Source organism: Amia ocellicauda, chromosome 10 (assembly GCF_036373705.1).
Source record: "Amia ocellicauda isolate fAmiCal2 chromosome 10, fAmiCal2.hap1, whole genome shotgun sequence".
Lineage (NCBI taxonomy): Eukaryota > Metazoa > Chordata > Actinopteri > Amiiformes > Amiidae > Amia > Amia ocellicauda.
The window spans coordinates 43082425-43150628 of NC_089859.1; the positions used below are offsets into that span (position 1 = coordinate 43082425).

Below are 68204 nucleotides of genomic sequence, written 5' to 3' on the forward strand. Positions count from 1 at the left end.
GCATTTGTGATGCCACAACACGTACAACCTTGAGGCGGATGGGCTACAACAGCAGAAGACCCCACTGGGTACCACTCATCTCCACTACAAATAGGAAAAAGAGGCTACAATTTGCACAAGCTCACCAAAATTGGACAGTTGAAGACTGGAAAAATGTTGCCTGGTCTGATGAGTCTCGATTTCAGAGTCAGAATTTGGCGTAAACAGAATGAGAACATGGATCCATCATGCCTTGTTACCACTGTGCAGGCTGGTGGTGGTTGTGTAATGGTGTGGGGGATGTTTTCTTGGCACACTTTAGGCCCCTTAGTGCCAATTGGGCATCGTTTAAATGCCACGGCCCGTTGTTTCTGACCATGTCCATCCCTTTATGACCACCATGTACCCATCCTCTGATGGCTACTTCCAGCAGGATAATGCACCATGTCACAAAGGTCGAATCATTTCAAATTGGTTTCTTGAACATGACAATGAGTTCACTGTACTAAACTGGCCCCCACAGTCACCAGATCTCAACCCAATAGAGCATCTTTGGGATGTGGTGTGTAACGTTATGTTGGGTGTATTTGGATAAGAGTATTTGGACTCTGAGCTGAAGCACGGATCTAAAGAAGACCTCTCCCCCCCAAAGTTATCAGATTTCCTTAGCTCATCAGCTTGGAACTGGTTTGCATCAAAGTGACAGTTTTGGGGAGGATGGCACCGAGAAGAGGCCAAATAGTTTGTTATTCTGCTATGAGATGTCTGGAGAAAGGGGCCTGTGGGTGATAAAAACTCTTTGAAGTGGATGAGAGCCGAAATCCCGACATAGAGCTACGAACCCAGGCCAACCGGCATTTCCAAAAGATGGCATGGATTGACATCAGTCATAAATCCAAAGTCACAAAAGATTAAGTCTGTTTTAGTTACTTGTGATAAATTGTTGATATCCTAAGCGTTGGCATTAGAGTCATTAGGTGATTAATCGAGTACTGTTCTGTTGGGTTGTTACTGAATAGCCAAAACAATGATTACCCAAATGTCCCCATGTGAAGCATTGATTGTTAAGGTACCAGGAACAGAGATTCCTGAATTCCTTGGACGCCTAGGCAGTTTGGACTTTGAAGTAGAGTCGCGTCGAACTCAGTTGGCAAACGACACTACGACGCAACTCGAAAAAGAGTCGATAGAGGTGATGAAAGTTATGGCTAGCTTAGCACTTGCGAGCTCAAGGGTAGTGAACTGGATCATAAGCAAGTTTGAAAAACTGAAAAAGCTAGGAGAAAAGTATGCTAAAGCGAAAGAAGAAAGAGCCAAACGGCATGGAATGGTTTTAGAATTTGAAGGAAAGCTAGATACTTGTGGAAAACAAGTCATTGTGTTGAATGCTGAAAAAGAGGACTTAATTGAACAGAGAGAGCAATTAGGAAATGATTTAAGACAATGTCAAGTTGAATTGGAAACAACTCTGATCCAAGTAAAAGGTCTGCAAAATGACAGATGTAAAGCGGTTGAAAATGAAAGGATAGTTTTGAAGGACCGGGATGTTTTGGAAATGCGTCTTTGCAAAACAGTCAGGGAGAAAAATTTGGGCACTGTAAAAATGGAGATACTCGAAGGCGAGGTCATACATTTAAAAAGGGACAGTGAAGAAATGAGGAGAGTAAATCAGGTGCTTAGGGGAGAACTCAAATCAACTGAAGTTGAAAATGAGCGTCTCAAGCAACAAATAGGGGCCCTGAAAGCTGCCTCTTGGTGGGCTGCAAAGCTGACACCTGACAGCATAAAGGAACAGCCGGAACCGGCCAATGCACGGAGTCGCACACCGTCTCCACATTTAGGCCCCGGGTTGCCTCGTCCTGATCGTACCCCTCCCTGTAGTCTTTCTCCACCCAGGGTAAGAAGCTCGTCGCACAGACGAACTTCCTCTCCCGAGAGTCCAGACCGAAAGGTTAACATGCGCCAGTTGAGAGAACTGGCTAAAGATTGTGAAACCTTTAACCCAGCAGACAAGGAAGGAAATGTGGAAGCGTATATTAAGGACATTAAGTATGCTTTGAGTTTCTATCCTGAGGCTACGGAGAAGGAAAAGGTTCTCCTAATCCGCAAAACTACCTCTCGCCAAGTCCATTCTTGGATGGAGAGGCAAGGGTCCATGGTCTGCGATAGGTTTCAACGCTTGTGCAGAGCATTAGTTAGGGACTATTCCAGGTTCATTGATCCAGTGGCAGCAGTGACTGCCGCACAGCAGATCAAACAGGGTAAGCATGAGTCCCCCCGTGATTACTATGAAAAGCTTAGGAAAACCTATTTTGCGGGTCAAGATCGACCCGGGGCCGAGGAAGAGGTGAGCTTTAAAGGGTTGTTTGTTGCTAATTTGTTCCCAGCGATTAAGGAAATGATCATATTACATGCAGACGCAATGTATATGAACATAGCTGAAATTCGAAAAAATGGCACAGAAAGCTTGTGAAAGCAAGTACAATAGCACTTCTGATCGTAAAGATTCAAGCACCCAAGTACTGGCAAGGCGCTCTGAGAGCCCTATTTCTCCACTGGAGTTAGAGGGGACAGAGATTCAAAGAAGGAAAGAACCTCCCAAGGATGGAATCCAAGACACCCAGGCTTACAATAAAAAAAAGAAATCTGCTCCTAGCCTAGGTGGGTTAACTCAGTCTCTGAGCAATGTTGCAGTTTCTGAGCTACTGCTACGCTTAGCTCTGCTCCCTTTGCCCCCTCTTCCCAAACTGGAAGTTAGTAGCCAGGGTAAAGGGCCGGACTCGCCACCTAAGGAATGACTAGCTCTGGAACCACCCCCTGTCCCCGCCTCTGTGTTTTTGATTGGATGTGAGGAACAGCAGGGGGGTTTCTCTGACACATCAGCCCACTGGGACCTCCCAGTGGGGGAAGTTGCCTGCAGGCAAGCTGAACCTTTGGTGATGTTACTGGGTGATCTGACACAGAGAGGCAGAGCCAAGCAAGTTTACATAGAAGTGACCATTGAGAATGTGTGGGAGTGAGGAGCCTTGTTGGACACTGGGGCTGAAATTTGTTTAATGTCTGCCACCACAATGGGCAACCTGAAACAAATTATGGAAACCTCAGACCAACGACTGAAAGTGGAAGCTTGTAGTGTGAACATTACAAGTTACACAGAGACTAAGGCACAGCTCACTCAAAAGGCATTGTTAGAGTTCACCTTTGGGAAGATTAAGTTGGTTCATCCAGTTTATATTTCCAAATTTGAAACAGAGAAGTTGATCATTGGTCAGGATCTATTGAACAGGTTGTGGGCTCAAGTTGAATCACCAAAGCCGGTGGAATTGAATGACAGATATGATACAGCCACCAAGGTACAACTTCCCAATGAGACCATTTTTTGTGCATGTCCCTAAAGGGGGCACCGGCTTACCATGTAAGCCAACCATTCGAACCCAGGTCCCTACCAACTATTATAGACATAGTGAAGGTCAGGTGCCTGAATAACACCTGAATTCCCAGTCACCTCCCTCTGTTAATCAACTTCCACCTATTGGTTACCGTCAGTAACCATACTCAATACTGAGTAATACCAATTGTTTTTTTGTTTTAATGTACTAGTGTTATAATATGTAACCTGTATATGTGCTAGTATAGGATTGTCAATTTGATTGGAATACATTCTGCTTAAATAATGAACTATTAGTTTGTTTTCTTTGATTTCTCGGGGTCATGAATGGTGAAGTCCACTGTTGAATTCTGTTACATAACTTTGAGATAAATGCTTAACGTCTTATTTTGTCTTGAAGGGGATAACGTCCTAGTCGACCTCAGTCCCATTCAAGAAAGGGGGTATGTAGCGTTATGTTGGGTGTATTTGGATAAGAGTATTTGGGCTCTGAGCTGAAGCACGGATCTAAAGAAGACCTCTCCCCCCCAAAGTTATCAGATTTCCTTAGCTCATCAGCTTGGAACTGGTTTGCATCAAAGTGACAGTTTTGGGGAGGATGGCACCGAGAAGAGGCCAAATAGTTTGTTATTCTGCTATGAGATGTCTGGAGAAAGGGGCCTGTAGGTGATAAAAACTCTTTGAAGTGGATGAGAGCCGAAATCCCGACATACAGCTACGAACCCAGGCCAACCGGCATTTCCAAAAGATGGCATGGATTGACATCAGTCATAAATCAAGCCCCCCTCCAATAGGACACTGGGGGCTGAAACCGAAATCCAATCTCAAGAACTCAGGAACCAATCACCTATTGATCTGACAGACTATAAAGGACAAACAAGGCCTTTCTTTCTCTCTCTCTCTCACCTGAACCAGTAACTCGCTGCCACAGCTCAACCTGTAGCTCTGTTGCCCGAACCGGAACCAGAAACCAACCAAGTCTTTGCCGGCAACAGAAGAGTTAAACTGGGAGAAGGAGATTGAGCCGTACAAAGAATTATTTTAAAGGACTTTATTAAATAAAGAACTTTACAGACTGCGCTGCCCGCCTGTGCCCACCTGATCAGTGGAGTTTTACAGCTGGACAAATGACTAAGTCGACTGAATACGAAAGTGTCAGTCATTTAAATAGCTATTTGAGTTTTAAGAAACTTGACCCTTGGAACAAACAGGGCCCTGCTTTCCTCAAAGACTTTGTCTTCAAGTAACTACGGTGGAAACCTGCTTACAAAGAAGATTTTGTGCACAACCTTGGAGCCTTCAAACCAGTGGAAAATCTGTTTGGAAACGACTCTACTTTCGCGAAACCCCAACTTCCAGGTGCATCGACTGAGTGGAAGTTCTTGGACAAAGCCGAACCGGACTGCCTTTGTTCCAAACCACACGGACCTCGTGCCGTGTGCTGTTATCTGAGCCCGAAGGCAGAGAGGCCTCTCTGCGACGAAGTTCAGATAAGTTTAACAGTTTGGAGTTCATGATTCATGACATTTGAGAAATCAATTAGAAATGTTAATCTGTGATTCATAACTCTAGAATGTGTAATATCATTTAGTTTTCTTAAATATAAATGTGTGTTGCATTAAACTGTTTTGTTGATAATTTTAGAAATAAAATCTGTCAACGCCGAGAAATATCTTCTCATTCCTGTTTAACTGTTTAGTCTGAAATTGACACAAGTTAATAGACATTAGATTATTGGTGGCCCTGCCTATCCTTAATCATTGAATAATAATCAGTTAAGGGAAATTGTGGTAACAAGTAATGATAGGATCTTTCTCTGTACCTAAACGTTAATGAGACTGATATATATATAACGAGAAGTTACCTGACATAAATACTAACCTGCGTAGTTATTTAATGTCTGACTAATAATACTAACAAGAGACTCACCTTCATCTTACTAACTGGTATTGTAGTCAATGTGTTTATAACCTCTTTTGTTTAAGATTTGTGTTATCATATGCGATCCCATGGTCTTTGATTTGGTCACGGAAGTGATTTGTCTTTGATTTGTTGATCTAGAGTTGAATTTTAATTAGTTTTTCCCTTTTGTATAATTAGTGTAGTGCTACATTTAGTCTTTGTTTTGAATAAATTTGACAATTTATATCTTTGGAATTGGTGTCTGCGTCCAATTATTACAGAAATTGAGTTCTACAAGATTCCAGGATTCGTGATAAGGTGATACTATAAATTCACTTCTTTAATTGAAATTTATAAGTGTACCTTACGCTACAGGTGGAACGGGAGCTTCGTGCCCTGGATGTGCATCCCACAAATCTCCATCAACTGCAAGATGCTATCCTATCAATATGGGCCAACATTTCTAAAGAATGCTTTCAGCACCTTGTTGAATCAATGCCACGTAGAATTAAGGCAGTTCTGAAGGCGAAAGGGGGTCAAACACAGTATTAGTATGGTGTTCCTAATAATCCTTTAGGTGAGTGTATATGGAAAAGGAACAATATGTGTACATCTCTGCATATGGTGCCCTAACAGATGTGCAAGTTACATGACAGACAGACACTCACACACACTTTCAAAGACAGACAGACAGACAGACACTCACACACACTTTCACACACTCACTTTCACAGACAGACAGACACAGACACAGACACACTCACTTTCACACAGAGACAGGCACATTTTCACACAGAGACAGACACACAAACACACACAAACAGACACAGACACACATACTTTGACAGACAGACAGACAGACACATGCATATTATGGGTCTTTGTTGGGTAGTGAAATGGGTAGCATCAGTCGCAGTGTGGGTAATGTCAGGGAGCCAATCATAGTCCCCGTTATTTGCATATCGTGGCGCAAAGCATTCTGGGAAAAGCAACTAAACACGTTTAGTCATGTATTTGTCCATAGTTTACACATGAGATGAAAGAGACAGTATGACGTATTGAGCACCTGGGATTCCTCATGTGTATGTGAGGGGCAGAGGAACCGGATCCCAAGTGTGCGTCCCAGGTGCTATAGGTTTCAAAGCATGCAGGGGAATAGGCACCCCACCCTGACACCTATAGAAGACTGGATAGGGAGATATAAATAGCAATGGGGAGACTCTTGTACTTGGTGTGGCTCTATCCATATAGTGGGGCCAGCAGCCACTTAGCAGGTGTAGCAATAGAAGCTCAGCCTGGGGAGACTGGATTTAGCATTTCCTCTCCAATTTGATAACTATCCATAATCATTTCTGCAAAATACTTCTATGATACCTATGTATGTTTTTTACTTGTACTATATTATACTATCAAGTATCAGTGTACACATACAATGTGACCTGTTACATTAATACAGAGGCCACGGAAGGCCAGATCACTAATAGCCACTGTCCCCTGATATTACACTTTTTTACAATCACTTTGGCACTCATTTCAGAACCTTGATGTCATTTTTCAAAACTCTAGACACTAAACTCACACCCGATGATCAAAATGCACATTTTTCAAAACTCTAACACTTTTTTACAATTGCTTGGATACAATACACATCAACCTCAGATCATTTGTTCATTGAACTAAAATGACACAACTTAACATCAAAGTATTACCATTTCAAAATGCAATTCACACATTACATCTGAGATCACTGTCTATTCATTTCATTACAAAGATCTAACTATCAATTGATACAGCTGCTCAAAATGATAAGTGACTGTTGCATTACTCTTAATGCATAGTTTTATGGAAACTGACAAACAGTATTCCATGTTTCGATCATGAAAGTTTCAGGATAATGAGATCCATTGACACCAATAACCGAGGAGCATGGTTTCTTAGGGTTACCATAGACTTGACTGTGTCTTCTTGTTTGTGAAGGAACAGGACTGTGTTTTCCTGTCTGGGTTCCCGCAGGCTTAAGTGTGTTTGTAAACTGCAGCGTAGGTTTGACCTACTATTAGAAAAAAAAAAAAAAAGGAGCGCTAATTAATTGTTCAATATCTGATACGCCGGTGATAATATAAAATAACGTGTTTATAGTTTATAGAAGTTTATAGTGTTTATGGTAAATGAAGAAAAGTCATTAAGTCATACAAGTTCTATAAATGCAAACATTGAAAAGCATGTTTGTTGTTATTCCTATATAGGATTTAGTATTATTTGTGTTTTCTTGTTTTTTGCTATGTTTTCTCCCCTGTCGTTTATTGTTATTTTGCGGGCTTGCACGCCTTGGTTGTTGTGTACAAAACGATACATAGAAAATGGGAAAACGTGTTACTGTGTGGGAACAGCTCTAGTAAGACGGGCGACCCGCCACTTAAAGGTACACATGTAAGGTACATGTATGATAACTATGGAGTGAAGCGGTGCGTTTGACTGGACAATAGGTGACAGAAAATTAAGGTTTCCAGAAGATGGGACTTTTGATTCAGATAGACTTGAGCACCTAAAAACGGTTTTGCAAAATAGGAATACAAAGCATTAAGAAATGAGAAACCAAAGCTAGCTATCTTAAAACATTTGTTAGAGAAAAGAAAGAAAAGACAACAGGCATAATTCAATCTGAATGCCCCGAAGACAAATTAAAAATATATATATATGTTTTTCAGTATAAATGACAGTCCTCAAGATACTGAAGGAAAATTACTAGATAAGTAATAAATAAGGGTAGTTTGAGACACTGCAGGTCAATATAACATGCCAACCAAAACCATGGTATCTGAATTTACTATGGATATAAATTAATATGTGTCTCTTTGTATGTTTGTACGTTTTCAGTTTGCGCAAGGTAAATGTCCATATTTTGACTTTTTCATGTACTGTATAGTCCAGAATATGACTAAGAGAGTCATAAGTCACAAATAGTTACAGAATGATAGCTAAAAAACGCCAGTTAAATATGTTGTAATAACAGACCTACAAGAAAGTCAGCATTTAACTGTACACAGAATGCTATTGCAAACAGAAATAATAATACAAAATTAAGTTATTTAAATAGGTCTTACGAATACAGAAGTTAAAAGTAACATGTTAGAAATGGAATTAGAGCCAAATTTAGAAATAGGAATCCGAGGCAACCACAAACATTCGGTGAAGGTTTCTTACATATTGATAAATAGATAACCAGATACTCCAGGAAATTAACGATGTGCTCATTTGGAAGCTATGAGTTCCACAATGAAGAGTTTTTAAATCCCTAGAAATAGATCCCTAAATACAATGTGTAGGTAAGAAATTAACTATTGATCAGTTCAATCTGGATTCGGGAACAGTTCTTCTGAACCTGTACTGGTGTAGATTGGACTTCAATAGGAGGAAGTGACACAATAAAGACATGAGCCGCGCAGGAGGACAGTCTTAGTGCCCACGCAGGTTCTTAGTTGGGGAAATCATTGACTGGACACATTTTTTGAAAATGTGCTTTCCTGAAGTACCTGGACATCATTATTGAGATCAATGAAAAGGCTTATTTTCCAAAGATTAAATACATTCATTAACTACAATAATGTAGTGAAATGTATATAAATAGTAATAATACAAATCGATCAAATATAACTTGCATTTTCTTGTAAGAAATTAGGAATAGGAGAAAGAACAGCTGTTGGGATGCAGTGCGATGTTATCCAAAATTGAAAGCGGTTGAGAAAGGAGAGTTTGTTCTGTGTGAGACAAATGTACTGCCACGAGAGACTCTGATGGTGATTGACTGGAATATGAGGGAAAATAATGAAGTTACTACAGGTATAACTAAAGGTGTAACATAACTAATTTAATGAAACATAGTCATGGCAAGTTATAAAACTGTTTGGAAATAGTCCTTTCACAAACAGAAATACCCTATCAATTAGGAAGAGGGGGGCAGGGGGCAAGGGCCGTATGTGCTCCTCTGCTCCCCCTGTTCGCCTGAGCAGACAAGCAGCCTGAGATGAGAGAGAGAGAGAGAGAGAGAGAGAGAGAGAGAGAGAGAGAGAGAGAGAGAGAGAGAGAGAGAGAGAGAGAGAGAGAGAGAGAGAGAGAGAGAGAGAGAGAGAGAGAGAGAGAGAGAGAGAGAAGTCAGAGACAAGGCAGAGACTGTAAGTACGTGTAAGGGTTCATAACTTATTACAAACAGAGCAAGAGTGTAATGAATGGTAATTTACACTGCTTGTATTAATAATGATAATAATATTGATGTTGATACAGACGAATACATCACATACTAGATGACAACCGCATAAAACTAATAATAATGAAAATAGGAATAATAGGAGTATGGAAATAATTTCAAATTATGGTTTATTGGTAAAAAATGAATTGAGAAACAAAGATTAATAACTGCCATCATTTACCCAACTACTATTAACTATGGTGTTGAAGGAGCTGCTGTAATAGTTATTGTAATGTTCTCAGGTATTTAAGTTAGATAAAAGGACAAAGATAAGCACATTGTTTTGAAACTTTGACAACTCCACACAAAAAGAGTATCTACACTAGGAAGTAAAGCTGATTCAATAAACACAGGAGATATGATGCTGCTGACGACAGCTGAGTGCTGTACTGAAATAATTTGATAAATGAGATAAATTGGAATCAAGATTATTATTATTTTGAATTGTCCCTTTACTAGAAACCTTATAGATTGTGCGAATGTCAACTAATGTGATAGAGATGCCTTTTATAAGGACGATCTCTGATGTTGTGTGAACCACACATTGTGTCTTCAGACTGATTTATTCCACATGGCAGATATGCATATTATGAATCGTGTCCTGAAGGAACCGATGTCTGACCCATATGGAGAAGATGCTGGTGTTCTTGTTGAGACACAGTAGGCCGAGGGCGCGGCTTTAAAGACAGCCTCACAGCAACTTGAACAGACCAATGCTGAGGTCCACTACGCTGAAGTGATGCTTGACTCAGTGGAGAAATAAGTTAAAATACTATAATTAAAGGTTTTCCAGATTATAGGAATCTACAATATATTGTGAAACTGCTCAGATGACGTCCGCAGTAGCACATATTCTTCTATTGATAGTTTAATTTATAATGTACTATTAGTGGAGATGTCACATTATTCAAATGAATAGAATGACAGCCATGAAGTCAGAATCAGTCCATTGCCCTTCACTTAAGATTTGTACAATGTATAATGTTTATAAATCAAAACGCAACAAATATATGTACAATACAGTTTACAAACTGAATTTGTAAAAAAGAATGTTTTGCTGACTTTTGTATTCTCTTTGAAGCAACAAAATGTATGTGTTATGTATGTCGTAACTAGGGTTTGACTTTTATGACCTGGGGCTGGATGAAATTTAATTTGAGATGCACTGTAAAAGCTCCAGGAAATTGCAACTGGCCACTGCACCTTCCATAAGAGAGCTCAAACATTTGCTAATGCATTGGTTGCCTCACAGGCACTCTTTCCCTGGTTTGCCCATGTGGCGCATGGTGTTGGCCACACGGGCAAAGGGGGGATGTGTGCATCAGTCTTTTAAATTGGTTTGCCCCAGGTTTTATAGTAACAGCTTAGCAATATTGTAGAACTTGCCACATTTGTCAAGCTCATAATCCTGCAATATGCAAATAGATTGTGTTCAAAAGCTTAAATGTTGTGGATATGAATATATACTTGTAATAATATATAGGTGTTCTAAATGGGTTGAAGCCTATCCCGTAGGAAGGCTGAAGTAGTAAAAGTAGCAAAAATACAGTTAAGGGATGTTATATGTAGATTTCGCATTCCAGGGAAATTTCCAGTGATAGGAACACTCACTTCACTGGGACAATAGTGCAGGAACTATGCAAAGCCCTGCGAGGTAAACAACATTTTCACTGCCCCATCAGGCTCAGTCAGCTGGAGCAGTGGAGAAACAAAATGGGATATTAAAGAATAAGCTGTCTAATATGCAAACAAACAGGACTCAAACGTCCAGATCCCCTTCCTATAGTCCTAATGACAATGAAATCGTCAGCAAATTGAGAAAAACAGGTCTTTCTCTGTGTGAGATTATTATGGGATGACTTATGAGACTCTCCATCACTCCTCCATTGTCTGTAAGGGAAATGGACATCCACTTGATGGATGATGCTCTGTTGTCTTTTTGTATGGGACTAACACGTGCTTTCTAAGCTGTCCATTCACAGATGAAAGCCGCCCAGACTGAACCATCCCAGCAGGTTTACCACCCCTTCCAGCAAGGTGACTGTGTATATCAAAGCACACAAGAGAAAGTCCTCCCAACAGCCCAGGTGGACAGGGCCCTACCAGGTGCTCCTGACCACCCACACAGCTGTGAAGTGCCTAGGAACGACGACATGGATCCACTCCTCACACTGCAAACTTGCCAATCGAGGCGAACAGCACAACCCTGGTGGAGAACAGAGGGATAAAGGAATTGTTCTTCCACATCAGATTTGACATTACTGTATGTATGCAGGCCCTTGTAATTGCTTTTCCAATACTGCCAACTGGTTATTGATGATTGATTTCACATTGTGGTACGAGTATCGAGTGAAATGAGTGCTATCCACCTCAACAACACAGCGATAACATGGAGCCGGCAGGTGATCCAGGTCACAATAGAGGTCAAGCAGTGGGAGGAGGAAGACGTGGTGGTCAAAGGTGTAGCGTAAGGTACACTTATAAAATTCAATTAAAGAAGTGAATTTATAGTATCACCTTATCACGAATCCTGGAATCTTGTAGAACTCAATTTCTGTAATAATTGGACGCAGACACCAATTCCAAAGATATAAATTGTCAAATTTATTCAAAAACAAAGACTAAATGTAGCACTACACTAATTATACAAAAGGGAAAAACTAATTAAAATTCAACTCTAGATCAACAAATCAAAGACAAATCACTTCCGTGACCAAATCAAAGACCATGGGATCGCATATGATAACACACAAATCATTAAACAAAAAAGGTTATAAACACATTGACTACAATACCGGTTAGTAAGACGAAGGTGAGTCTCTCATTAGTATTGTTAGTCAGACATTCAATAACTATGCAGGTTAGTATTTATGTCAGGTAACTTCTCGTTATATATATATCAGTCTCATTAACGTTTAGGTGGAGAGAAAGATCCTATCATTACTTGTTACCACAATTTCCCTTAACTGATTATTATTCAATGATTAAGGATAGGCAGGGCCACCTATAATCTGGTGTCTATTCACTTGTGTCAATTTCAGACTAAACAGTTAAACAGGAATGAGAAGATATTTCTCGGCGTTGACAGATTTTATTTCTAAAATTATCAACAAAACAGTTGAATGCAACACACATTTATATTTAAGAAAACTAAATGATATTACACATTCTAGAGTTATGAATCACAGATTAACATTTCTAATTGATTTCTCAAATGTCATGAATCACAAACTCCAAACTGTTAAACTTATGTGAACTTCGTCGCAGAGAGGCCTCTCTGGCTTCGGGCTCAGATAACAGCACACGGCACGAGGTCCGTGTGGTTTGGAACAAAGGCAGTCCGGTTCGGCTTTGTCCAAGAACTTCCACTCAGTCGATGCACCTGGAAGTTGGGGTTTCGCGAATGTAGAGTCTTTTCCAAACAGATTTTCCACTGGTTTGAAGGCTCCAAGGTTGTGCACAAAATCTTCTTTGTAAGCAGGGTTCCACCGTAGTTACTTGAAGACAAAGTCTTTGAGGAAAGCAGGGCCCTGTTCGTTCCAAGGGTCAAGTTTCTTAAGACTCAAATAGCTATTTAAATGACTTTCGTATTCAGTCGACTTAGTCAATTGTCCAGCTGGATGGCTGGGCACAGGCGGGCAGCGCAGTCTGTAAAGTTCTTTATTTAATAAAGTCCTTTAAAAGAATTCTTCGTACGGCTCAATCTCCTTCTCCCAGTTTAACCCTTCTGTTGCTGGTAAAGACTTAGTTGGTTTCTGGTTCCGGTTCTGGCAACAGAGATACAAGTTGAGCTGTGGCAGCGAGTTTCTGGTTCAGGTGAGAGAGAGAGAGAGAGAAAGACTGTCCGCTGTTCCTTATAGTCTGTCAGATCAGTAGGTGATTGGTCCCTGAGTTCTTGAGATTGGATTTCGGTTTCAGCCCCCAGTGTCCTATTGGAGGGAGGCTTTATTTATGACTGATGTCAATCCATGCCATCTTTTGGAAATGCCGGTTGGCCTGGGTTCGTAGCTCTATGTCGGGATTTCGGCTCTCATCCACTTCAAAGAGTTTTTATCACCTACAGGCCCCTTTCTCCAGACATCTCATAGCAGAATTCCAAACTATTTGGCCTCTTCTCGGTGCCATCCTCCCCAAAACTGTCACTTTGATGCAAACCAGTTCCAAGCTGATGAGCTAAGGAAATCTGATAACTTTGGGGGGGGAGAGGTCTTCTTTAGATCAGTGCTTCAGCTCAGAGCCCAAATGCTCTTATCCAAATACACCCAACATAACGCTACATATGTATGTATGTATGTATATATGTGTAGAAGGAAAATTAGAAATTATTTTCTTACACCTGTTTTTCTCTCTTGTATACTTAAGAAAGATACGGTCAAGCTAGAAGGTCAGCCCAGAAGATAGTTTGATTTCTGTTTGTTATTTACGATGAGAACCTTGGAGACATTGTCAAACGGTATGACCTACGTGCCTGTTCCCTAAAACCATGTGTTGACCTATGAACTCTGTTCTATAATGATATATGTTCTGCTTAGTTAGCCTTTAAGATAACATAGTAATGACTTTCTAGCATGTATGGATGTATGTATGTATGTATATATATATATATATATATATATGTATGTATGTCCAATTGCTTTGACAATACAAATGAATTGAATTCAGAGGAAGAGAGAGAGAGAGAGAGAGAGACAGACAGACAGACAGACAGCTCAGCGATGACATCACGAGCCTCTCTCAGCTGACTCCTATGACATCACAGAGCACGTACATTCCGTTGCTTGTCGTCTGTCAACCACTCAGTCACTGCTAGCCAGACTGTCCCTAAGACAAAGTGTACAATACTTCAATTATATCTCCTCCAGACTGAAAGAGAGTATTAAGAGCTACGATGAAGTTACCCAAGTGACGAAAAAAGCTTGCAGCACCTGGTATTTCCAGGAGGTCACCCATCCAAGTACTGATCAGGCCCTGCCCCGTTCAGCTTCCGAGATCTGACGAGATCGGGCGCGTTCAGGACGGTGTGGCCGCAAGCCAAGAGGCCTGGCTGCATGAAGTCTCTTAAAGGCTGGAGGGTATTGACGGAACTTCCAGCAAAAAATAAAAGAAAAAAGAAAAATGGAGGGAAATATATCAGTGCAGCAAAGGGTGTTGAAAGTAGCCGGGTACGTGTACAATTCTTCAATTATATCTCCTCCAGACTGTAAGAGAGTATTAAGAGCTACGATGAAGTTACCCAAGTGATGTAAAAAGCTTGCAGCACCTGGTATTTCCAGGAGGTCTCCCATCTAAGTACTGACCAGGCCCTGCCCCGTTTAGCTTCCGAGATCTGACGAGATCGGGTGCATTCAGGACGGTGTGGCCACAAGCCAAGACGCCTGGCTGCATGATGTCTCTTAAAGGTTGGCGGGTATTGACGGAACTTCCAGCAGAAAAATAAAATAAAAATAAAAATAAAAAGATGGATGGAAAAATATCAGTGCAGCAAAGGGTGTTGACAGTAGCTGGGTACGTGTACAATACTTCAATTATATCTCCTCCAGACAGAAAGAGAGTATTAAGAGCTACGATAAAGTTACCCAGGAGACGTAAAAGCTTGCAGCACCAGGTATTTCCAGGAGGTCTCACATTCAAGTACTGACCAGGTCCTGCCCCGTTTAGCTTCCGAGATCTGACGAGATCGAGCGCGTTCAGGACGGTGTGGCATCAAGCCGAGATTCCTGGCTGCCTGATGTCTCTTAACGGCTGGCGGGTATTGACGGAATTTCCAGCAAAAAAAAAAAAAAAAAAAATAGAAAAATGGAGGGAAAAATATCAGTGCAGGAGAGGTTGTTGAAAGTAGCCGGGTACGTGTACAATTCTTCAATTATATCTCCTCCAGACAGAAAGAGAGTATTAAGAGCTACGATGAAGTTACCCAAGTGACGAAAAAAGCTTGCAGCACCTGGTATTTCCAGGAGGTCACCCATCCAAGTACTGACCAGGCCCTGCCCCGTTCAGCTTCCGAGATCTGACGAGATCGGGCGCGTTCAGGACGGTGTGGCCGCAAGCCAAGAGGCCTGGCTGCATGAAGTCTCTTAAAGGCTGGAGGGTATTGACGGAACTTCCAGCAAAAAAGAAAAGAATAAAGAAAAATGGAGGGAAATATATCTGTGCAGCAAAGGGTGTTGAAAGTAGCCGGGTACGTGTACAATTCTTCAATTATATCTCCTCCAGACTGTAAGAGAGTATTAAGAGCTACGATGAAGTTACCCAAGTGATGTAAAAAGCTTGCAGCACCTGGTATTTCCAGGAGGTCTCCCATCTAAGTACTGACCAGGCCCTGCCCCGTTTAGCTTCCAAGATCTGACGAGATCGGGCGCATTCAGGACGGTGTGGCCACAAGCCGAGACGCCTGGCTGCATGATGTCTCTTAAAGGTTGACGGGTATTGATGGAACTTCCAGCAAAATAAAGAAGAAAAAAGAAAAATGGAGGGAAAAATATCAGTGCAGCAAAGGGAGTTGAAAGTAGCCGGGTACGTGTACAATTCTTCAATTATATCTCCTCCAGACAGAAAGAGAGTATTAAGAGCTATGATGAAGTTACCCAGGAGACGTAAGAAGCTTGCAGCACCTGGTATTTCCAGGAGGTCTCCCATCCAAGTACAGAACAGGCCCTGCCCCGTTTAGCTTCCGAGATCTGACGAGATTGGGCGCGTTCAGGACGGTGTGGCCGCAAACCAAGATTCCTGGCTGCCTGATGTCTCTTAACGGCTGGCGGGTATTGACGGAACTGCCAGCAAAAAAAAAGAAATAAGAAAAATGGATGGAAAAATTTCAGTGCAGCAAAGGGTGTTAAAAGTAGCCGGGTACGTGTACAATACTTCAATTATATCTCCTCCAGACAGAAAGAGAGTATTAAGAGCTACGATAAAGTTACCCAGGAGACGTAAAAGCTTGCAGCACCAGGTATTTCCAGGAGGTCTCACATTCAAGTACTGACCAGGTCCTGCCCCGTTTAGCTTCCGAGATCTGACGAGATCGAGCGCGTTCAGGACGGTGTGGCCGCAAGCCGAGATTCCTGGCTGCCTGATGTCTCTTAACGGCTGGCGGGTATTGACGGAACTGCCAGCAAAAAAAAAGAAATAAGAAAAATGGATGGAAAAATTTCAGTGCAGCAAAGGGTGTTAAAAGTAGCCGGGTACGTGTACAATACTTCAATTATATCTCCTCCAGACAGAAAGAGAGTATTAAGAGCTACGATGAAGTTACCCAAGTGACGTAATAAGCTTGCAGCTCCTGGTATTTCCAGGAGGTCTCCCATCCAAGTACTGATCAGGCCCTGCCCCGTTTAGCTTCCGAGATCTGACGAGATCGGGCGCATTCAGGACGGTGTGGCACAAGCCAAGACGCCTGGCTGCATGATGTCTCTTAAAGGTTGGCGGGTATTGACGGAACTTCCAGCAGAAAAATAAAATAAAAATAAAAATAAAAAAATGGATGGAAAAATATCAGTGCAGGAAAGGGTGTTGAAAGTAGCCGGGTACGTATACAATTCTTCAATTATATCTCCTCCAGACAGATAGAGAGTATTAAGAGCTACGATGAAGTTACCCAGGAGACGTAAAAAGCTTGCAGCACCTGGTATTTCTAGGAGTTCTCACATTCAAGTACTGACCAGGCCCTGCCCCGTTTAGCTTCCGAGATCTGATGAGTTCGGGCGCGTTCAGGACAATGTGTCCGCATGCCAAGAGGCCTGGCTGCATGATGTCTCTTAAAGGCTGGAGGGTATTGACGGAACTTCCAGCAAAATAAAGAAGAAAAAAGAAAAATGGAGGGAAAAATATCAGTGCAGCAAAGGCTGTTGAAAGTAGCCAGGTACGTGTACAATACTTCAATTATATCTCTCCCAGACAGATAGAGAGTTTTAAGAGCTACGATGAAGTTACCCAGGAGACGTAAAAAGCTTTCAGTACCTGGTTTTTCCAGGAGGTCTCCCATCCAAGTACTGACCAGGCCCTGCCCCGTTTTGCTTCCAAGATCTGACAAGATCGGGCGCGTTCAGGACGGTGTGGCCGCAAGCCAAGCGGCCTGGCTGCATGATGTCTCTTAAAGGCTGGAGGGTATTGACAGAACTTCCAGCAAAAAAAAAAAAAAATAAGAAAAATGGAGGGAAAAATATCAGTGCAGCAAAGGCTGTTGAAAGTAGCAGGGTACGTGTACAATTCCTCAATTATAACACCTCCAGACAGATAGAGAGTATTAAGAGCTACGATGAAGTTACCCAGGAGACGTAAAAGGCTTGCAGCACCTGGTATTTCCAGGAGGTCTCCCATCCAAGTACTGACCAGGCCCTGCCCCGTTTAGTTTCCGAGATCTGACGAGATCGGGCGCATTCAGTACGGTGTGGCCACAAGCCGAGAGTCCTGGCTGCATGATGTCTCTTAAAGACTGGCGGGTATTGACGGAACTTCCAGCAAAAAAAAAAGAAAAAAATAAATAGAAAAATGGAGGGAAAAATATCAGTGCAGCAAAGGGTGTTGAATGTAGCCGGTTACGTGAACAATTCTTCAATTATATCTCCTCCAGACAGAAAGAGAGTGTTAAGAGCTACGATAAAGTTACCCAGGAGACGTAAAAAGCTTGCAGCACCAGGTATTTCCAGGAGGTCCCACATTCAAGTAATGACCAGGCCCTGCCCCGTTTAGCTTCCGAGATCTGACGAGATGGGGCGCGTTCAGGACGGTGTGGTTGCAAGCCAAGAGGCCTGGCTGCATGATGTCTCTTAAACGCTGGAGGGAATTGATGGAACTTCCAGCAAGAAAAAAAAAAAAAAAAAATAGAAAAATGGAGGGAAAAATATCAGTGCAGCAAAGCGTGTTGAAAGTAGCAGGGTACGTGTACAATTCTTCAATTATATCTCCTGCAGACAGAAAGAGAGTATTAAGAGCTACGATGAAGTTACCCAGGAGACGTAAAAACCTTGCAGCACCTGGTATTTCTAGGAGGTCTCCCATTCAAGTACTGACCAGGCCCTGCCCCGTTTAGCTTCCGTGATCTGACGAGATCGGGACTGTGTGGCCACAAGCCAAGAGGCCTGGCTGCATGATGTCTCTTAAAGGCTGGCGGGTATTGACGGAACATCCAAAAAAAAAAAAAAAAAAAAAAGAAAAATGGAGTGAAAAATATCAGTGCAGGAAAGGGTGTTGAAAGTAACTGGGTACGTGTACAATACTTCAATTATATCTCCTCCAGACAGAAAGAGAGTATTAAGAGCTACGATGAAGTTACCCAGGAGACGTAAAAAGCTTGCAGCACCAGGTATTTCCAGGAGGTCTCACATTCAAGTACTGACCAGGTCCTGCCCCGTTTAAATTCCGAGATCTGACGAGATCGGGCGCGTTCAGGATGGTGTGGCCGCAAGCCAAGAGGCCGGGCTGCATGATGTCTCTTAATGGTTGGCGGGTTTTGACGGAACATCCAGCAAAAAAAAAAAAGAGAAATGGAGGGAGAAATACCAGTGCAGCAAAGGGTGTTGAAAGTAGCCGGGTACGTGTACAATACTTCAATTATATCTCCTCCAGACAGAAAGAGAGTATTAAGAGCTACGATGAAGTTACCCAAGTGACGTAATAAGCTTGCAGCTCCTGGTATTTCCAGGAGGTCTCCCATCCAAGTACTGATCAGGCCCTGCCCCGTTTAGCTTCCGAGATCTGACGAGATCGGGCGCATTCAGGACGGTGTGGCCACAAGCCAAGACGCCTGGCTGCATGATGTCTCTTAAAGGTTGGCGGGTATTGACGGAACTTCCAGCAGAAAAATAAAATAAAAATAAAAATAAAAAAATGGATGGAAAAATATCAGTGCAGGAAAGGGTGTTGAAAGTAGCCGGGTACGTATACAATTCTTCAATTATATCTCCTCCAGACAGATAGAGAGTATTAAGAGCTACGATGAAGTTACCCAGGAGACGTAAAAAGCTTGCAGCACCTGGTATTTCTAGGAGTTCTCACATTCAAGTACTGACCAGGCCCTGCCCCGTTTAGCTTCCGAGATCTGATGAGTTCGGGCGCGTTCAGGACAATGTGTCCGCATGCCAAGAGGCCTGGCTGCATGATGTCTCTTAAAGGCTGGAGGGTATTGACGGAACTTCCAGCAAAATAAAGAAGAAAAAAGAAAAATGGAGGGAAAAATATCAGTGCAGCAAAGGCTGTTGAAAGTAGCCAGGTACGTGTACAATACTTCAATTATATCTCTCCCAGACAGATAGAGAGTTTTAAGAGCTACGATGAAGTTACCCAGGAGACGTAAAAAGCTTTCAGTACCTGGTTTTTCCAGGAGGTCTCCCATCCAAGTACTGACCAGGCCCTGCCCCGTTTTGCTTCCAAGATCTGACAAGATCGGGCGCGTTCAGGACGGTGTGGCCGCAAGCCAAGCGGCCTGGCTGCATGATGTCTCTTAAAGGCTGGAGGGTATTGACAGAACTTCCAGCAAAAAAAAAAAAAAATAAGAAAAATGGAGGGAAAAATATCAGTGCAGCAAAGGCTGTTGAAAGTAGCAGGGTACGTGTACAATTCCTCAATTATAACACCTCCAGACAGATAGAGAGTATTAAGAGCTACGATGAAGTTACCCAGGAGACGTAAAAGGCTTGCAGCACCTGGTATTTCCAGGAGGTCTCCCATCCAAGTACTGACCAGGCCCTGCCCCGTTTAGTTTCCGAGATCTGACGAGATCGGGCGCATTCAGTACGGTGTGGCCACAAGCCGAGAGTCCTGGCTGCATGATGTCTCTTAAAGACTGGCGGGTATTGACGGAACTTCCAGCAAAAAAAAAAGAAAAAAATAAATAGAAAAATGGAGGGAAAAATATCAGTGCAGCAAAGGGTGTTGAATGTAGTCGGTTACGTGAACAATTCTTCAATTATATCTCCTCCAGACAGAAAGAGAGTGTTAAGAGCTACGATAAAGTTACCCAGGAGACGTAAAAAGCTTGCAGCACCAGGTATTTCCAGGAGGTCCCACATTCAAGTAATGACCAGGCCCTGCCCCGTTTAGCTTCCGAGATCTGACGAGATGGGGCGCGTTCAGGACGGTGTGGTTGCAAGCCAAGAGGCCTGGCTGCATGATGTCTCTTAAACGCTGGAGGGAATTGATGGAACTTCCAGCAAGAAAAAAAAAAAAAAAAAATAGAAAAATGGAGGGAAAAATATCAGTGCAGCAAAGCGTGTTGAAAGTAGCAGGGTACGTGTACAATTCTTCAATTATATCTCCTGCAGACAGAAAGAGAGTATTAAGAGCTACGATGAAGTTACCCAGGAGACGTAAAAACCTTGCAGCACCTGGTATTTCTAGGAGGTCTCCCATCCAAGTACTGACCAGGCCCTGCCCCGTTTAGCTTCCGAGATCTTACGAGATCGGGCGCATTCAGGACGGTGTGGCCACAAGCCGAGAGGCCTGGCTGCATGATGTCTCTTAAAGGTTGGCGGGTATTGACGGAATTTCCAGCAAAAAAAAAAAAAAAAAAAAAAAAGAAAAATGGATGGAAAAATATCAGTGCAGCAAAGGGTGTTGACAGTAGCTGGGTACGTGTACAATACTTCAATTATGTCTCCTCCAGACAGAAAGAGAGTATTAAGAGCTACGATGAAGTTACCCAGGAGACGTAAAAAGCTTGCAGCACCTGGTATTTCTAGGAGGTCAGCCATCCAAGTACTGACCAGGCCCTGCCCCGTTTAGCTTCCGAGATCTTACGAGATCGGGCGCATTCAGGACGGTGTGGCCACAAGCCGAGAGGCCTGGCTGCATGATGTCTCTTAAAGGTTGGCGGATATTGACGAACTTCCAGCAAAAAAAAAAAAGAAAAATGGAGGGAAAAATATCAGTGCAGCAAAGGCTGTTGAAAGTAGCCGGGTACGTATACAATTCTTCAATAATATCTCCTCCAGACTGAAAGAGAGTATTAAGAGCTACGATGAAGTTACCCAGGAGACGTAAAAAGCTTGCAGCACCTGGTATTTCCAGGAGGTCACCCAACCAAGTACTGACCAGACCCTGCCCCGTTTAGCTTCCGAGATATGATGAGATCAGGCGCGTTCAGGACGGTGTGGCCGCAAGCCGAGAGGCCTGGCTGCATGATGTCTCTTAAAGGCTGGCAAGTATTGACGGAACTTCCAGCAAAAAAAAAAAAAAAAAAAAAATAGAAAAAGGGAGGGAAAAATATCAGTGCAGCAAAGGGTGTTGAAAGTAGCCGGGTACGTGTACAATACTTCAATTATATCTCCTCCAGACAGAAAGAGAGAATTAAGAGCTACGATAAAGTTACCCAGGAGACGTAAAAGCTTGCAGCACCAGGTATTTCCAGGAGGTCTCCCATCCAAGTACTGACCAGGCCCTGCCCCATTCAGTTTCCGAGATCTGACGAGATCGGGCGCGTTCAGGATGGTGTGGCCGCAAGCCGAGATTCTGGCTGCATGATGTCTCTTAAAGGCTGGCGGGTATTGACGGAACTGCCAGCAAAAAAAAAAAGAGAAATGGAGGGAGAAATACCAGTGCAGCAAAGGGTGTTGAAAGTAGCCGGGTACGTGTACAATACTTGAATTATATCTCCTCCAGACAGAAAGACAGTATTAAGAGCTACGATGAAGTTACCCAGGTGACGTAAAAAGCTTGCAGCACCTGGTATTTCTAGGAGGAAAGCCATCCAAGTACTGACCAGGCCCTGCCCCGTTTAGCTTCCGAGATCTTACGAGATCGGGCGCATTCAGGACGGTGTGGCCACAAGCCGAGAGGCCTGGCTGCATGATGTCTCTTAAAGGTTGGCGGGTATTGACGGAATTTCCAGCAAAAAAAAAAAAAAAAAAAAAAAGAAAAATGGATGGAAAAATATCAGTGCAGCAAAGGGTGTTGACAGTAGCTGGGTACGTGTACAATACTTCAATTATGTCTCCTCCAGACAGAAAGAGAGTATTAAGAGCTACGATGAAGTTACCCAGGAGACGTGAAAAGCTTGCAGCACCTGGTATTTCTAGGAGGTCAGCCATCCAAGTACTGACCAGGCCCTGCCCCGTTTAGCTTCCGAGATCTTACGAGATCGGGCGCATTCAGGACGGTGTGGCCACAAGCCGAGAGGCCTGGCTGCATGATGTCTCTTAAAGGTTGGCGGATATTGACGAACTTCCAGCAAAAAAAAAAAAGAAAAATGGAGGGAAAAATATCAGTGCAGCAAAGGCTGTTGAAAGTAGCCGGGTACGTGTACAATTCTTCAATAATATCTCCTCCAGACTGAAAGAGAGTATTAAGAGCTACGATGAAGTTACCCAGGAGACGTAAAAAGCTTGCAGCACCTGGTATTTCCAGGAGGTCACCCAACCAAGTACTGACCAGGCCCTGCCCCGTTTAGCTTCCGAGATCTGACGAGATCGGGCGCGTTCAGGACGGTGTGGCCGCAAGCCGAGAGGCCTGGCTGCATGATGTCTCTTAAAGGCTGGCAAGTATTGACGGAACTTCCAGCAAAAAAAAAAAAAAAAAAAAATAGAAAAATGGATGGAAAAATATCAGTGCAGCAAAGGGTGTTGACAGTAGCTGGGTACGTGTACAATACTTCAATTATATCTCTTCCAGACAGATAGAGAGTATTAAGAGCTACGATGAAGTTACCCAGGAGTTGTAAAAGCTTGCAGCACCAGGTATTTCCAGGAGGTCTCACATTCAAGTACTGACCAGGTCCTGCCCCGTTTAGCTTCCGAGATCTGACGAGATCGGGCGCGTTCAGGATGGTGTGGCCGCAAGCCGAGACGCCTGGCTGCATGATGTCTCTTAAAGGCTGGCGGGTATTGACGGAACTGCCAGCAAATAAAAAAAAAGAGAAATGGTGGTAAAAATATCAGTGCAGCAAAGGGTGTTGAAAGTAGCCAGGTACGTGTACAATTCTTCAATTATATCTCCTCCAGATTGAAAGAGAGTATTAAGAGCTACGATGAAGTTACACAGGAGACGTAAAAAGCTTGCAGCATCTGGTATTTCCAGGAGGAAACCCATCCAAGTACTGACCAGGCCCTGCCCCGTTTGGCTTCCGAGATCTGACGAGATCGGGCGCGTTCAGGACGGTGTGGCCGCAAGCCGAGATGCCTGGCTGCATGATGTCTCTTAAAGGCTGGCGGGTATTGACGGAACTGCCAGCAATAAAAAAAAGAGAAATGGAGGGAGAAATACCAGTGCAGCAAAGGGTGTTGAAAGTAGCCGGGTACGTGTACAATACTTGAATTATATCTCCTCCAGACAGAAAGAGAGAATTAAGAGCTACGATGAAGTTACCCAGGAGACGTAAAAAGTTTGCAGCACCTCGTATTTCCAGAAGGTCACCCATAAAAGTACTGACCAGGCCCTGCCCCGTTTAAATTCTGAGATCTGACGAGATCGGGCGCGTTCAGGACGGTGTGGCCGCAAGCCGAGAGGCCTGGCTGCATGATGTCTCTTAATGGCTGGCGGGTATTGACAGAACTTCCAGCAAAAAAAAAAAAAAAAAAAAAAAGAAAAAGAAAAATGGAGGGAAAAATATCAGTGCAGTAATGGGTTTTGAAAGTAGCCGGGTACGTGTACAATTCTTCAATTATATCTCCTCCGGACAGAAAGAGAGTATTAAGAGCTACGATGAAGTTACCCAGGAGACGTAAAAAGCTTGCAGAACCTGGCATTCCTAGGAGGTCACCCATCCAAGTACTGACCAGGCCCTGCCCCGTTTAAATTCCAAGATCTGATGAGATCGGGGGCGTTCAGGACGGTGTGGCTGCAAGCCAAGAGGCCTGGCTGCATGATGTCTCTTAATGGTTGGCGGGTTTTGACGGAACATCCAGCAAATAAAAAAAAAGAGAAATGGTGGTAAAAATATCAGTGCAGCAAAGGGTGTTGAAAGTAGCCAGGTACGTGTACAATTCTTCAATTATATCTCCTCCAGACTGAAAGAGAGTATTAAGAGCTACGATGAAGTTACCCAGGAGACGTAAAAAGCTTGCAGCACCTGGTATTTCCAGGAGGACACCCATCCAAGTACTGACCAGGCCCTGCCCCACTCAGTTTCCGAGATCTTACGAGATCGGACGCGTTCAGGACGGTGTGGCCGCAAGCCGAGATGCCTGGCTGCATGATGTCTCTTAAAGGCTGGCGGGTATTGACGGAACTGCCAGCAATAAAAAAAAGAGAAATGGAGGGAGAAATACCAGTGCAGCAAAGGGTGTTGAAAGTAGCCGGGTACGTGTACAATACTTGAATTATATCTCCTCCAGACAGAAAGAGAGTATTAAGAGCTACGATGAAGTTACCCAGGAGACGTAAAAGCTTGCAGCACCAGGTATTTCCAGGAGGTCTCACATTCAAGTACTGACCAGGTCCTGCCCCGTTTAGCTTCCGAGATCTGACGAGATCGGGCGCGTTCAGGATGGTGTGGCCGCAAGCCGAGACGCCTGGCTGCATGATGTCTCTTAAAGGCTGGCGGGTATTGACGGAACTGCCAGCAAAAAAAAAAAAAAAAAAAAAAAAGAAAAAGAAAAATGGAGGGAAAAATATCAGTGCAGTAATGGGTTTTGAAAGTAGCCGGGTACGTGTACAATACTTCAATTATATCTCCTCCAGACAGATAGAGAGTATTAAGAGCTACGATTAAGTTTCCCAGGAGACGTAAAAAGCTTGCAGCACCAGGTATTTCCTGGAGGTCTCCCATCCAAGTACTGACCAGGCCCTGCCCCGTTTAGCTTCCGAGATCTAACGAGATCAGGCGCGTTCAGGACAATGTGGCCGCAAGCCAAGAGACCTGGCTGCATGATGTCTCTTAAAGGCTGGTGGGTATTGACGGAACTTCCAGCAAAAAAAAAAAAAAAAAAAAAGAAAAATAGAGGGAAAAATACCAGTGCAGCAAAGGGTGTTGAAAGTAGCCGGGTACGTGTACAATTCTTCAATTATATATTCTCCAGACAGAAAGAGAGTATTAAGAGCTACGATGAAGTTCCCCAGGAGATGTAAAAAGCTGGCAGCACCTGGTATTTCCAGAAGGTCACCCATAAAAGTACTGACCAGGCCCTGCCCCGTTTAAATTCTGAGATCTGACGAGATCGGGCGCGTTCAGGACGGTGTGGCCGCAAGCCGAGAGGCCTGGCTGCATGATATCTCTTAATGGCTGGCGGGTATTGACAGAACTTCCAGCAAAAAAAAAAAAAAAAAAAAAAAAGAAAAAGAAGAATGGAGGGAAAAATATCAGTGCAGTAATGGGTTTTGAAAGTAGCCGGGTATGTGTACAATTCTTCAATTATATCTCCTCCGGACAGAAAGAGAGTATTAAGAGCTACGATGAAGTTACCCAGGAGACGTAAAAAGCTTGCAGCACCTGGCATTTCTAGGAGGTCACCCATCCAAGTACTGACCAGGCCCTGCCCCGTTTAAATTCCAAGATCTGATGAGATCGGGGGCGTTCAGGACGGTGTGGCTGCAAGCCAAGAGGCCTGGCGGCATGATGTGTCTTAAAGGCTGGCGGGTATTGATGGAACTTCCAGCAAAAAACAAAAGAAAAAAGAAAAATGGAGGGAAAAATATCAGTGCAGCAAATGGTGTTGACAGTAGCTGGGTACGTGTACAATTCTTCAATTATATCTCCTCCAGACAGATAGAGAGTATTAAGAGCTACGATAAAGTTACCCAGGAGACGTAAAAGCTTGCAGCACCAGGTATTTCCAGGAGGTCTCACATTCAAGTACTGACCAGGTCCTGCCCCGTTTAGCTTCCGAGATCTGACGAGATCGGGCGCGTTCAGGACGGTGTGGCCGCAAGCCGAGATGTCTGGCTGCATGATGTTTCTTAAAGGCTGGCGGGTATTGACGGAACTGCCAGCAAAAAAAAAAAAGAAAAATAGAGGGAAATATACCAGTGCAGCAAAGGGTGTTGAAAGTAGCCGGGTACGTGTACAATTCTTCAATTATATCTCCTGGAGACAGAAAGAGAGTATTAAGAGCTACGATGAAGTTACCCAGGAGACATAAAAAGCTTGCAGCACCTGGTATTTCTAGGAGGTCTCCCATCCAAGTACTGACCAGACCCTGCCCCGTTTAGCTTCCGAGATCTGACGAGATCGGGCGCATTCAGGACGGTGTGGCCGCAAGCCGAGAGGCCTGGCTACATGATGTCTCTTAATGGCTGGCGGGTATTGACGGAACTTCCAGCAAAAAAAAAAAAAAAAAAAAAAGAAAAAGAAAAATGGAGGGAAAAATATCAGTGCAGTAATGGGTTTTGAAAGTAGCCGGGTACGTGTACAATACTTCAATTATATCTCCTCCAGACAGATAGAGAGTATTAAGAGCTACGATAAAGTTACCCAGGAGACGTAAAAGCTTGCAGCACCAGGTATTTCCAGGAGGTCTCACATTCATGTACTGACCAGGTCCTGCCCCGTTTAGCTTCCGAGATCTGACGAGATCGGGCGCGTTCAGGATGGTGTGGCCGCAAGCCGAGATGCCTGGCTGCATGATGTCTCTTAAAGGCTGGCGGGTATTGACGGAACTGCCAGCAAAAAAAAAAAAAAAAAATAGAGGGAAATATACCAGTGCAGCACAGGGTGTTGAAAGTAGCCGGGTACGTGTACAATTCTTCAATTATATCTCCTGGAGAAAGAAAGAGAGTATTAAGAGCTACGATGAAGTTACCCAGGAGACGTAAAAAGCTTGCAGCACCTGGTATTTCCAGGAGGTCACACATCCAAGTACTGACCAGGCCCTGCCCCGTTTAGCTTCCGAAATCTGATATGATCGGGCGCGTTCAGGACGGTGTGACTACAAGCCAAGAGGCCTGGCTGCATGATGTCTCTTAAAGGCTGGCGGATATTGACGGAACTTCCAGCAAAAATATAAAATAAAAAGAAAAATGGAGGGAAAAATATCAGTGCAGCAAAGGGTGTTGAAAGTAGCCTAGTACGTGTACAATTCTTCAATTATATCTCCTGGAGACAGAAAGAGAGTATTAAGAGCTACGATGAAGTTACCCAGGAGACGTAAAAGGCTTGCAGCACCTGGTATTTCTAGGAGGTCTCCCATCCAAGTACTGACCAGGCCCTGCCCCGTTTAGCTTGCGAGATCTGACGAGATCGGGCGCATTCAGGACGGTGTGGCCGCAAGCCGAGAGGCCTGGCTGCATGATGTCTCTTAAAGGTTGGCGGGTATTGACGGAACTTCCAGCAAAAAAAAAAAAAAAAAAGAAAAATGGATGGAAAAATATCAGTGCAGCAAAGGGTGTTGACAGTAGCTGGGTACGTGTACAGTACTTCAAATATATCTCCTCCAGACAGATAGAGAGTATTAAGAGCTACGATAAAGTTACCCAGGAGACGTAAAAGCTTGCAGCACCAGGTATTTCCAGGAGGTCTCACATTCATGTACCGACCAGGTCCTGCCCCGTTTAGCTTCCAAGATCTGACGAGATCAGGCGAGTTCAGGATGGTGTGGCCGCAAGCCGAGATGCCTGGCTGCATGATGTCTCTTAAAGGCTGGCGGGTATTGACGGAATTTCCAGCAAAAAAAAAAAAAAAAATGGATGGAAAAATATCAGTGCAGCAAAGGGTGTTGACAGTAGCTGGGTACGTGTACAATACTTCAATTATAACTCCTCCAGACAGATAGAGAGTATTAAGAGCTACGATAAAGTTACCCAGGAGACGTAAAAGCTTGCAGCACGAGGTATTTCCAGGAGGTCTCACATTCATGTACTGACCAGGTCCTGCCCCGTTTAGCTTCCGAGATCTGACGAGATCGGGCGCGTTCAGGATGGTGTGGCCGCAAGCCGAGATGCCTGGCTGCATGATGTCTCTTAAAGGCTGGCGGGTATTGACGGAACTTCCAGCAAAAAAAAAAAAGAAAAATAGAGGGAAATATACCAGTGCAGCACAGGGTGTTGAAAGTAGCCGGGTACGTGTACAATTCTTCAATTATATCTCCTGGAGAAAGAAAGAGAGTATTAAGAGCTACGATGAAGTTACCCAGGAGACGTAAAAAGCTTGCAGCACCTGGTATTTCCAGGAGGTCACACATCCAAGTACTGACCAGGCCCTGCCCCGTTTAGCTTCCGAAATCTGATATGATCGGGCGCGTTCAGGACGGTGTGACTACAAGCCAAGAGGCCTGGCTGCATGATGTCTCTTAAAGGCTGGCGGATATTGACGGAACTTCCAGGAAAAAAATAAAATAAAAAGAAAAATGGAGGGAAAAATATCAGTGCAGCAAAGGGTGTTGAAAGTAGCCTAGTATGTGTACAATTCTTCAATTATATCTCCTGGAGACAGAAAGAGAGTATTAAGAGCTACGATGAAGTTACCCAGGAGACGTAAAAGGCTTGCAGCACCTGGTATTTCTAGGAGGTCTCCCATCCAAGTACTGACCAGGCCCTGCCCCGTTTAGCTTGCGAGATCTGACGAGATCGGGCGCATTCAGGACGGTGTGGCCGCAAGCCGAAAGGCCTGGCTGCATGATGTCTCTTAAAGGTTGGCGGGTATTGACGGAACTTCCAGCAAAAAAAAAAAAAAAAAAGAAAAATGGATGGAAAAATATCAGTGCAGCAAAGGGTGTTGACAGTAGCTGGGTACGTGTACAATACTTCATATATATCTCCTCCAGACAGATAGAGAGTATTAAGAGCTACGATAAAGTTACCCAGGAGACGTAAAAGCTTGCAGCACCAGGTATTTCCAGGAGGTCTCACATTCATGTACCGACCAGGTCCTGCCCCGTTTAGCTTCCAAGATCTGACGAGATCGGGCGAGTTCAGGATGGTGTGGCCGCAAGCCGAGATGCCTGGCTGCATGATGTCTCTTAAAGGCTGGCGGGTATTGACGGAATTTCCAGCAAAAAAAAAAAAAAAAATGGATGGAAAAATATCAGTGCAGCAAAGGGTGTTGACAGTAGCTGGGTACGTGTACAATACTTCAATTATAACTCCTCCAGACAGATAGAGAGTATTAAGAGCTACGATAAAGTTACCCAGGAGACGTAAAAGCTTGCAGCACGAGGTATTTCCAGGAGGTCTCACATTCATGTACCGACCAGGTCCTGCCCCGTTTAGCTTCCGAGATCTGACGAGATCGGGCGCGTTCAGGATGGTGTGGCCGCAAGCCGAGATGCCTGGCTGCATGATGTCTCTTAAAGGCTGGCGGGTATTGACGGAACTGCCAGCAAAAAAAAAAAAAGAAAAATAGAGGGAAATATACCAGTGCAGCAAAGGGTGTTGAAAGTAGCCGGGTACGTGTACAATTCTTCAATTATATCTCCTCCAGACAGAAAGAGAGTATTAAGAGCTACGATGAAGTTACCCAGGAGACGTAAAAGGCTTGCAGCACCTGGTATTTCTCGGAGGTCTCCCATCCAAGTACTGACCAGGCCCTGCCCCGTTTAGCTTCCGAGATCTGACGAGATCGGGCGCGTTCAGGATGGTGTGGCCGCAAGCCGAGATGCCTGGCTGCATGATGTCTCTTAAAGGCTGGCGGGTATTGACGGAACTGCCAGCAAAAAAAAAAAAAGAAAAATAGAGGGAAATATACCAGTGCAGCAAAGGGTGTTGAAAGTAGCCGGGTACGTGTACAATTCTTCAATTATATCTCCTGGAGACAGAAAGAGAGTATTAAGAGCTACGATGAAGTTACCCAGGAGACGTAAAAAGCTTGCAGCACCTGGTATTTCTAGGAGGTCTCCCATCCAAGTACTGACCAGGCCCTGCCCCGTTTAGCTTCCGAGATCTGACGAGATCGGGCGCATTCAGGACGGTGTGGCCGCAAGCCGACAGGCCTGGCTACATGATGTCTCTTAATGGCTGGCGGGTATTGACGGAACTTCCAGCAAAAAAAAAAAAATAAAATAAAATAAAAAGAAAAATGGAGGGAAAAATATCAGTGCAGCAAAGGCTGTTGAAAGTAGCCTAGTACGTGTACAATTCTTCAATTATATCTCCTCCAGACAGAAAGAGAGTATTAAGAGCTACGATGAAGTTACCCAGGAGACGTAAAAGGCTTGCAGCACCTGGTATTTCTCGGAGGTCTCCCATCCAAGTACTGACCAGGCCCTGCCCCGTTTAGCTTCCGAGATCTGACGAGATCGGGCGCGTTCAGGATGGTGTGGCCGCAAGCCAAGATGCCTGGCTGCATGATGTCTCTTAAAGGCTGGCGGGTATTGACGGAACTGCCAGCAAAAAAAAAAAGAAAAATAGAGGGAAAAATACCAGTGCAGCAAAGGGTGTTGAAAGTAGCCGGGTACGTGTACAATTCTTCAATTATATCTTCTCCAGACAGAAAGAGAGTATTAAGAGCTACGATGAAGTTCCCCAGGAGACGTAAAAAGCTGGCAGCACCTGGTATTTCCAGGAGGTCTCACATTTAAGTACTGACCAGGTCCTGCCCCGTTTAGCTTCCGAGATCTGACAAGATCGGGCGCGTTCAGGACGGTGTGGCCGCAAGCCGAGATGTCTGGCTGCATGATGTCTCTTAAAGGCTGGCGGGTATTGACGGAACTGCCAGCAAAAAAAAAAAAGAAAAATAGAGGGAAATATACCAGTGCAGCAAAGGGTGTTGAAAGTAGCCGGGTAAGTGTACAATTCTTCAATTATATCTCCTGGAGACAGAAAGAGAGTATTAAGAGCTACGATGAAGTTACCCAGGAGACGTAAAAAGCTTGCAGCACCTGGTATTTCTAGGAGGTCTCCCATCCAAGTACTGACCAGGCCCTGCACCGTTTAGCTTCCGAGATCTGACGAGATCGGGCGCATTCAGGACGGTGTGTCCACAAGCCGAAAGCCCTGGCTGCATGATGTCTCTTAAAGGTTGGCGGGTATTGACGGAACTTCCAGCAAAAAAATAAAAGAAAAAAAGAAAAAAGAAAAATGGATGGAAAAATATCAGTGCAGCAAATGGTGTTGACAGTAGCTGGGTACGTGTACAATACTTCAATTATATCTCCTCCAGACAGATAGAGAGTATTAAGAGCTACGATGAAGTTACCCAGGAGACGTAAAAAGCTTGAAGCACCTGGTATTTCTAGGAGGTCTCCCATCCAAGTACTGACCAGGCCCTGCCCCGTTTAGCTTCTGAGATCTGACGAGATCGGGCGCATTCAGGACGGTGTGGCCACAAGCCGAAAGGCCTGGCTGCATGACGTCTCTTAAAGGTTGGCGGGTATTGACGGAACTTCCAGCAAAAAAATAAAAGAAAAAAAGAAAAAAGAAAAATGGATGGAAAAATATCAGTGCAGCAAATGGTGTTGACAGTAGCTGGGTACGTGTACAATACTTCAATTATATCTCCTCCAGACAGATAGAGAGTATTAAGAGCTACGATGAAGTTACCCAGGAGACGTAAAAAGCTTGAAGCACCTGGTTTTTCTAGGAGGTCTCCCATCCAAGTACTGACCAGGCCCTGCCCCGTTTAGCTTCCGAGATCTGACGAGATCGGGCGCATTCAGGACGGTGTGGCCACAAGCCGAAAGGCCTGGCTGCATGATGTCTCTTAAAGGTTGGCGGGTATTGACGGAACTTCCAGCAAAAAAAAAAAAAAAAAAAAATAGAAAAATGGAGGGAAAAATATCAGTGCAGGAAAGGGTGTTGAAAGTAGCCGGGTACGTGTACAATTCTTCAATTATATCTCCTGCAGACTGAAAGAGAGTATTAAGAGCTACGATAAAGTTACCCAGGAGACGTAAAAGTTTGCAGCACCTGGTATTTCCAGGAGGTCTCACATTCAAGTACTGACCAGGTCCTGCCCCGTTTAGCTTCCGAGATCTGACGATATCATGCGCATTCAGGACGGTGTGGCCGAAAGCCGAGAGGCACGGCTGCATGATGTCTCTTTAAGGCTGGCGGGTATTGACGGAACTTACAGCAAAAAAAAAAAGAAAAAAGAAAAATGGAGGGAAAAATATCAGTGCAGCAAAGGGTGTTGACAGTAGCTGGATACGTGTACAATACTTCAATTATATCTCCTCCAGACAGAGAGAGAGTATTAAGAGCTACGATAAAGTTACCCAGGAGACGTAAAAGCTTGCAGCACTAGGTATTTCCAGGAGGTATCACTTTCATGTACTGACCAGGTCCTGCCCCGTTTAGCTTCCGAGATCTGACGAGATCGGGCGCGTTCAGGATGGTGTGGCCGAAAGCCGAGATGCCTGGCTGCATGATGTCTCTTAAAGGCTGGCGGGTATTGACGGAATTTCCAGCAAAAAAAAAAAAAAAAAATAGAAAAATGGAGGTAAAAATATCAGTGCAGGAAAGGGTGTTGAAAGTAGCCGGGTACGTGTACAATTCTTCAATTATATCTCCTGGAGACAGAAAGAGAGTATTAAGAGCTACGATGAAGTTACCCAGGAGACGTAAAAAGCTTGCAGCACCTGGTATTTCTAGGAGGTCTCCCATCCAAGTACTGACCAGGCCCTGCCCCGTTTGGCTTCCGAGATCTGACGAGATCGGGCGCGTTCAGGACGGTGTGGCCGCAAGCCAAGATGCCTGGCGGCATGATGTCTCTTAAAGGTTGGCGGGTATTGACGGAACTTCCAGCAAAAAAAAAAAAAAAAAAGAAAAATGGATGGAAAAATATCAGTGCAGCAAATGGTGTTGACAGTAGCTGGGTACGTGTACAATACTTCAATTATATCTCCTCCAGACAGAAAGAGAGTATTAAGAGCTACGATGAACTCACCTAAAGGATTATTAGGAACACCATACTAATACTGTGTTTGACCCCCTTTCGCCTTCAGAACTGCTTTAATTCTACGTGGCATTGCTTCAACAAGGTGCTGAAAGCATTCTTTAGAAATGTTGGCCCATATTGATAGGATAGCATCTTGCAGTTGATGGAGATTTGTGGAATGCACATCCAGGGCACGAAGCTCCCGTTCCACCACATCCCAAAGATGCTCCATTGTGTTGAGATCTGGTGACTGTGGGGGCCAGTTTAGTACAGTGAACTCATTGTCATGTTCAAGAAACCAATTTGAAATGATTCGACCTTTGTGACATGGTGCATTATCCTGCTGGAAGTAGCCATCAGAGGATGGGTACATGGTGGTCAAAAAGGGATGGACATGGTCAGAAACAATGCTCAGGTAGGCCGTAGCATTTAAACGATGCCCAATTGGTACTAAGGGGCCTAAAGTGTGCCAAGAAGACATCCCCCACACCATTACACCACCACCACCAGCCTGCACAGTGGTAACAAGACATGATGGATCCATGTTCTCATTCTGTTTACGCCAAATTCTGACTCTACCATCTGAATGTCTCACCTCTTTTTCCTATTTGTAGTGGAGATGAGTGGTACCCGGTGGGGTCTTCTGCTGTTGTAGCCCATCCGCCTCAAGGTTGTACGTGTTGTGGCTTCACAAATGCTTTGCTGCATACCTCGTTTGTAACTAGTGGTTATTTCAGTCAAAGTTGCTCTTCTATCAGCTTGAATCAGTCGGCCCATTCTCCTCTGACCTCTTGCATCAACAAGGCATTTTCGCCCACAGGACTGCCGCATACTGGATGTTTTTCCCTTTTCACACCATTCTTTGTAAACCCTAGAAATGGTTGTGCGTGAAAATCCCAGTAACTGAGCAGATTGTGAAATACTCAGACCGGCCCGTCTGGCACCAACAACCATGCCACGCTCAAAATTGCTTAAATCACCTTTCATTCCCATTCAGACATTCAGTTTGGAGTTCAGGAGATTGTCTTGACCAGGACCACACCCCTAAATGCATTGAAGCAACTGCCATGTGATTGGTTGATTAGATAATTGCATTAATGAGAAATTGAACAGGTGTTCCTAATAATCCTTTAGGTGAGTGTATATGTATGTACGTGTATGTATGTCCAATTGCTTTGACAATACAAATGAAATGAATTGAGAGAGAGAGAGAGAGAGAGAGAGAGAGAGAGAGAGAGAGAGGAATATGAGCTCCTAAAAAACATTTGTTTTTATACATAAGCGGATTTAATTTGTGATTTACAAATGAATATATAGCACTATAAACATACACAGAAGACATGGAATAGAAATTCAGAAGAAAAAGTATTCAAAAATAATAATTTTAAGAGAAACACAAAAAGAAGAAAGCAGAGAGACAGTTCAGGAAGAAAAGTCAGAAAAGAAAAGCTGAAGACAAGAATTGGAGGTAAGAGACAAATAATTAAACAAAAAAATATGTATTAATAAAATAAATAAGCATTCTCAGTAGTTGACTCAGCCAATGAAAATGCAGAGCTCCGATTTGAATAGAGTGACAGTAGGAGAGAGCCCAACTGCCACTGAGACTGATAGAAATCTATCGAACAGCAGTCTGACTGCAGAGCTGCCTTTTGAAATCCGATACCCTGAAGACATTCGCTCTGCACAGCCTAAGAAGGACTACAAACAAGCTGTGATGAGAGCATCTCCTGAGACCCTCATCCTAGACTACACCGGTAAAGGAGAAAACAGGGTCAAGAACAATCTACTGTTCTACACCGCCTTTCACAAAACCCTGTGCCAGACATACCCCAATAACAACAAGAGGGGCATTAGCAGAGGCAGGCAGATCTCAGTGCTGGTAGAGAAAGACACAGACAGTGTGATGCTCACTTTTAATGTATACCACAACGGGACCATCATGGTGCAGGGCAGCGAGAGCAGCCTGGACCAATTAGCTCTCGGCTTCCACACCTCAAAGCAGCAGACTGAGGTAGAGAAACAAGAGCCAGAGCCGGCCACCCTGCAGTCTGCCCCCAGCCACACGGAGCCAGACAGTGCCCCATCTCCCACAGACTGCCCCCCTGTCTCCCCAAAACTCTCCAGCAACATTAAAACACTAAAGGAATGCCTATCAGTGCTGGAGCTGGAGTTTGCGGAGTTCAGGGAGCAGACCTTGAGCACCCTGGCCCAGACCTCCTTGTGTGATCAGCTCCGGGATGAGATGCACAGACTAAAGATGCAGCACAAGGCTGAGATCCATGAGCTGAGAGCAGCAGTGAGAGACCTGGAGGAGCAGAGCCAAACCCTGAGGACGGAGCTGCGCAGAGCGAGGGAGGAGCTGACCAGGACACCCCAGCACAGCCAGCTGAGGAGCCTGTAGAGCCAGCTGGAGGAGCTAAGAGAGGAGCTACACATCACTGGAGCACAGAGACTGCACTGCACTGACCCCACAACACCTCCAACCCCTGACGCACCCACTGATCCACCCACACTCCCCACCACTCCTGACACACCCACTATCACCAGACCTGCCACTAATACACAACCCCCTGAAACGCCACTCCCCCAAAACACACCCGCTGCCCCCACCACTCCCGACGCAAACCCGGAGTGGCAGGTCAACGCAGAGGTGGTCATTCTGAGCGAATCCAATGGGAAGTTCCTGGTTGAGAGGCGCCTCTTCCCTGGGCGAAAAGTGAAAAAGCTTTGGTGCTCCACAGCACAGAGAGCCCTGGAGCTGCTCTCCAAGAGGAGGCTTTGCCAAGTCAAACACATCTTCATCCACACTGGCACTAACGACCTGAGTGCCCGCAGGGGCGATGTGGCCTCAGCCCTGAGACAGGTAGCAACGAAAGCCACAGAGGAATTCCCAACTGCCAAAATTTCCATCTCCACACTGCTGCCCCGCACAGACGTGCCCCTGCACATCATCCAGGCCATCAACGCAGAAGTGTCCCGAAGATGTGCCCTCCTCCCCAACGTCCACCTGGCACACCACTGAGACATCCAGCCACATCACCTGTATGACCACGTCCACCTCAACAAGACGGGTGTGAGGATCATCTCAAAGGTCCTCAAGGACACAACCCTGGGCCGAAACCCCACACACCCCCACCTCGAGACCAGGAGCAAACCCCCCAGCCCCCGGCCACATCCCCAGCCACCGGCTCCACCCCAGCCCCAGCCCCTGAGACCCCGCGGCCCCATTCCCCACCCCCCCATCCCCAGAGGGCCCGTCCAGCACAGCAGAGCGGACAGCCGGGGACCAGCACAGCCACACAGCCACGCAGCAGCGGCTTCCAGAGCCTGGAGGCCCGATGCTGCCCAGCTGGCCCAGATAAGGCAACTCCTCAGTGTCATCTGTTCCACACTGCTGAGTTAACTGAGCCTCAACACACATATATATGGTTGTGGAGATGGAGAGTAAGAAAAAATGTGATTTAATTATTCTGATATTTTGATGCAAACATAAAATCTTTGAGTGATTATTATGTATATCCATATATAATTATTAATAATAATATAATATCAGTTGTAGACCACAAATTAAACTTTCTTATGTAGAAGAGACAAGTATAATAAAATATATTAACATGTCCTTTAAAATAAGCAGTTGGAATATGCAGGGTTTACGCTCCTCAACTTTTGGAATGAAGAGCACAGGCCCTGAACTGATCAACACTGTAAATAGTTCAGATGTTTTCATTCTTGTAGAGACTTGGTGCTGTGCAGATATGTCTATACACTGGATGGATACAATGGATACAGGGAGCTGATTGTGCCCTCCTATAAAAAACCCAAAGTCAGGTGTGGCAGGGCCTCGTGGGGGATTATCGTGTGGTACAGGGAGGAGCTCCGAGCAGCCCTATGCCCAGTACAGAGAAGAGACACACACCTGTGGATGAAAATCAGAAAAGACACCCTACAAAATAACACAGATATATACCTATGTGCAATTTATATGCCACCCGCAGACTCCCCCTACTATAATGAGGAAGGCTTTCATGAGCTTCAAAACGAAATCTGCCACTTCCAGACCCTGGGCTCTGTACTGCTGTGTGGCGATCTCAATGCCAGGACTGGCAGAGAGATGGACTACATCAATACAGAGGGGAACACACACCTGTTCGGAGACTCCCCGCTGTGCCACACACACACCTCCACACTGACACAGCCACGACAGCGTGGTAAACAAGAGCAGGAAGCAGGTAGTGCGCCTATGTAAAAGCCTGGGTCTATATATCATCAATGGCAGGACCAGGGGGTACTCTCTGGGGAGATTCACATACTGCTCGGCTCTGGGCAGCAGTGTGGTGGACTACGCCATAACTGACCTGGACCCACAAGCCAACAATGCGTTTATAGTCAGACAACAATCTCCACTATCAGACCACAGCCAAATAACACTTTACCTAAAAAGATCAGCGCAGCCACAAGTCAGAGCCAAACTTCCCACAAAACTGGTCTCCCTGCCACCCAGTTAGAGATGGTCAGAGCCCAGCACAGAGAACTACACAAGAGCCCTGAATAGTGATGAGATTGAAAACATGTTTGACAGATATCAATCCTCACACTATCAAATAAACCAAAACGGAATAAACTCAGCCACCAAAACACTGAATGAAATATTTGAGAGACTGGCTTTAAAATCAAACATTAAAACAATTAAAAACCAAAATATGAAATCGTCTAAAAGAAAAAAAGAACAGTGGTGTGACCAGGAGTGTGAAACTTCTAGGAAACACCTGAGACATCTCTCCAACACTAAACACAGAGAGCCCGACAACCAGGAGGCTCGCCTCAGCTACTGCCAGGCCCTGCGGCACTACAAGCAACTCCTCAGTAAGAAAAAAGACCACTATATGGGCAGAATAAATACCCCAAAAACAAAAAATGAAATACCAATTCAAAATGGAGAAATCTGGAAAACACACTTTGAAAAACTTTACCAAAATGTTGAAAACAATCCAAAGCCAGAACAGGTTAAAATATTAAAAAACCTAAATAAATTGGAAGAAATCATTAAGAATAACCAAAATCCCTTAGATAACCCATTTACAATATAGGAACTAAAACATCAACTCAAAATCCTCAAACCCAGGAAAGCCAGCGGCCCCGACAGCATCAGCCCTGAGATGCTGAAGCACAGCAGCCCGCAGCTGCAGGAGGCTCTGCTCAAACTCTTTAACCTGGTGCTGAGAGCCGGGTGTTTCCCTGAGGTCGGGAATCAAGGATTGATCACCCCGATTTTTAAAAGTGGAGACAAATTAGACCCCAATAACTACTGGGGCAGCTGTGTGAGCAGTAACCTGGGGAAGGTGTTCTGCAGTATCATCAACGCCCAGATACTGGCCTTCCTTACCAAGCACAGTGTCCTGAATAAGAGTCAGATTGGCTTCCTACCAAAACACCGCACAACCGATCATATTTACACTCTACACACCCTCATAAATAAATATACCCAAAACAATAAAGGAAAAATATTTGCCTGTTTTGTAGACTTTAGAAAGGCATTTGACTCAATCTGGCACAAGGGATTATTTTATAAACTTCTACAGAGTGGTGTAGGGGGTAAAGTTTATGACATCATTAAATCAATGTATTCTGAAAACAAATGCGGAGTTCAAATTGGCAACTCAAGAACAGAGTTCTTCACTCAGGGGCGGGGAGTGAGACAGGGCTGCAGTCTGAGTCCAACACTGTTCAACATCTACATCATCGAGTTGGCCACAGTGTTGGAGCAGTCTGACGCCCGCAGCCTAACTCTCCATGACACAGAGATCAAGTTCCTGCTCTATGCAGACGACCTGGTGCTGCTGTCGCCCACAGAGCAGGGGCTTCAGCAGAACCTGGCGCTGCTAGAGCAGTACTGTCAGAAATGGGCCCTGGCAGTCAATCTGGACAAGACCAGAGTTATGGTTTTCCAGAAAAAAGCCCCATCTCAGGGAAACAGGTACCGCTTCACTCTGGGCAGCACTGGATTAGAGCACTGCACCAGATACAACTACCTTGGCCTGACCATCAGTGCGTCAGGGAGCTTCAGCCTGGCTATAAACGCATTAAAAGACAAGGCACGCCGGGCATTTTATGCCATAAAGACACAATTTGGGAAAACAACAATACCAATAACTATTTGGATTAAAATATTAAACTCCATCATCCAACCAATCCTGCTATATGGGAGCGAAGTGTGGGGTCCCCTCATGAACCTCAATAACAACAATTGGGACAAAAGCCCCATGGAAATATTCCACCTAGAATTTAATAAAAACATCTTACACGTACACAGAAACGCCCCCACGGCTCTGAGGCTCACAGAGCCCGAACACACAATGACCAAAACAACAACAATTGGGAAAATTGACATGTACCTGAAAAGCAAATACACAAAAGATTAGAGACACGAATTAGAATTACAAAACAAATTGGAATGCTACCGGGCCCTGAATAGAAACATTACATTGGCTGAATACTTAAAAATCCAAAATATAAAAGAGAGACAAAATCTAACTAAATACAGGCTCAGTGACCACAGCCTCGCCATTGAAAAAGGGAATTCTGGGTTGCCAGAGAAGAGCGGCTGTGCAGCCAGTGTGACCTAGGGGAGGTCGAAACACAGGCGCATTTCCTGCTGTCCTGCCCTAAATACACAAAAATCAGGGAGACATACTTTAAAATATTAAAAATGCATATCCCTGAGTTCAGCATGATCCCCGATTGCTGCAAACTCCCCGTCCTGCTGGGAGAGGAGGAGCGCACTGCCTTCTTAGCAGCGCAATATGTATCCACCTGCCACAGCCTGCGAGACAGTGTGTAGACACCAGCCTGTGGCACTCCATTTGCAAAACAAAATAAAAACAGTGATTTTTCTGATGTCATGACACAAATTTTGATACAAACAACAAATATGGTTTATATCCTACTTAATTTTATTTCAATGTGTACTATATTTGTTCCACTGAATCTTGTATTGCAATGTTTTGTCTTGATTGATAGAACATTTGTATCTGCTTTGGCAATATTGTGATAGATCATGCCAATAAAGAACCTTTGAATTGAATTGAAATGAATTGACAGACAGACAGACACACGCACACACACACACACACACACACACACACACACACACACAGAGCCAGCCAGCCAGACAGCCAGCCAGCTCAGCCATGACATCACGAGCCTCTCTCAGCTGACTGCTATGACATCACAGAGCACGTACATTCCATTGCTTGCCGTCTGTCAACCACTCAGTCACTGCCAGCCAGACTGGCTGGCTGGCTGGATGGGGGGGCTGCTTGCTGCTGCTGCGTATCTTAGCAAGCTAATTTGCCTGAACGGCCTTCCTACTCCTATGCCCATATGCCCACCTAAGCCTCGTTTGTAATGCATGTCATTGTATTTCAAAAAGGAATCTGGAAATAGTAAACCTATTTTCTTTATTTGAATGTATTAAAGATCACATTTTATTACATTTTCTTTTTCTGTACTTCATTACATTATATTGAGATTCATAATTCTATTATTTATTTTCCGTATGTATGTATGTATGTATTATTGTATGGAAGGAAAGTTAGAAATGATTTTCTCAAACCTGTTTTTCTCTCTTGTATACTTAAGAAAGATAAGGTCAAGCTAGAAGGTCAGGAGGCCATAAGGTAGTTTGATTTCTGTTTGTTATTTACGATGAGAACCTTGGAGACAATGTCAAACGGTATGACCTACGTGCCTGTTCCTTAAAACCATGTGTAGATCTATGAACTCTGTTCTATAATGAAATATGTTCTGCTTAGTTAGCCTTTAAGATAACATAGTAATGATTTTCTAGCATGTATGTATGTATGTATGTATGTCCAATTGCTTTGACAATGAATTGAATTGAGAGGGAGAGAGAGAGAGAGAGAGAGAGAGAGAGAGACAGACAGACTGACAAACACAAACAGACACACACACACACACACACACACACACACACACACAGACACACACACAGCCAGCCAGCCAGCTCAGCGATGACATCACAAGCCTCTCTCAGCTGACTGCTATGACATCACAGAGCATGAACATTCCGTTGCTTGCCGTCTGTCAACCACTCAGTCACTGCCAGCCAGACTGGCTGGCTGGCTGGATGGGGGGGCTGCTTGCTGCTGCTGTGTACCTTAGCAAGCTTATTTGCTTGACCGGCCTTCCTACTCCTCTGCCCACATGCCCACCTATGCCCGATCTGCTGTTCACCTGGATCACAGCTCCGCCCCAACAAGGCAGATCCTCCCAAAAATGGTACAAACTGATCCACGTTCCCCTCCACAGAAAGCTTTAGCCCAAAATAAGGGACACATTCTGCCCAATATGTCAGCGCCAACCACAGCCTGAGGGACACAGTGACACACGAGCACCGGCTGTAAATATAATGTAAATACTCGTTTGTAATGCATGTCATTGTATTTCAAAAAAGGAATCTGGAAATGGTATACCTATTTTCTTTATTTGTATGTATTAAAGATCACATTTTATTACATTTTCTTTTTCTGTACTTCATTACATCTTATTGTGATTCATAATTCTATTATTTATTTTCCGTGTATATGTATGTATGTATGTAATGTGACAAACCAAGGGGCAGGGTCATACATGGCAGATATGTCAGGCCAGGTCTGCTGCAAGGTGTGTACTCTAGGGTAGAATACCGACCCTAGGCAACTACACTCCCCAGAAACCCTCAGGCAGCCATTCTAGCACCTAATGTGGTCACTTGGTGTTACTTCCTCAATTATTCACCAGGTATATAAGGCGGGCCTGAGAGAGAGAGAAGTGAGAGACAATAGGGTGAGTTATCTGGAAAACAGAGGTAGCTCATAAGGAGAAAGCCAAGACTTATTTATTCCAGACTTTGTTTAAAATAGAATGATTATGTAAGATTAGTTACAACTCCAGTGTGAGTTAGGTTTTGTTTTCAGATTTGTTTTGTTTGAAGTAAACATACAGGCACAGCCCTGTATTTGCAACCTCCTCCCTGGGTCATGACTGGTTTTTACTCCTAAGAAGATCACAGAGAAGACCCGCACATGTGTACAGCCAAGGCGTTTTGTCACATTTGGTGTAGAATGCGGGCAGCACCTCATGAAACCCAGACTGGCTGAGTGAATTTTTTTATCCAAAAAAAAAAAACTACAGGCTGTAATAGCCCAACAGGAAGCGACCAGGGTGCAGCAGGTGGCTCACCAGGATGCTATGCGGATGCATCAGGAAGCACTGCAGGTCCAGCATGATACAAATAAAATGTTTAGAGAAGAGCAGGAAAAGGTGACTAAAGAGCTGAAAGAGAGTGTTGAAGCACTTGCAACCAGGATTGGGCCACAGGGGGCTGCAACCCATTCCACTCCCCGCACCAATCACTTTCTGCAGAAAATGACAAAACAGGACGATGTTGAGGCCTTCCTTATGACCTTTGAGAGGACAGCGGAGAGAGGGATGGCCAAAAGATTCCTGGGCAGGGCTTGTGGCACCTTATCTGGCAGGGGATGCACAGAAAGCGTACTTTGATCTGGAGCTGAAGGACGCCCAGGACTATGATAAATTGAAAGCGGAGATAATGACCCGATTGGGCGTGACCACCGCAGTGAGGGCACATCGGTTTCAGCAGTGGGCCTACCAACCAGGACAACCAATCCGAACGCAGATGTTTGATCTGATCCATCTGGCCAGGAAATGGCTACAGCCAGAGGTCCATTCATCAGCCGAGGTGGTGGAGGCCATAGTCCTTGACAACTACCAACGCTGTTTGCCCAAGGACGTTCGACGCTGGGTTGGCCAGAATGAGGTGCTGTCCGCTGACACCTTGGTGGCCATTGTAGAGCGGTTCTATACAGCCGGAGCAGCAGAGCATGTACCGGAGGTTAAAAACTCGTTCCCCAGGCCATGACGAACCAGCGGACCGGGTAAGATGGTTCCAAAGTACTCTGGGAAACATGACGCGCTGGGTTGGAAGAAAAGAGCAAGACTGGGGGGGGCAAAGGTGGGGCCTAAAGCCGAGACTAAGGGTTATAGGGGGTCACCATCACAACCAATTGTCTGCTACAATTGTGACAAAGTAGGACATATTGCGGCCCACTGCCCAGGTAGAGAGGAACCAATGCAATGTAATGTGTGTGATATGGGGAAAGAGAAACCGGTATTTTATGCCTGCCCTGTTGGGACGGATGTTTTCATAGGCGGAGTACCTAATCCAAAACACATGTGTACAGTGATAGTCGATGAGAAAGAAGTGGCTGCTCTACTCGACTCTGGCAGTATGGTTACACTGGTCACAGAAAAATTAGTAGCGACCAACAAGCTGGATAGACATCAGGAGCTCAGTATCACATGCACACATGGTGACACACGCCCCTATCCCACAGCCCTTGTAAACATACAGACAGAGGCCGGGAAACTAGATTACGAAGTCGGTGTGGTACCCAACATGCCATATGATGTGATACTGGGACGATATTTTCCTAATTTTGGAAAACTAGATAGAAAACATAGTAAATTGGAAATGCACACTGAAAACTGTAAGCCAGAAGTTGCCTCGATCCCACAACTAGAGCTAAAAGTAGACCTGGTTCCAGTTGAGTCGACAGTGAATGTTTTGGTTGGGGAAAATTAAACTGAAAACATAGGGGTGGAATGTAGTGACGTAGATGACCCTATGGAGGGTGAGGAACCCAGCACTAGCAGGGTGGGTGAGAATCCATTCATAGAGACCCCTGAAGCTGACAATGTAGAAGTGTCAGTGTTAGAGGGACTCCCCACTGATTTTGGCAGCGCACAGGTGCGAGATCTCACTCTACACTATGCTAAAGAAAATGTGAAGGTAGTAAATGGGACCCCTATGACTACTGCAGACCCGCCAACAGCTTATCCTTATTTTATGGTAAAAAATGACCTATTGTACCGTGTAAATAAGATAGGGGTGGACATTGTGGAGCAATTGCTAGTTCCCACCCCATTCAGACGAACAGTTCTCAATCTGGCACATGGGCATATCCTGGGGGGACATCTGGGGATGGACAAAACCAAGGATAGACTCCTGAGGAGGTTTTACTGGCCAGGCGTACATGCAGACGTGACAGAACATTGTAGCTCATGTCCTGAATGTCAACTACATGCTCCTAAACCAGCCTTCAGAAGCCCACTGGTCCCTTTGCCCATCATAGAGACCCCCTTTGCTAGGATAGCTATGGATGTGGTGGGACCTCTCCCGAAATCAGCCAGAGGGCATCAGTATATACTGGTTATTTTGGATTATGCCACCAGGTACCCAGAAGCCATTCCACTGCGGACCATGGCTTCAAAAGGTATTGCAAAAGAGCTAATGTTGATGTGTAGTAGGGTGGGGATACCGAGGGAGATATTAACAGATCAGGGCACACCCTTTATGTCTAAGGTTATGACCGATCTGTGTAAATTGTTGCAGGTTAAGCAGTTGAGAACATCAGTCTACCACCCACAAACAGATGGGTTGGTTGAGAGATTTAATAGGACCCTGAAGTCCATGCTAAGAAAGGTAATCGATAAGGATGGGAAAAATTGGGAATTCATGCTGCCCTACTTGATGTCTGCCATTAGGGAAGTCCCACAGGCTTCCCTGGGCTTTTCGCCTTTTGAACTGTTATATGGGAGGCACCCCAGGGGGATATTAGACATAGCCCGTGAAACGTGGGAACACGATTCCACTCCTTTCCGGAGTGTAGTCGAGCACATCAATGCTATGCAAGAGAGAATAGCCACAGTCACTCCCATTGTGAGAGAGCACCTAAGGCAGGCACAGGAACACCAACAATTCGCCTATAATCGTCAGGCTACACTGAGGGTGTTCCAGCCTGGTGATAGGGTGTTGGTGTTGGTTCCCACTGTAGAATGTAAATTTCTGGCTACGTGGATGGGACCTTATGAGATTATAGAGCGAATACGGGAAGTGAACTATAAGGTTCAGCAACCCGGCCGCCGACCCCCAGAACAAATATATCATGTCAACTTAATAAAAGCCTGGAAGGACAGGGAAGTGTTGATGTTGACTTACCCCCCTCAGCCACTAGGGACACCGAAGGTGAATATTGCAGCTGCCTTGTCACCTGACCCGTTGAAGGAGGTGAACGACTTGATAATACGTAATAGGGAAGTTTTCTCAGGCATACCGGGGCGTACCCATTTAGTCTCTCACAACATTGTGTCTCTCCCAGGAAAGAAGGTAAATATGAGGCCTTACAGGGTACCAGAAGCTCGCAGGAACACTATTAGAAATGAGGTTAAGGAAATGCTGGAGGCAGGGGTTATTGAAGAATCCCACAGTGAGTGGTCCAGCCCTATAGTCATGGTTTCCAAACCTGATGGCTCCTGGAGATTCTGTAATGATTTTAGAAAGGTTAATGAAATTTCAAAGTTTGATGCATACCCAATGCCCCGAGTAGATGAATTGTTAGAGAATATTGGGAATGCTCGCTATATTTCAACTATTGACTTAGCCAAGGGCTACTGGCAGATTCCCTTGACCCCGGGTGCCAAAGAAAAAACAGCCTTTGCAACCCCAGATGGTCTGTTTCACTACACAGTGATGCCCTTTGGCCTGCATGGTGCTCCTGCCACCTTTCAAAGGTTGATGGACCACATACTTAGACCACACAGGACGTATGCGGCAGCATATTTAGATGATGTGGTCATTCACAGTCCAGATTGGGAATCACATTTGTCTCAGCTCCAAGCGGTATTGGATTCAATACATGCAGCAGGCCTGATGGCTAATCCAACCAAATGCAATTTGGGGTTGGAAGAGGCCAAATACTTGGGCTATACAGTAGGGAGGGGTATGGTGAAACCCCAAATATCCAAGGTTGAAGCCATAAACTCTTGGCCTAGGCCTGTCAATAAAAAGCAGGTTAGGGCATTTTTAGGGTTAACTGGGTATTACCGGAGGTTTATTCCCAACTATGCTACCTTAGCGGCCCCTCTGACTGATATGACTAAGGCTACAGAACCCAATATGGTTAGATGGGGTGATACAGCAAACCGGGCTTTCCGGAGCCTACAGGAGGCGCTCTGCCGCAACCCCGTTTTAATGGTACCTGACTTTCAGAAAGAATTTATAGTCCAGACGGACGCCTCTGAGGTGGGGATCGGAGTGGTTTTGTCCCAAAGAATGGGTGATCACGAACACCCGGTGTTGTTCCTTAGCAGAAAGTTGGAATCCAATGAAATAAATTATTTGGTAGTTGAAGAAGAATGTTTGGCAGTGAAGTGGGCTTTGGACAGTCTTCGATACTATTTGTTGGGCAGGCACTTCACCCTGATCACTGACCATGCCCCCCTCACTTGGATGCATCGTTCGAAAGACAGGAATGCCCGTGTGATGAGGTGGTTTTTGAGTCTCCAACATTTTCATTTCACCCTGCAGCACAGGCCAGGGAAGGCCATGGGGAATGTTGATGGGCTGTCCCGGGTGCATGCTTTTTTGCGGCTGTCGCTCGACCTATGGGGTCGCAGCTGGGGGGGAGGATGTGGGACAAACCAAGGGGCAGGGTCATACATGGCAGACATGTCAGGCCAGGTCTGCTGCAAGGTCTGCACTCTAGGGAAGAAAACCGACCCTAGACAACTACACTCCCCAGAAACACTCAGGCAGCCTAATGTGGTCACTTGGTGCTACTTCCTCAATTATTCACCAAGTATATAAGGCGGAAAGATAGAGTCAAGCTAGAAGGTCAGGCCAGAAGCTAGTTTGATTTCTGTTTGTTATTTACGATGAGAACCTTGGAAACAATGTCAAACGGTATGACCTACGTGCCTGTTCCCTAAAACCATGTGTAGACCTATGGACTCTGTTCTATAATGATATATGTTCTGCTTAGTTAGCCTTTAAGATAACATAGTAATGACTTTCTAGCATGTATGCATGTATGTATGTATATATATATATATATATATATATATGTATGTATGAATGTATGTATGTCCAATTGCTTTGACAATACAAATGAATTGAATTGAGAGGGAGAGAGAGAGAGAGAGAGAGAGAGAGAGAGAGAGAGAGAGAGAGAGAGAGAGAGAGAGACAGACAGACTGAAAAACAGACAAACAGACACACACACACACACACACACACACACAGACATACACACACACACACAGAGCCAGCCAGCCAGCCAGCTCAGCGATGACATCACGAGCCTCTCTCAGCTGACTGCTATGACATCACAGAGCACGTACATTCCGTTGCTTGCCGTCTGACAACCACTCAGTCACTGCCAGCCAGACTGGCTGGCTGGCTGGATGTGGGGGATGCTTGCTGCTGCTGCGTACCTTAGCAAGCTTATTTGCTTGACCGGCCTTCCAACTCCTCTGCCCACATGCCCACCTATGCCCGATCTACTGTTCACCTGGTCACAGCTCCGCCCCAACAAGGCAGATTCTCCCAAAAATGGTACAAACTGATCCACGTTCCCCTCCACGGAAAGCTTTAGCCCAAAATAAGGGACAAATTCTGTAACAACATAATGGATGCCCACCCAACCTGTGACAAAACTGAGAAAAAAGAAAAACGCCAGTCCTCCTGGGGGAGGGACACACAGCCACCCTGGCTGCCCAATATGTCAGCGCCTACCACAGCCTGAGGGACACAGTGACACACGAGCACCGGCTGTAAATATAATGTAAATACTTGTTTGTTATGCATGTCATTGTATTTCAAAAAAGGAATCTGGAAATAGTAAACCTATTTTCTTTATTTGTATGTATTAAAGATCACATTTTTTTACATTTTCATTTTCTGTACTTCATTACATCTTATTGTGATTCATAATTCTATTATTTATTTTCCGTGTAGATGTATGTATGTATGTATGTATGTATGTATGTATGTATGTATGTATATGTATGTATGTCCAATTGCTTTGACAATACAAATGAATTGAATTGAGAGGGAGAGAGAGAAAGAGAGAGAGAGAGAGAGAGAGAGGAATATGAGCTCCTAAAAAACATTTGTTTTTATACATAAGCGGATTTAATTTGTCATTTACAAATGAATATATAGCACTATAAACATACACAGAAGACATGGAATAGAAATTCAGAAGAAAAAGTATTCAAAAAATAATAATTTTAAGAGAAACACAAAAAGAAGAAAGCAGAGAGACAGTTCAGGAAGAAAAGTCAGAAAAGAAAAGCTGAAGACAAGAATTGGAGGTAAGACCTTTCACCTATAGAGACAAATAATTAAACAAAAAAATATGTATTAATAAAATAAATAAGCATTCTCAGTAGTTGACTCCAATTTGAATAGAGTGACAGTAGGAGAGAGCCCAACTGCCACTGAGACTGATAGAAATCTATCGAACAGCAGTCTGACTGCAGAGCTGCCTTTTGAAATCCGATACCCTGAAGACATTCGCTCTGCACAGGCTAAGAAGGACTACAAACAAGCTGTGATGAGAGCATCTCCTGAGACCCTCATCCTAGACTACACCGGTAAAGGAGAAAACAGGGTCAAGAACAATCTACTGTTCTACACCGCCTTTCACAAAACCCTGTGCCAGACATACCCCAATAACAACAAGAGGGGCATTAGCAGAGGCAGGCAGATCTCAGTGCTGGTAGAGAAAGACACAGACAGTGTGATGCTCACTTTTAATGTATACCACAACGGGACCATCATGGTGCAGGACAGCGAGAGCAGCCTGGACCAATTATCTCTCGGCTTCCACACCTCAAAGCAGCAGACTGAGGTAGAGAAACACGAGCCAGAGCCGGCCACCCTGCAGTCTGCCCCCAGCCACACGGAGCCAGACAGTGCCCCATCTCCCACAGACTGCCCCCCTGTCTCCCCAAAACTCTCCAGCAACATTAAAACACTAAAGGAATGCCTATCAGTGCTGGAGCTGAAGTTTGCGGAGTTCAGGGACTAAAGATGCACCACAAGGCTGAGATCCATAAGCTGAGAGCAGCAGTAAGAGACCAGGAGGAGCAGAGCCAAACCCTGAGGACGGAGCTGCACAGAGCGAGGGAGGAGCTGACCAGGACACCCCAGCACAGCCAGCTGAGGAGCCTGCAGAGCCAGCTGGAGAAGCTAAGAGAGGAGCACAGAGACTGCACTGCACTGACCCCACAACACCTACAACCCCTGACGCACCCACTGACGCACCCACTGATCCACCCACACTCCCCACCACTCCTGACACCCCCACTATCACCAGACCTGCCACTAATACACAAACCCCTGAAACGCCACTCCCCTAAAACACACCCGCTGCCCCCACCACTCCCGACGCAAAACCCGGAGTGGCAGGTCAACACAGAGGTGGTCATTCTGAGCGACTCCAATGGGAAGTTCCTGGATGAGAGGCGCCTCTTCCCTGGGCGAAAAGTGAAAAAGCTTTGGTGCCCGACAGCACAGAGAGCCCTGGAGCTGCTCTCCAAGAGGAGGCTGTGCCAGGTCAAACACATCCTCATCCACACCGGCACTAACGACCTGAGTGCCCGCAGGGGCGATGTGGCCTCAGCCCTGAGACAGGTGGCAAAGAAAGCCACAGAGGAATTCCAAACTGCCAAAATCACCATCTCCACACTGCTGCCCCGCACAGACGTGCCCCTGCACATCATCCAGGCCATCAACGCAGAAGTATCCCGAAGATGTGCCCTCCTCCCCAACGTCCACCTGGCACACCACTGAGACATCCAGCCACATCACCTGTATGACCACGTCCACCTCAACAAGACGGGTGTGAGGAAGGTCCGTTTTTAGTGTTTCTCTGAACACATCCAAGCTTACCTAGGCGCTACATATTATTTTCAATTACCCGTAATTCTGATCTGTATTTTGGCTTGTTAATAGAAGTTATTGAAGTTGGACTCCTAATTCAAAATAACCAATATGTATCTCAACGTAATTTACTGACAGACATCACTCTTTATCACTTTCACTTTTGAAGGAACTGCTTTGTATTCTGTGTATTGTTTTATTGTAGTGCTGCTTCCTTTCTTGGCCAGGTTTTACTTGCAAAAGTGATTTTATTCTCAATGTAAGCTCAAAGTCAAATAGTTTAAATAAGAAAACAATGTATTGAAATGAGAACATCATGAACCTGTGTAATTGTGCTGAAGGACAAGCACTGAAAGCAGAGAGAATTTTGTGTTTGGCATTGAATAGCCTTAAAGAAAACTATGCCGTTTTTGGAAACTTTCATATTTAAGTTGAATGTAGGCAAAAACATTCCAGTCACTCTGAAGAGAGAATACAGTTTACTGTTCGAATAAGTAGCCCCTGAATTGAAGATAAAAATCAAAAGTGCTGTTCGTAATTAGTTTACACTTTTACATCAGATGTCTTGTTTTTGCGTTCCAAATTGAGGAGTTGTGGCATATAATGTAAATGAAGTTACTTCACTAGTAGTGCGATTTCTACGTTGTGTATGTGTGTTTGTATATATGAACTCATACATTTTTTAAAGATTGTATTTGGAAAACAAATTCAGGTATAGCACGTGTCCCCCTTTTGAATGGGTTCTATATATAACATTTTAAAACGAATGGTTCTGTGTAGAACGCTATGTTTGGGGGTTCTTCATGTAACCCCTTTGAAGGGGTTCTACATAGAACCATAAAGGGATCCACCAGAGCGATTACTCGAGGAACCCTTTATGGTTCTGTGCAGAACAATTTCTTCTAAGAGTGTGGAGTGTCGCCACACAATTTCTCTCAGAGGGCTTTTGACCAATGGCAATCCAATCCTGAATGACGTCACCACTATCCTGTTGTACTTTATGGGAGAGATGTATTAAGTAGTTTATAATGAGAAGAATAACAATAATCACCTGTTTTTCATAGGTTTTGTATCCATGGTCTCCTTCATATTAGGAAAGGAAGTTGATCCATAGCCTACTCAGAGACAACTGAGAGTTGGTCTCTGAGCAGCAGCACAAAGGGGTCGAGTCTCTCAATGTCCGTGTGTTGGAGATATTCCACCATATTGGTCCCAGCCTTTAAAACAATGTTAAAGAAGATGTTAAAGATATTGTAGAAATATATTGCAGAAGAGCAGAACTACAATCACACTTTTTCAATGCTATTGCTGTTTTCTACCTCCCTGGTGAGGTACCAATGCGGGAAGTTTGAGAGAGTATTTCTAAAATGTGTATGATCCAATACACACAGTTATTTAAAAAGCTGACGTCTTGTACATGCTCACCAGAACCAAGCCTAATTAAATAACACATTTAATATTAAATAAGTACATGTGCAGTAGCCACTTGGACAATTACAGATCCCCAGGTCAAAACACAACAGAAAGACATGGAAGATCGTATTTTCAAATCACATCTGTGGCCCCCATAACTGTAATTTGGTATTAGTGGGTCAAAGGATTTATTTGGTTCAAGTGATAATAAGATCATATTTTGAAATGAAACACTACAGGATGTCATATTTAAAATGACTGTGAGTACCTTTCTTTAGTGACGGTTCTGAGGGGGGCAGGGATTAGTTGAGTGTGCTAATTGGAGCTGTGAAGTGTGCAGAGAAAATACAAATGTTTTCTTTTAATATGAAAACAAAGAACTTTTTTTTAACACCGACCTGGGATTGTGTTTCTTTCCAAGTTTCCTTATTGTTTCTGAGAAGAGACTGTTCACTTGCAAAGTGAACTGGACCCGTGTGACTCGCAGGTAAGGAGAGCCCGTGTTGAACTAAGATGGCTACAGTGAGTTTTCCTGGACAAAGCTCGGGCAAAGGATAGCGCAGAGTGCACCTGCACCTGAGATTGTGTTGAGAAGCTTTGTGATAAGAGCAGGTAAAGAGGGAAAAGAAACACAAGTATTTTCTTTGTTTGAAGAACACATTTTGTTTTAACTGAAACGGGACTACAACTTTTGAAAGGGAAATAGTTGCTAGTGCACTGTATTTTTATTGAGTTTATTAGAAGAAAAAAGCTTATATTTTGGACAGAACGAACTCGTTTGGCATGCAACTAGCAGCAAACGATGTGAAGCAAACAAAACAGTTAGCAAGTTAGCAAGTTAGCAAGTTACAGTCTGTCCTAGGTCCGGGGGTGCTTATGGTTGTTTATGGGTTCCCTTACCTTAGCCAGTGTCATGTACGGGTGTCCGTACCTTACTGGAGTGTTTGTTTTTATTATAATATATATACATAAAATAATATATAATAATGTAATATTTCAGATAAATCGTCACAGTGAGTGACACCAGCATTATTGGTTTTTTGAGAAATAAAAAAACAGAATGTAGAGAAGAAAATGTTGGAAGGAAGTTGGGAGAAAGACTGGTCTCCGAAGGAGCACCGGGACTGGTGGAAGCAACAACAACCAGATAAGACAGAGAAAGGAATTGTGATATTGTGTCAGGTTGGTGAGAATCAAGAAAAGAAAATAACAGAAATGGAAGATCATCATAAACAGTAATGTGAATTGAGAGAAGAAGTTGTGAAAAATACGATAGAATTAATAGAACTACAAGGCAAATTAGAAGGGCAAGAAAAGTGGTCAGAAAAGGTGAAGGTGTAGGTGCGCGATGTGCTGCCGTGTTAGCAGCGCGTCGCGACACAGATCACTCCGAGGACGACAGGCCCGATTGGGATGATTTAGATCGCAAAGCATGGGAATATGAAAAAGGAGGTTTTGCTAGCGCTCCTCCCCCATATAATCCGGAATATAAATCAATCACTGATTTTGGTTATAATAATACATTGTATCCAGATCTGACCGCTCTGAAAACGGTCCCAGCTGCACCCATGCAAGTCAAAACTAGACAGAGTAAAGAGGAAGGTCAATCAATAGTCTATACGACTAAAACCCATGTCCCCTTCTCCCCAGGAGAAAAAGAAATGATATGGGTGTCCCTCCCAAAATTAAAACCAAACCAGGGTAACACAACTTTTTGGGATATTCTAGATGAAAAGATGGTTATTCACCTCCTTCACCCGCACGATGTACACATCATCGTGAAGGCTAAATGTCCGCCCAACATTTGGATACAGTTACTACGAGAATATCAGACCGGGGAGTGGGCTAATGTAGCCTCTACAGATGAGGAGGAAATAACAGAACTTTTTCACAATGGATCAAGAAAACTGAGATAGTGAAATAATGAAATAATCGAGTGGGATTATTTGACATTTTATTCTAAATAATCATAAGCTTAAATAATAAGTTATAAGGGCTGTTTGAGACACTGCAGGGTCAATAAAACATGCCACAGATCGGATATCTGAATTATCTTTAGATATCAATGTGTATGTGCTTTGTGTGTTTATGAATATGTATAGTTTGAAGGTGATATAAGGTAAATGTCTATGTTTTGGCAATCATTTTAGAATTATATTTAAAAATGTAACAACAGATTTATCATATTCATGAGGATCTTTGGCTCTATACAGAGTGCCTCAAGCATCAGAAATCAGAAAGAAAGACTATTATAAGAAAAGTAATCCAAAATATACATTGAATAAACAGATGGATAATAATAGTAATACATAAATAGTCATGGTGTCTCCACAAGAAGAACCAGAATTTGTTTGTTAAACATCATGTTATGGACAAGCTCTGTCAAAAGTCAAATTCAAGGAAACGAAAGGCTAGAAGAGAGCCTGGTGCAGCCCTGACAGCCTGTGAAAGCAGGAGAATGTAAACAGTCTGGTGACATGTTACAGTCTTTCAGAAAATGTTTGGTTATTGGTGCCTAGCATATAATACCTGAAATGAAAGTCAAAGTAGACCATGGTTTTAAGATGAGTGATGTAGGAAAAGGGTAAGATACCGCAGAAGTATAAGATTACAACTATAGAATAAGTAAGCTCAAGTAATATAAAATGCTTTACAGGAGAAAAGTAAGAATGGAAAGGAAGAGTAAAAGAGAAGGTGTCCTAGGATTATGGGAATCATTATTGAGATCAATGGCCTATTGGCTAATATTTTGTTAGGTACATATATGACTTCAATAAACGAATAATGGAGTGACATCTGTATAAATATAAATAAAACATATTGATAAAAAAACCTGAATACATTTCTTGTAAGAAATTAAGAATAGGAGAAAGAATAGCTGTTAGAATGCAGAGCAATGTTAACCAAAGTTGAAGAGGGTTTGAGTAAGTTGACGAGGGTCTGAGTAAGTTGATAAGGCTTGGGAAGCAGGAAAAGGTGAGTTTGATGTGTGTGAGACAAATGTGCTGCCACTTTTAGCACAGAGAGCTTCTGATGGTGATTGAATGAAACGTGGGAAAATAAATAAACTTGATGTAGGATAAATGAATAAATAATTGAATGAGATATGAGCCGCAGAGACCTCCCACATTGGAAAGTGGACTACAGCAGATAATCCTCTCCTCTCCCAGGGCAGGGTGATTAAGTGGGGACGCGTGTGAAGAGTGCAGGTGGACCCAGGTGAGTTGTGAAAGAAAGAAGAAACAAAAATAATAAGGCACGCGTGCAAACAATCAAAATAATATTAAGTGAATAACAAATTAAACAATAAAGTGAAAGATAATCAACACACAAAATAATGGCAATATAGAACCAAACAAAATACACAAGCCATATTGCATAAAGTGAAGTGAAATATAAATATAATAAGTAATGGTGATTAAGGAGCTAATTAACACCGTCCGTGACATTTACATTGGTTGGGTGTGTGGATACCAGTAATAATTTTTGTTTTATTGAAATACAAAATAATTCTATTTTTCCGAAGTGCTGAACTTTAATACAGTCTAGAAAGATTAATATTTTTTGTCTTGGGCTATATTATTATTACCATAGTTTTTCTATTGTATAAGTATCTTGGAGTAGAGGCATAGGTGGGCATGTGGGCAGAGGAGTAGGAAGGCCGGTCAAGCAAATAAGCTTGCTAAGGTACGCAGCAGCAGCAAGCAGCCCCCACATCCAGCCAGCCAGCCAGTCTGGCTGGCAGTGACTGAGTGGTTGACAGACGGCAAGCAACGGAATGTACGTGCTCTGTGATGTCATAGCAGTCAGCTGAGAGAGGCTCGTGATGTCATCGCTGAGCTGGCTGGCTGGCTGGCTGGCTGGCGGGCTGGCTGGCTCTGTGTGTGTGTGTGTTTGTGTGTGTGTCTGTTTTTCTGTTTGTCAGTCTGTCTGTCTGTCTCTCTCTCTCTCTCTCTCCCTCTCAATTCATTTGTATTGTCAAAAGCAATTGGACATACATACATTCATACATATATATATATATATATATATATATATATATATATATATATATACATGCATACATACATGCTAGAAAGTCATTACTATGTTATCTTAAAGGCTAACTAAGCAGAACATATATCATTATCGAACAGAGTTCATAGGTCTATACATGGTATTAGTGAACAGGCACGTAGGTCATTCTGTTTGACATTGTCTCCAAGGTTCTCATTGTAAATAACAAAGAGAAATCAAACTACCTTATGGCCTCCTGACCTTCTAGCTTGACCTTATCTTTCTTAAGTATACAAGAGAGAAAAACAGTTGTGAGAAAAGAATTTCTAACTTTCCTTCCACACATACATACATACATACATACATACATACATACATACAAACCAGAGGCATGCAAAAAAATATAAAGAGGAAGAAAATGTTGTATAGCACATACAAAAGGGATGGTGATGAAACAAAATACATAGAATATGTTGAGCTGCAAAGAGATCTTAAGAAAGGGATCAGGAAAGCAAAGAGGGAAATAGAAAGAAACATAGCTCTTGGAGCTACAACCAATGCAATGAGCTTTTTTCAAAATTACAACAGCAAGCGGTCAATTAAGGAGGAGGTGAAACAGATAAAGGGCAAAAATGGAGGTATCTTGGAAAATGAACAAGATGTGGCAAATATTCTAAATGAGTATTTCACAGAGGTTTTTACAAAAGAAAAAACAGATGACATGCCACAGGTTGACAATCAATCCAGTCAAACCCTAAGAGAGATCAGGATAAATGAGGAGGAGGTACTAAAGGGACTAGCAGAATTAAAATCAAACAAATCACCTGGGCCAGATGGGATATTTCCAACAGTACTTAAAGAAATGAGGGAAATTATGTATAGGCCGTTAACTCGATTATTTCAAATGACACTTAGAACAGGGGATGTTCCCACTGACTGGAAGACAGCAAATTTCATACCAATCCACAAGAAAGGGGACAAAACTGAGCCAGGAAATTACAGACCAATCAGTCTCACCTGCATCACCTGTAAAATGTTGGAAAAAATGATTAGACAGAAAATAGAGGAGCATCTCAATGAAAACCATATTCTTGGAGATAGTCAACATGGGTTTAGACGAGGCAGATCATGTCTTACTAACTTAATACATTTTTTTGAACATGCAACTGCAGCTGTAGATCACGTGAAAGCATATGATATGATATACTTAGATTTCCAAAAAGCTTTTGATAAGGTTCCACACCAAAGACTGATCCTCAAATTGGAAGCTGTAGGCATTCAGGGTCATGTAAGTAGATGGATTATGAACTGGTTGATGTATAGGAAACAGATTAGAGGAGTCACTTCTAACTGGAGTGAGGTTGTTAGTGGAGTTCCACAGGGATCAGTACTAGGGCCTTTGCTTTTTCTAATCTATATTAATGATCTGGACTCTGGGATACTTAGCAACCTTGTCAAATTTGCAGATGATACTAAAATAGGTGGCTTAGCAGATACAATCTTGGCAGCACATGCTATTCAGAGGAACTTAGATAAATTCAGTTGTGGGCTGACACCTGGCAAATGAAATTCAATGTGGACAAGTGCAAGGTAATACATGCAGTAAAACAAAAATGTCCACTATAATTACACTATGGGAGGTACAGATCTAGATGAAGTAATGCATGAGAAAGACCTAGGAATCTATGTGGATTCACTTTCTCCATCCAAACAATGTGGGGAAGCAATACAAAAGGCATACAGAATGCTAGGGTATATCGTCAAAAGTGTAGAATTTAAGTAATGTTAAGACTGTACAATGCGCTAGACCTCATCTGGAATACTGTGTACAGTTCTGGGCACCACACTTCAAGAAGGATATTGCTGCTTTAGAGACAGTTCAGAGGAGAGCAACCAGACTTATTCCAGGTCTGAAGGGAAAGTCCTACTCGGAGAGACTGAGGGAACTGAACCTTTTCACCCTGGAACAGAGGAGATTACGTGGGGACTTGATCCAAGTCTTCAAAATCATGAAAGGTTCCTCAAACCAGAGGAGCTTTTCCAGATCAGCAGGGACACACGCACCAGGGGACAACAAATGGAAATTGGGCTTCAAGGCATTCAAGATGGAAAGTGGTAGAAGCTGAAAGTTTGGGAACATTTAAAAATAGACTGGATAGGATCCATGGATCACTTAGATATTAATGGACACCAAACGAGCATGATGGGTCGAATGGCCTCCTCTCGTTTGTAAACTTTCTTATGTTCTTATGTTCTTATGAATGTTCCCTAAGCATATTTCAAATGTTCCCTAATTTATGTTACAAATGTGCCTTAGCACCTCTCTCTCTCTCTCTCTCTCTCTCTCTCTGTCTCAATTCAGTGCATTTGTATTGTCAAAGCAATTGGACATGCATACATACATACATACATACATATATATGGAAAATAAACAATATGTGTACATCTCTGCATTAATGGTGCCCTAACAGATGTGCAAGTTACATGACAGACAGACAGACAGACACTCACACACACTTTCACACACACACACACACACACACTTTCACAGACAGACAGACAGACAGACAGACACACACACACACACTTGTATACCTGACACGTATAGAAGACTGGATAGGGAGATATAAATAGCAATGGGGAGACTCTTGTACTTGGTGTGGCTCTATCCATATAGTGGGGCCAGCAGCCACTTAGCAGGTGTAGCAATAGAAGCTCAGCCTGGGGAGACTGGATTTAGCATTTCCTCTCCATTTTGATAAGTATCCTTAATCATTTCTGCAAAATACTTCTATGATACCTATGTATGTTTTTTACTTGTACTATATTATACTATCAAGTATCAGTGTACACATACAATGTGACCTGTTACATTAATACAGAGGCCACGGAAGGCCAGATCAGTAACAGCCACTGTCCCCTGATATTACACTTTTTTACAATCACTTTGGCACTCATTTCAGAACCTTGATGTCATTTTTCAAAACTCTAGACACTAAACTCACACCCGATGATCAAAATGCACATTTTTCAATTGCTTGGATACAATACACATCAACCTCAGATCATTTGTTCATTGAACTAAAATGATACAACTTAACGTCAAAGTATTACCATTTCAAAATGCAATTCACACATTACATCTGAGATCACTGTCTATTCATTTCATTACAAAGATCTAACTATCAATTGATACAGCTGCTCAAAATGATAAGTGACTGTTGCATTACTCTTAATTCATAGTTTTATGGAAACTGACGAACAGTATTCCATGTTTCGATCATGAAAGTTTCAGGATAATGAGATCCATTGACACCAATAACCGAGGAGCATGAACCAGTTGAACTACATTATCTATGGATGTAATATTTCATCATCATTCATCATCATGTAGCACTTTTCCACACCATGTTTTCAGTGTGGAAGGAAAGTTAGAAATTCTTTCTCTAATACCTGTTTTTCTCTCTTGTATACTTAAGAAAGATAAGGTCAAGCTAGAAGGTCAGGCCAGAAGGTAGTTTGATTTCTGCTTGTTATTTACGATGAGAATCTTGGAGACAATGCCAAACAGTATGATTGAAGTGCCTGCTCCCTAATCCATGTGTTGATCTATGAACTCTGTCCTATAATGATATAAATTCTGCTTAGCTAACTTTTAAGATAACATAGTAATGACTTTCTGATTATAACCAGCTCTTTGATTTTTGTGTATAAAAGCTCTGACTGTTAAAATGAAGGCAGAGCGACTTTGGGATCTTCTTGAGTCACTGTTCCTCTCCACGCTGCGTGTATTAAAGGCATTGCAACTAACGCTCCAACCTGGTTGAAGATGATTGTTCTTCCACATCAGATTTGACATTACTGTATGTATGCAGGCCCTTGTAATTGCTATTCCAATACTGCCAACTGGTTAATGATGATTGATTTCACATTGTGGTACGAGTATCGAGTGAAATGAGTGCTATCCACCCGAGCAACACAGTGATAACATGGAGCCGGCAGGTCATCCAGGTCACAATAGAGGTCAAGCAGTGGGAGGAGGAAGACGTGGTGGTCAAAGGAATGGAAGGGGACATGCACCCCTTCTGAGAGGTGGTCGTGGGCCTCGTCATAGAGGAGGGCTTAGGCCTCACCAGAGAGGCAGCCATGGGCCTCATTTGAGAGGTGTTGGGGGAACGTGGTAGAGGACAAGGCCACGGACCAGACAGCGGCAGCAACAGCAAATAGTGTCCAGTGAAATCCGAGAAATAGTTGTAGAACATGTTGTAAATCATGGCATGACCATGACTGAGGCAGCTACAATGATTCAATCAAACCTCAGAATCAACTCAGGATCAACTGTGGCCTCAATCATCAGAAATGTCCGTACTGAGAAGCGGCAAGTCTTCAGCATGCACTAAACATTAGGCTACTCTCAATTGTCAAATGACTGTATACTGCATACCAATGTGTAGCACAGAGTATAGTGTGCCTTTTGAAAGAAATGCAGACAGAGTGAAGCAGCTGATGACTGAGTATGTTCAGGTATGTTCAGTTTCAAGATGCCTCTTGTGAAAAATGGTTGTGAGAACCTGAACCTGAACACAGGGCTGATGGAAATTTAGAAGTACAGTAATCAATCCTTTGTTTTGCTTTTTACACTAAGCCAGGTGAGGAACACTGCAGTTGACATTTTACTGTAGTTTTGTTCGTTTTTGTAGCTAATTATTTTTGCATGGATTCAAAGAAACCTATGGTGTGATTTGATTGTATTGCATCAATACATTTCAGATTTTGTTCAATGATTCCACTGTGTCTGTAGTATTCTCTCTACTAGTCCTTTTACAGTGATGTATTTATGTGTAGTACCATAATGAAACATGTATCACATATTTTGTACTACAATATTTAATGATTGTACGAACAACTACACAGTGAAACTATCGGTATCTTCTGTGTTACTATGTTACTATGGTATTTCATGATAAATGAGTTATTTGAACCAACAAGTCTGCAAGTGCTAGGTTTCTATAAAGATATGAATGCACAATGCAATGTTTTGAACATTGGACAGCCTGTGTTACAAGTGATGACCGTTTTGAGTTTTGTGTCTAGAGTTTTGAAAAATGACATCAAGGTTCTGAAATTAGTGACAAAGTGATTGTAAAAAACTGTATATTCATCCTATTTAATGTGCTCTTTTAAAATGTACTTTTCTTTTTTATGTTGCCATTTCTGTTCTACCAATGTTTCAGTTGTTAGCCAAAGATTGACAGAGTACATCTCATACACACAGGCCAGACAGCAAAGATTTCTTTTTGAAATTCAATTACAAATGCTGCATGAACTCATCAATACGATTAGAGCTCCTGAAAGCAATATAACTAACTCACTCTACAGCATCTCATTAGCAGTGAAAAGAAACCAAGAAAGTTGGGACAGTCGACTGTTTACCACTATGTAACATCACCTTTTCTTTTAATAACACTTATTAAGCACTTGGGCACTGAAGACACCACTTGGTTAAGTTTAGCAAGCGGGATTTTCCCCCATTCATCCATTATGCATTTCCTCAGCTGCGCAACTGCACAGGGCCTTCGTTGTCTTAATTTGCACTTCATAGTGCGCCACACATTCTCAATTCGGAGACAGGTCAGGACTGCAGGCAGGCCATGCTAGCACCCGCACTCTCTGCCTATGCAACCATGCGCTTGAAATCTGGGCAGAATGTGGTTTGGCGTTATCCTGCTGAAAAATGCAGGTACGTCCCTGGAAAAGATGATGTCTGGATGGCAGCATATGTTGCTCCAAAATGTGTACACCTCTTTCTGCAAAAATGGTGCCCTCACAGATGTGCGAGTTACATGACAGACACTCATACACACTGTCACACCCATACACACACAAACACACACTTTCACAGACAGACACACGCACACACACACACACACACACACACACTTTCACAGACAGACAGACAGACACACACACTTTCACACACAATCACTTTCACAGACAGACACACACACACACTTTCACACAGAGACAGACACACACACACTTACATACATACATACATACATACATACAGTGAGGGAAAAAAGTATTTGATCCCCTGCTGATTTTGTACGTTTGCCCACTGACAAAGAAATGATCAGTCTATAATTTTAATGGTAGGTGTATTTTAGCAGTGAGAGACAGAATAACAACAAGAAAATCCAGAAAAACGCATTTCAAAAAAGTTATAAATTGATTTGCATGTTAATGAGGGAAATAAGTATTTGATCCCCTATCAATCAGCAAGATTTCTGGCTCCCAGGTGTCTTTCATACAGGTAACGAGCTGAGATTAGGAGCACTCTCTTAAAGGGAGTGCTCCTAATCTCAGCTCGTTACCTGTATAAAAGACACTTGTCCACAGAAGCAATCAATCAATCAGATTCCAAACTCTCCACCATGGCCAAAGAGCTGTCCAAGGATGTCAGGGACAAGATTGTAGACCTACACAAGACTGGAATGGGCTACAAGACCATCACCAAGCAGCTTGGTGAGAAGGTGACAACAGTTGGTGCGATTATTCGCAAATGGAAGAAACACAAAATAACTGTCAGTCTCCCTCAGTCTGGGGCTCCATGCAAGATCTCACCTCGTGGAGTTTCAATGATCATGAGAACGGTGAGGAATCAGCCCAGAACTACATGGGAGGATCTTGTTAATGATCTCAAGGTAGCTGGGACCATAGTCACCAAGAAAACAATTGGTAACACACTATGCCGTGAAGGACTGAAATCCTGCAGCGCCCGCAAGGTCCCCCTGCTCAAGAAAGCACATGTACAGACCCGTCTGAAGTTTGCCAATGAACATCTGAATGATTCAGAGGAGAACTGGGTGAAAGTGGTCTCAGATGAGACCAAAATCAAGCTCTTTGCCATCAACTCAACTCGCCGTGTTTGGAGGAGGAGGAATGACCCCAAGAACACCATTCCCACCATCAAACATGGAGGTGGAAACATTATGCTTTGGGGCTGTTTTTCTGCTAAGGGGACAGGACAACTGCACCGCATCAAAGGGACGATGGACGGGGCCATGTACCGTCAAATCATGGGTGAGAACCCTAAGCCAGGGCATTGAAAATGGGTCAAATACTTATTTCCCTCATTAACATGCAAATCAATTTTATAACTTTTTTGAAATGCATTTTTCTGGATTTTCTTGTTGTTATTCTGTCTCTCACTGCTAAAATACACCTACCATTAAAATTATAGACTGATCATTTCTTTGTCAGTGGGCAAACGTACAAAATCAGCAGGGGATCAATTACTTTTTTCCCCCACTGTACATACATATATATGGAAAAGAAACATTACAAGTATAAATCACAATAAGATGTAATAAAGTACAGATAAACAAAGTGTAATAAAATGTGATCTGTTTGAAAATGCAGGGACGTCACTGGAAAAGATGATGTCTGGATGGCAGCATATGTTGCTCCAAAATGTGTACATCTCTTCTGCAAAAATGGTGCCCTCACAGATGTGCGAGTTACATGACAGACAGACAGACAGACACTCACACACACTGTCACACCCACACACACACTTTCACAGAGAGACATATACACACACACACACACACTATCACACAGAGACAGGCACACACACGTACAGACACACACACTAACTTTCACACAGAGACAGACACACACACACACACACACACACACACACACACACATACATATGGAAAAGAAACAATACTTTTATAAATCACAATAAGATGTAATAAAGTACAGAAAAACTAAATGTAAGAAAATGTGATCTTTAATACACACAAATATGTATGGCTGGTCGGATGCGTCTTGGACTCGGGTTCCTCTTCATTACGTATAACGCTTTTGCCTTTTGCTAAAGCTTTCCGTGGAGGGGATCGTGGGTGAGTTTGTACCATTCTTGGGGGGCTCTGCCTTGTTGGGGCGGAGCTGTGATCCAGGTGAACAGCAGATCGGGCATAGGTGGGCATGTGGGCAGAGGAGTAGGAAGGCCGGTCAAGCAAATAAGCTTGCTAAGGTACACAGCAGCAGCAAGCAGCCCCCCCATCCAGCCAGCCAGCCAGTCTGGCTGGCAGTGACTGAGTGGTTGACAGACGGCAAGCAACGGAATGTACGTGCTCTGTGATGTCATAGCAGTCAGCTGAGAGAGGCTCGTGATGTCATCGCTGAGCTGGCTGGCTGGCTGGCTCTGTGTGTGTGTGTGTCTGTGTCTGTCTGTTTTTCTGTTTGTCAGTCTGTCTGTCTGTCTCTCTCTCTCTCTCTCTCTCTCTCTCAATTCAATTCATTTGTATTGTCAAAGCAATTGGACATACATACATACATACATACATATATGTAGCGTAAGGTACACTTATACATTTCAATTAAAGAAGTGAATTCATAGTATCACCTTATCACGAATCCTGGAGTCTTGTAGAACTCAATTTCTGTAATAATTGGACGCAGACACCAATTCCAAAGATATAAATTGTCAAATTTATTTAAAAACAAAGACTAAATGTAGCACTACACTAATTATACAAAAGGGAAAAACTAATTAAAATTCAACTCTAGATCAACAAATCAAAGACAAATCACTTCCGTGACCAAATCAAAGACCATGGGATCCCATAGGATAACACACAAATCGTTAAACAAAAAAGGTTATAAACACATTGACTACAATACCGGTTAGTAATTCTAGGAATCACTAAGAAACAGTTGAAAGTGCTAAATTGCAGTTTCAGAAGATGAAAAAAAACTGTAACTGATGGGATATGTAGTACTTTATACTCGAGTGGTCTATGCGATTACACCCTGTTGGTGTTATTAAGAACGCCAAGTACCAGAATGCAGAGCGGGACTGTTTTTTGTGCCGTGACTTGTCGGGGGAAAAAGGCGCAGAAAAAACGGACGAGAAGGTGAAGGTAGTATGGCGGTGATGCACGCATTGGTGAAGTGGGAAAGCGGGGTCGACAAAGACTCTTACAGCGTGATTCCCACTGCTTGCTTTCGCAATTTTGATTTATTCAGCATTGCTGATGATGACGAAGAGACGACTCGAAACTTCAGAGCAGAGTGGAGAGACACGAACAAACCTCCAAAAGGTGGATGGCCTGTCCATGAAGCGCAGATCATTATGACTGGTAACAATGTTTATTTAAAAAAAAAACATTAAAGTCTTTACATGCTATTTGATATATACAATCACAGTATATTTGAAATGAATGTTTAAGTTATTAATGTGTTGTACTTCTAACATACTCTTATAACATGGTAGGTGGTGGTGAGGGCGCTAAAAACTCGTCATACTTGACTGGCATTTGTAAGAACGATTTATTGTGTGTTGTGCTTTACAATAAAATCCCCCAAATCACAAAATAAATTAAACCAGATATAATTTAACTTCAGTTTTGATTCAGTGTTGGCTGTTCATCTTAATTTGTATGGTCAAAGCACAGTATTTTTATGACAAATAAATATAATCCCCAAATATCTGTGGACATAATGCAGGGTTTTATTTATTTTATTTTTATTTTAGGAAAAGAAGGCGAACTAAGAAGAAAACTTAATGACCTAACAAAAATGCCCTCTCCTAAAATGAAGAGAGTACCTAAACCAAACAAAAAACTTCAAATTTCAGATGATAGTGACCTTGATGAACCACAGTTACCGGTGAGATAATTACTGCAAATATTAAATAAATGTATTGCAGGATTGTTTTTTTTTTAATCATTTTCATATATATATATATATATATATATTCATTTTAAACTCTTTTCCTCTCTGAATACAGCACAAAATAAGAAAGAAAACCGATGGAGCTTCAAGAATTAGATCCCGTCATATTCTACAGACATTTAAAGAGTCCAGTGAAGTTGAGCTACAGCAAAAAGTTAAGCAGCTCGAAAAGGAAAACACTTAAAAAGACTTAAAAATGAAAACCAATGTCTTCGAAACCGTATGGTTGATGGTAAGTTTTTTTATTTATAGCAAGTAATTCCTTACCTTGATAAATGTTATTCTTCAGTAATTTAGATTCCAGAGTAATGTATTATAGTTGATCATACTGAAGTAATCTAGAACCACAATACAGACTCTTAATGTGCACTGTCTAATAGTTTAATAATACTGATTATTAAATAAAGTTTTTCAACATAACTTCATAATCCTACATTAATGACTATATGCATTACATTAGACCTGGTAATTCTTGTATTTTATCTCTTCTATTTTTTTCGTAGCTAATGTTAATGACCCACAAAAAGGTCAGTTTGCCAATAACATAGAGCAAGTCTCTCAAGTATAATTGCAGGCATTGATGGTTTTGTTTTCACTTTGTATTAAATATATTACTAGAAATGATTATCATTTAATACTAAGGTTTTTTTCTCCAGAGATTCCAGACCTTTTGGACAATCTGAAAAAAATTGTAACAAAAGCCACATTTATCAGCAATGAAGACAAAAGTGTGTCACCATCAAGTGGTTCTGACAGCCCCACAGCAAATTGTTCTGAATCTGACAAAGAATCACCAAAACAGGTATAACACTCTTGGTCTACAATATTACAAAGACAAGGTAAAAATATATATATTGAAAACAAATATTGGTTGTAAACAATCTAATGATGCTACATTATCAGTTATATTCATAGTTATAGTTGATAATAAGAATGTAATTGAATTATGGGTGTCACAGATTCACTGACTTTATTATGTCTGTAAATTAATAAACTTAGAATTGAGACATACTGTGGTCTTTAATAACACATTTCTGTAACAAAATCACAGCCTTACTGATAATGTCTGAGTATTCCACTTAACATAATATAAGAATAGTTTGGGGATAAACTTGTTTTTTATTTACCATTGTCTTTTAGGTGGAAATATTCCCAGGCACTGGAGTTTACATTGACAAACTGTCCTGGATCCTTGCAGAGAGGTGCAGCACGAATACGTCATATGCAAGAACCCTGACGGTTGCTGTCTTTGACTTTCCAACATTATTAAAGAGCAATCTTCGTGGTGGTGGCAGCAAGAGAGATCCAACTTCGGAGAAAAAGACACCTCTGGATCGCTTAAAGGTGGAAGCCATATATGGTATGTAAATGCTGTTGTACAAAATTTCTAACTCTCCTTTTTAACTGTATAGAACACAAAGGGTTAGCATTTGAAATGTTCCTTTGGCCTTTGTTTTAGTTTCAGAGACTAGAGTTAATTTATTAATAAATAATAATACCTTACATGTAGCAGCTGGAAAGATCCCAAAGTGCTCTACAGACTCCCTTCACCCACCACCCTCTGGGGTGCAGCCATTTTGTACCAGCAGATTACTACACAGCAGTAAAGGTGGAGTCATAACAAATTTGTTAGACCTGATTGAGGGAAGCCTGACTTAGAATTCAGCCACGTCACTCTTTCAACAACACCTTGTAAATCACCTTGGATTAATGCTTCAGACATATTAATACATAATAATAATGAATAGTGCCATGGGATCCTTGACAATATAAACTTTCATGTCTCATTTAAATTTGACTTTTGAGCAAATACTTCACATTTCAGTCCAGTTGTGCCACATCAATGTAATGCTTAAGCAAGGTATTAATGGAGAAAAGACTGCCTTTGCATAGCTGCTTCGCCAAGTACAGATTTTACTATGAACTAGTGTAAGACAAGTTTAAGAGCATACACCAAAACGTTTAAATACACCCACACACAAAAATGTTGATTTACTGTGGCAATATGTAACTAATGAACCCTTCTCAAAGATATGTGGTATGTTTATTAAAAGATTTTTATATATCTATGTGCAAGTCATTAAATCTATGTGATACATGTTTTTTAGGGGCTACCTTGAAAAAATTGCCCAGTAACCCAAAGAGTGTAATTGGTGGTGCAATTAACAGCAAGATAAATGAACTACGACACAGAATGAAACCAGAGTGAAGATTTGAAGAACCAGATCTGTATTTTTTGTTTAGTTTTCAACAGGGTTGGGGTCAATTCCAATTCAATTTTTAATTCCCTTTTCAATTCAATTCCAATAAAGAATATTCTGTGAATGCAAAAAGTAATTGCAATTTTGAATTGATTTGTAGGAGGAATTGGAATTGAAAAACAGGAATTGACCCCAACCATGGTTTTCAGTGAGTGTTGTACAAATTGATAGGTCAGGGTTTCTGTAAAAACTTAATAGAGGCCAGCAGGCGTGCACGATCTGGGAAAAACTGCTCCACTACAACAGACCTCTTTCCCTTCGTTTTCTCTAAAAACCTCCTGATATCCTTCACTGCAGCTCTGACTCACCGAGGACGAGGAGGCGAGAGAGGAATCCGTGAAGCCGCCCTCACTGTCACTCCGAGCCCGAGGCGTCCCCGGTGGCTGCCGCGATGCTCCAGCGTGTAGCCGGACCTTTCCCCACCAAGCCGCTCGCTACCCCAGCTTCACTACTGTGCCACCACTTCTTTTACTGCCACTATTTACCAACACCGTCCGTGCTCCCTCCCAGCACCTTCTTAGTGCGTTTTTTCCACCCGGCGCCTCGGCTTGTACCGCCGAGCCTGGCCCTGCCTCCTCCTCGGCTACACCCTGTGTGTCTGTCCGCCCGTCTGCTGGCTGCTGAGGTTGTTCCTCGTCACTAACCAGCGCCCCGTGCACCGCCTCAACACCATCTCCCCCCGGCGTCTCGGTCGTCACTATCCCCCGCTGCCTCGACCCCGTCCCCCAGCTGTGCGTCATCGCCTCCGGGCAGCTCTTCCCCCGTCACGGCATCAGTGGTACCATCGGTCC

General features: G+C 43.2%; 15 non-coding genes and 40 pseudogenes across 15 annotated transcripts; 1 reads left to right on the plus strand and 54 right to left on the minus strand.

Annotated features, from left to right (window-relative positions):
• Positions 1-14428: 14428 nt before the first annotated feature.
• Positions 14429-14547, minus strand: LOC136762450 (5S ribosomal RNA). Its single transcript, XR_010820649.1, has one exon. It is a non-coding gene; the product is annotated as a 5S ribosomal RNA (ribosomal RNA).
• A 216-nt stretch (positions 14548-14763) lies between these two features.
• Positions 14764-14882, minus strand: LOC136762246 (5S ribosomal RNA). Its single transcript, XR_010820453.1, has one exon. It is a non-coding gene; the product is annotated as a 5S ribosomal RNA (ribosomal RNA).
• Positions 14883-15105: 223 nt separating this feature from the next.
• On the minus strand, positions 15106-15224 carry LOC136761790 (uncharacterized; annotated as a pseudogene).
• A 220-nt stretch (positions 15225-15444) lies between these two features.
• Positions 15445-15563, minus strand: LOC136762361 (5S ribosomal RNA). The gene has a single exon (XR_010820562.1). It is a non-coding gene; the product is annotated as a 5S ribosomal RNA (ribosomal RNA).
• A 216-nt stretch (positions 15564-15779) lies between these two features.
• LOC136762504 (5S ribosomal RNA) lies at positions 15780-15898 on the minus strand. The gene has a single exon (XR_010820701.1). It is a non-coding gene; the product is annotated as a 5S ribosomal RNA (ribosomal RNA).
• A 216-nt stretch (positions 15899-16114) lies between these two features.
• On the minus strand, positions 16115-16233 carry LOC136760981 (uncharacterized; annotated as a pseudogene).
• Positions 16234-16446: 213 nt separating this feature from the next.
• On the minus strand, positions 16447-16565 carry LOC136761052 (uncharacterized; annotated as a pseudogene).
• A 214-nt stretch (positions 16566-16779) lies between these two features.
• Positions 16780-16897, minus strand: LOC136761289 (uncharacterized; annotated as a pseudogene).
• Positions 16898-17121: 224 nt separating this feature from the next.
• LOC136761835 (uncharacterized) lies at positions 17122-17240 on the minus strand (annotated as a pseudogene).
• A 216-nt stretch (positions 17241-17456) lies between these two features.
• LOC136761703 (uncharacterized) lies at positions 17457-17575 on the minus strand (annotated as a pseudogene).
• Positions 17576-17791: 216 nt separating this feature from the next.
• On the minus strand, positions 17792-17910 carry LOC136760747 (uncharacterized; annotated as a pseudogene).
• Positions 17911-18132: 222 nt separating this feature from the next.
• LOC136762003 (uncharacterized) lies at positions 18133-18251 on the minus strand (annotated as a pseudogene).
• A 547-nt stretch (positions 18252-18798) lies between these two features.
• On the minus strand, positions 18799-18917 carry LOC136761258 (uncharacterized; annotated as a pseudogene).
• A 210-nt stretch (positions 18918-19127) lies between these two features.
• LOC136762462 (5S ribosomal RNA) lies at positions 19128-19246 on the minus strand. The gene has a single exon (XR_010820661.1). It is a non-coding gene; the product is annotated as a 5S ribosomal RNA (ribosomal RNA).
• A 224-nt stretch (positions 19247-19470) lies between these two features.
• Positions 19471-19589, minus strand: LOC136761836 (uncharacterized; annotated as a pseudogene).
• Positions 19590-19805: 216 nt separating this feature from the next.
• Positions 19806-19924, minus strand: LOC136761704 (uncharacterized; annotated as a pseudogene).
• Positions 19925-20140: 216 nt separating this feature from the next.
• LOC136760748 (uncharacterized) lies at positions 20141-20259 on the minus strand (annotated as a pseudogene).
• A 222-nt stretch (positions 20260-20481) lies between these two features.
• LOC136762004 (uncharacterized) lies at positions 20482-20600 on the minus strand (annotated as a pseudogene).
• A 221-nt stretch (positions 20601-20821) lies between these two features.
• Positions 20822-20940, minus strand: LOC136760786 (uncharacterized; annotated as a pseudogene).
• Positions 20941-21162: 222 nt separating this feature from the next.
• Positions 21163-21281, minus strand: LOC136760700 (uncharacterized; annotated as a pseudogene).
• Positions 21282-21490: 209 nt separating this feature from the next.
• LOC136761119 (uncharacterized) lies at positions 21491-21609 on the minus strand (annotated as a pseudogene).
• Positions 21610-21830: 221 nt separating this feature from the next.
• On the minus strand, positions 21831-21949 carry LOC136761025 (uncharacterized; annotated as a pseudogene).
• A 208-nt stretch (positions 21950-22157) lies between these two features.
• Positions 22158-22276, minus strand: LOC136761163 (uncharacterized; annotated as a pseudogene).
• Positions 22277-22497: 221 nt separating this feature from the next.
• On the minus strand, positions 22498-22616 carry LOC136760701 (uncharacterized; annotated as a pseudogene).
• A 209-nt stretch (positions 22617-22825) lies between these two features.
• LOC136762364 (5S ribosomal RNA) lies at positions 22826-22944 on the minus strand. Its single transcript, XR_010820565.1, has one exon. It is a non-coding gene; the product is annotated as a 5S ribosomal RNA (ribosomal RNA).
• A 220-nt stretch (positions 22945-23164) lies between these two features.
• On the minus strand, positions 23165-23283 carry LOC136760810 (uncharacterized; annotated as a pseudogene).
• A 211-nt stretch (positions 23284-23494) lies between these two features.
• Positions 23495-23613, minus strand: LOC136760927 (uncharacterized; annotated as a pseudogene).
• Positions 23614-23822: 209 nt separating this feature from the next.
• On the minus strand, positions 23823-23941 carry LOC136761785 (uncharacterized; annotated as a pseudogene).
• A 227-nt stretch (positions 23942-24168) lies between these two features.
• LOC136761042 (uncharacterized) lies at positions 24169-24287 on the minus strand (annotated as a pseudogene).
• A 211-nt stretch (positions 24288-24498) lies between these two features.
• LOC136761541 (uncharacterized) lies at positions 24499-24617 on the minus strand (annotated as a pseudogene).
• Positions 24618-24825: 208 nt separating this feature from the next.
• On the minus strand, positions 24826-24944 carry LOC136760811 (uncharacterized; annotated as a pseudogene).
• A 228-nt stretch (positions 24945-25172) lies between these two features.
• LOC136760964 (uncharacterized) lies at positions 25173-25291 on the minus strand (annotated as a pseudogene).
• Positions 25292-25510: 219 nt separating this feature from the next.
• LOC136761412 (uncharacterized) lies at positions 25511-25629 on the minus strand (annotated as a pseudogene).
• A 228-nt stretch (positions 25630-25857) lies between these two features.
• Positions 25858-25976, minus strand: LOC136760949 (uncharacterized; annotated as a pseudogene).
• A 215-nt stretch (positions 25977-26191) lies between these two features.
• On the minus strand, positions 26192-26310 carry LOC136760863 (uncharacterized; annotated as a pseudogene).
• Positions 26311-26520: 210 nt separating this feature from the next.
• On the minus strand, positions 26521-26639 carry LOC136762487 (5S ribosomal RNA). Its single transcript, XR_010820685.1, has one exon. It is a non-coding gene; the product is annotated as a 5S ribosomal RNA (ribosomal RNA).
• Positions 26640-26864: 225 nt separating this feature from the next.
• Positions 26865-26983, minus strand: LOC136761215 (uncharacterized; annotated as a pseudogene).
• Positions 26984-27193: 210 nt separating this feature from the next.
• LOC136761371 (uncharacterized) lies at positions 27194-27312 on the minus strand (annotated as a pseudogene).
• Positions 27313-27528: 216 nt separating this feature from the next.
• LOC136762618 (5S ribosomal RNA) lies at positions 27529-27647 on the minus strand. The gene has a single exon (XR_010820812.1). It is a non-coding gene; the product is annotated as a 5S ribosomal RNA (ribosomal RNA).
• A 215-nt stretch (positions 27648-27862) lies between these two features.
• Positions 27863-27981, minus strand: LOC136762037 (uncharacterized; annotated as a pseudogene).
• Positions 27982-28189: 208 nt separating this feature from the next.
• Positions 28190-28308, minus strand: LOC136761689 (uncharacterized; annotated as a pseudogene).
• Positions 28309-28518: 210 nt separating this feature from the next.
• On the minus strand, positions 28519-28637 carry LOC136761372 (uncharacterized; annotated as a pseudogene).
• A 216-nt stretch (positions 28638-28853) lies between these two features.
• Positions 28854-28972, minus strand: LOC136762619 (5S ribosomal RNA). Its single transcript, XR_010820813.1, has one exon. It is a non-coding gene; the product is annotated as a 5S ribosomal RNA (ribosomal RNA).
• Positions 28973-29187: 215 nt separating this feature from the next.
• LOC136761902 (uncharacterized) lies at positions 29188-29306 on the minus strand (annotated as a pseudogene).
• A 208-nt stretch (positions 29307-29514) lies between these two features.
• On the minus strand, positions 29515-29633 carry LOC136761863 (uncharacterized; annotated as a pseudogene).
• A 211-nt stretch (positions 29634-29844) lies between these two features.
• LOC136762402 (5S ribosomal RNA) lies at positions 29845-29963 on the minus strand. Its single transcript, XR_010820602.1, has one exon. It is a non-coding gene; the product is annotated as a 5S ribosomal RNA (ribosomal RNA).
• A 211-nt stretch (positions 29964-30174) lies between these two features.
• Positions 30175-30293, minus strand: LOC136760971 (5S ribosomal RNA). Its single transcript, XR_010820306.1, has one exon. It is a non-coding gene; the product is annotated as a 5S ribosomal RNA (ribosomal RNA).
• Positions 30294-30520: 227 nt separating this feature from the next.
• Positions 30521-30639, minus strand: LOC136762403 (5S ribosomal RNA). The gene has a single exon (XR_010820603.1). It is a non-coding gene; the product is annotated as a 5S ribosomal RNA (ribosomal RNA).
• Positions 30640-30848: 209 nt separating this feature from the next.
• LOC136761596 (uncharacterized) lies at positions 30849-30967 on the minus strand (annotated as a pseudogene).
• Positions 30968-31177: 210 nt separating this feature from the next.
• On the minus strand, positions 31178-31296 carry LOC136761091 (uncharacterized; annotated as a pseudogene).
• Positions 31297-31521: 225 nt separating this feature from the next.
• On the minus strand, positions 31522-31640 carry LOC136760933 (uncharacterized; annotated as a pseudogene).
• Positions 31641-31865: 225 nt separating this feature from the next.
• LOC136762634 (5S ribosomal RNA) lies at positions 31866-31984 on the minus strand. The gene has a single exon (XR_010820828.1). It is a non-coding gene; the product is annotated as a 5S ribosomal RNA (ribosomal RNA).
• Positions 31985-32538: 554 nt separating this feature from the next.
• Positions 32539-32657, minus strand: LOC136762181 (uncharacterized; annotated as a pseudogene).
• A 218-nt stretch (positions 32658-32875) lies between these two features.
• LOC136762442 (5S ribosomal RNA) lies at positions 32876-32994 on the minus strand. The gene has a single exon (XR_010820641.1). It is a non-coding gene; the product is annotated as a 5S ribosomal RNA (ribosomal RNA).
• A 30249-nt stretch (positions 32995-63243) lies between these two features.
• LOC136762270 (U5 spliceosomal RNA) lies at positions 63244-63358 on the plus strand. Its single transcript, XR_010820476.1, has one exon. It is a non-coding gene; the product is annotated as a U5 spliceosomal RNA (small nuclear RNA).
• Positions 63359-68204: the final 4846 nt, after the last annotated feature.